Below are 72,089 nucleotides of genomic sequence, written 5' to 3' on the forward strand. Positions count from 1 at the left end.
GGTTTTATGACAGTCTTCCTTCGATCCATACACACCATCGCTGCAAAATCATTTGAACATTCAATTAGATGATTATAATATTATTTGGCAATCCAAAGAGAACCTGTAAAAATCAGACCACAATAAACAGAGACCCCCAAAAAAGCCAATTTTACTTTACAATAGGCATGTCAAATCATCTTTTGGCTGTCAACAACAAATAAATAAAATCTAAATTTCGTAGCATTTTACCCCCCCCCCCCTTTTTTTTAACTGAATTTGTTCAAGGTATTGTGGTTTTACCCCTTTTAAGATTTCAGTATGTCATGTTGTATATCTTTTATAAATTAGATGAATTTCTAGCAAGTTTCTATGATATTCTTTATCATTTGACAAAATACTATGCATCTGAATTAAATTGTTTACTATTTGAAAAAGCGCGCCTTCTTTTACTTTAATTTACTTCCCTTTATTTCACATAGCAACACATATTAAAAACTGCCAGATTTGACTGCATATAATTTTTTTTCCCCAAAAAAAATATATGTCAAGCAGCATAATTTACTTTACAAATCCAGGCGCGGATCCAGAGGGGGGGTTCCGGGGGTTGGAACCCCCCCTTTTTTTTGGCTGATCAATGCATTTGAATGGGAGCATATAGCTGGAACCCCCCGCCCCCTTTTACTCTGGGTTGGGAACCCCCCCTTTTTAAAATGGCTGGATCCGCCCCTGAAATCTGGAGAAAATCAAGTTGTTCCGACTATACAGCTATAGGTTAGTATTAAAAAAAAATAATGAAAGAATGGCATGATTACAGGTTTGAACCCTGACGACACTTAAAATCGAAAATTCACTTATTTACCTATCATATGAAGATACGATGATCTGATAAACTTAACAATTAATAATTTACCTGGTGCATTATCATATTCACAGTCTTAGTTCGTCTGTGTTAGCTCATTTCAAGATAAGGGGTCAACAGCGTAGTCATCGCTGGGAACGTCATCGCTGAGAACGTTAGTCCACGGAGAGGACGCTAAGGAAAGATAACTGTGTCTGTATTATATATTTGAAATGTGTCATAGTTATCTCGCTTTAAATTAGTTTCCTAAGATTGACTGATCATAACAAAAACTTTTAACATATTTAAAGTAACTTGCATGAATCGAAAAAGATGTTATGTAATATGAAAATTCAAAGTAAAAAAAAACAAATATATACTGCGTTTAATTCTTTAAATCTTCATCAAATGCTCTTATTATTATAATAAATATTAGTATAATTGTTATGGTCATTATAATCTTTATTAGGTAACTAAATCGTACCTAATTCGTATGTGCATTCTTTATTCCGGTAAAAAGAGAAACTGCCAATGTTATCTGTATTTGTTTGCATTCACGAGTACATAATCATAAGAATAATTGTAAATCCCAATATAATTTGTAAAAGTAATTTTTAAAAACGTCCATGGTAAATATATCTGAAAAATCTTATAGTATTTACCTAATATACCTTATATAATGTACAAAAACGACCTGCGCGCTGATCTATTTATTTAAAAAAAAAAGAAGATCATTAATCATACAGAATAGTCAAAATAAATACGTTTGAAACATTTCTGAGCTTGATTTAATATTTCAATTTCTACTTACTAATAGAAGGTATACACCGTTACGTCTTAAGCAGAAATTTACTTTGATTATCACTCATTGTTCAAATAAATCATGTTCATAAGATGTATATACTCGCCGAATGTCCTATAAATAGATTTATTGACAGGACGACCTTTTTTTAACACATTTTTACGTAATAAAATGTTCATATCAGGGATGCAAATTCAACACCCTAAGTTTTAAATTAACTTTGAAATATCCTGTTATGGCCATAAATATGGCCATAAATTGTACGCAACTACAAAGTTCTAAGCGTTGGTTTATTCTGATGTCCTTTTAAAGTGATAATATGAAAATTGAAAGATAGACAACGTCTTGTCCGTGGATTAACTCTGTTGTCTACTAAAAAGTCAAATAATGGTTTTACAAAGTCCAGCGTCCGATAAATTCGTTATACGGTTAGCTACATCAAACGTCCTAAGCGTACTTTTCCAATAATATAAGTTATATGGTTCGCTACTGACCCCCTACGGATCCATAGAGGGTTAGTAAAACACATTTATAGTTCGTAATATAAAGTATTCGTTCCATACTCAGATTAACGAAGAGTTGTTTCTATGCCAAGAAACAAGTGTTTGAATTACCCGATATACGTAATTTACAGCAATTAATTATATTTATATGTTTGGTGTTCATCACGGAGATTTCAGGTATTCGTCCACCAGACAGGAACGAAACAACAGTGAAAACACAATTACCAATACGACAAACTTACTAGTTTAAGGTTAGCGGTCGATAACATCTGGTGCTAATATTTATGAGGGCAGCAACTTTCGTATAGAAAGTTAAAGAAAAATGTGTGATGCTTGAATTTTGAGTTCGTACAAAAAGGCGAAGACTAATAAGAGTTTGTCAAATATCTGATATCCACAATTTTTTTTATGATATTGTACCTTCTTTTATGATTAAAAAGTAATTTAAATCGACGATAAATATGTGTTCATTCATATGTTTTTAAGAAACAACAATGTATAATCATCAAGCGGGCCATTTTTAGCCGATTATACGGTATGCGTTTTTCTCATTGTTGAAGGTATTACGGTTGCATGTCATTAGTTTCATCCACTTCATTTGAGCTTAAGTAGATAATTGTCCCGTTGGCAATCATATCCCATTTCCTTATTTTTGTATACAAACGTCTTTCAGAAGGTGCGGTTTTCAATTATGAAATATTTACTGACGTCTGTAGAACACTAAGTAATATTTCCCTAATCAGAATTTGACGGGTACAGAACATACACAAAGCCATATCATCTTTCATATTTCATCAAAACTGCACCACAAGACCTTTTTAAATTCTTGTCTGACAGTGTTAACAAAACCTATAAGTTAAGTTTTTGACATATTTCAGTATTCGGGACTTTCAAACTGTTCCCCTTGTTCTGAATGTAGTGAAGCAAGCAACTGTAGTTTCATTTTGTTTTCGTCTTTGCAAAGTTCTTTTTTTTTCTGATGGAGATATTGGATTTTTTTGATTTTTTTTAACGGACTCGGACTTTGCCAACCTTAATCAAATCATTAATATGAGTGTTTTTGTTCGTTTTTTTCTGCAGTTTGTCACAAACATGTTTACTTTTTTTTATTTGGCAATAAAGTTTATTATTATTAATGGTGTTATCCATGTTTATGTGCGACAAAGTGGGAACTTTGATATGTTTTGTGAAAATTGCAGCGTTGGGTCTAAACCTATTGTATTTTTTTTTATTTATTGGATAAATTTCTTCTCCCTGAGTATATAAAATAAGGCCGTTGTTTTTTTTTTTTTGGTTTTTTGTTGTTGTTTGGATTGTTTTGCACTCGTGGTCCCTTTATACACAGCTACTTTTGCATAGGTACTATTTCTGTACTAAAAATTTGTAGTACTGGAAATCTGCTTTTAATATTCAGTACTATTTTGTTACTCTAAAATTATTGTAATATTTAGGTACCTGTATTTTACAGTACTTTATTTGTACTTGAAATTTAGGTACTACAGATTTTTGGTTATTACATTTTCAGCATTTTGAAAGTTTTTCTATTTCAAATCTCTTAAAATATTTAGTACAAATCAAGTACTGTAAAATACAAGTACCTAAATATTACAATAGTTTTAAAGTAAAGAAATAGTACTAAATATTAAAAGTAAATTTCCAGTAGTACTAATTTTTAGTACAGAAATAGTACCTATGGAAAAGTAGCTGTGTATAGCTTACTTACTTGTGTTTGGGAAATTACTATGCAAATATATTCTGACGTCAGGAAATCTAGAGTTCTCGACCTGTTAAATGTACATTGAAATGTTATACTATGGTCATTTAAGATTGGCACATCCAACGTCCTGAATCTGGAAAAATTATAACATCAACTCAAAAGTAATATTACGACCATAGAAGACTGGCACATCCAACGTCCTGTGCGTGGATTAATTAAAATTAGCATTGAAATATTATGTTATGGTCATTGAAGATTGGCACATCCAACGCCCTGAGTGTGGAATAATTCTAATGTACATTGAAAAGTAATATGATGGTCAAGTCGTTGAAGATTGGCACATCAAACGTCCAGAGCGTGGATTAAATATAATATCAACTAAAAAGTGATATTACGACTATATATAGAATAAAATTGAGAATGGAAATGGGGAATGTGTCAAAGAGACAACAACCCGACCATAGCAAAAACAACAGCAGAAGGTCACCAACAGGTCTTCAATGTAACGAGAAATTCCCGCACCCGTAGGCGTCCTTCAGCTGGCCCCTAAACAAATATATACTAGTTCAGTGATAATGAACGCAATACGTATTTCCAAATTAGTCACTGCGCGTGGATTAATTCTAATGTACATCGAAAAGTAATATTATGGTCATAGAAGACTGGCACATCCAACGTCCTGAGCGTGGATTAATTCTAATATCAATTAAAAAGTGACATTATGACCATAGAAGACTAGCACATCCAACGTCCTGAGCGTGGATTAATTCTGATGACATCTAAATAGTCATAGTATGGGCATAAAAGACTGGCACATCCAACGTCCTGAACGTGGATTAATTATAATATCAACTAAAAAGTAATATTACGACTATAGAAAACTGGTATATCCAACGTCCTGAGCGTGGATTTATTCTAATGTACATCGAAAAGGAGTATTATGGTCATAGAAGATTGTCACATCCAACGTCCTGAGCGTGGATTATTCTAATGTACAATGAAAAGTAATGTTATAATAAAAAAAGAGTGGAACATCCAGCGTCCTGAGCGTGGATTAATTCTTATGTACATTGACAAGTAATAGTATGGCGATAAAAGACTGGTACATCCAACGTCTTAAGCATGGATTAATTATAATATCAACTAAAAAGTAAGATTACGACTATAGAAGACTGGCACATCCAACGTCCAGAGCATGGATTATTTCTTATCTACATTGAAAAGTAATATTATGGTCATAGAAGATTGGCACATTCAACGTCCTGCGCGTGGATGATTTCTAATCTATATTGAAAAGTAGTATTATGGTTATAGAAGATTGGCACATCCAACGTTCTGAGCGTTGATTAAATTTTAATATACATTAAAAAGTAATATTATGGTAAAAAAAGAGTGGCACATCCAACGTCCTGAGCGTGGATTAATTATATTGTACAGTTAAAAGAAGGATTATGGTCATAGAAGACTGGCACATTCAACATCCTGGGTATTAATTAATTCTAATGTACATCGAAAAGGAACATTATGGTCAAAGAAGATTGTCACATCCAACGTTCTGAGCGTGGATTAATTCTAATGTACATTGAAAAGTAATATTATGGTAAAAAAAGAGTGGCACATCCAGCGTCCTGGGCGTGGATTATTTCTGATATCATCTAAATGTCATATTATGGCGATAAAAGACTGGCACATCCAAAGTCCTGAGCGTGGATTAATTCTAATATCAATTTAAAAGTAACATTATCACCATAGAAGACTACCACATCCAACGTCCTGAGCGTTGGTTAATTCTGGTTTCATCTAAATAGTCATAGTATTGGCATAAAAAACTGCCACATCCAACGTCCTAAGCGTGGATTAATTATAATATCAACTAAAAAATAATATTACAACTATAGAAGACTGGCACATCCAACGTCCTGAGCGTGGATTAATTTTTATGTACATTGAAAATTAATATTATGGTTAAAAAAGAGTGGCACATCCAGATTAATTCTGATGTCATCTAAATTGTCGTATCATGCCGATAAAAGACTGGCACATCCAACGTTCTGAGCGTGGATTAATTCTAATATCAATTTAAAAGTCATATTATGACCATAGAAGACTAGCAAATCTAACGTCCTGAGCGTGGATTAATTCTAATATCAATTAAAAAGTAACATTATGACCATAGAAGACTACCACATCCAACGTCCTGAGCGTTGATTAATTCTGGTGTCATCTAATTATATTGGACGAAAAAACAACTGTCCATACCAGTAACAGTCGTTGCACGACTGTCTTAGTCTGTAGAAGACAAGTAATGACTGTCAAATCTTTCATATTTCGTTGCAACAGTTCATTTATGTCTGTCCCAACTTTTCTACGGGTTGTGAAAGTCAAAAAATGCTACCATCAGTCATTTCAGAACTGTTGCAGTGGTTTACGGTGTTGTCACAGTCAAAATCTATTTATTACAGTCTTTCTAATAGTTGTGACAGTTGCATAATGTCCGTCCCAACCTTTTAATAGTTGGGACAGTTAAAATTTGTTTGTGTCAACTTTTCAGACGTTGATGCAGTCAAAAAATGTTTGTCACAACGTTTTTAGAGTTGGGACAGTCGTTAAATGTTTGTTACAACTTTCTAAAGGTTGGCACAGTCATTAAATGTTTATGACAACTTATAAAAGGTTGACACAGTCGTTAAATGTTTAAAACAAACACTTCATAGGTTGATACAGTCGGTAAATGTTTTAATAAATATTTTAGCGTAACGGTAGTCCATCAGTGTAAAAAAATAACGTCTCACCCGGCTCTCAAGATTTTATTTTGTTGTGAAATAGTCCATTACTTATACTATTATCGTCTATTGTAAACTTGTTTTGCTGTTTATTCATTTATTTTGCGATCGTTGTTTGTCTTTTGTAATTTTCCATTTATTGCCGTACCATTGTCCGTTCATTTTTGACAGTCATGTGCGTTTGACTTTAAATAATCCTTTTGATATCCTTACTTTTTATTTTATAATATCTGTTTTATAACATTTTCGTTCATAACTGGTTTTAAAAAGCAGAAGCTTTCGTTTAAAATAGTTTTAATATTATTGCAGAAGAATGAGAAGATGATAATGCGGGATTCATTCAAATTCATATTTGATAAATTCTACGCAATAGAAAAATGTACAAGGGTGTACCTGAAATAAATTTAAAGATTATGACTAAGTTACCAATATTGTACAGCATAATAAAACAGTTTTAATTCGAATAACACCAAGAGGGACATTTCCGATGATTAAAAAAATAATTAGTAAAATCTGTCAAGTTTCATTAAAAACGGAAAACAATTCTTCACCGTAAACGATTTATCCTCTTTAATTTTTTGTCGGCAAAAAAACAAAACAACCTGGGGACCTCAGGTCGGCAAACCAATCGTAACTACTCGGCCATTCTCACTATGCAGTACAATAACAATCGGAACTACTCGGCTTTTCTGGTTGCACGAAGAAAAAAACAATCAATCGGAACTACTCGGCTTTTCTGGTTGCACGAAGAAAAAAACCTCGTATGCACTAGGCGGATAAATCGCACTATTTTGTAAATCACGTGACATTATTTTACATCACATGACATGAAAATGAGCGATAAACCGCCATGCCTGTGTTGTGGTTTAAATGGGCATCTATGAGAAAACCATGCAGATGGTGCTCCATGTATAGTGTTTTGACATTTTATGTGACTGTTTATTTTATCTTCTATTATAAATCACCGGATTATAAATACTACGCAGTTTTTAACCTACAGCAGAGAATCTGACATTGTAAACAATAAGGCAATTAAATATCATCTGGTTTCTATCTTTCATACTTTTCTATGTATGTATCTATGAAATAGTTCAGTTTAATAAAATGTAGTTATAGAAGCAGTCACGTTTATTTAGTATAGTTGTGTTATATATATTAGAACCCAAATGCAGTTATAAATACACAACAGTTTGGCGACGAGGATGGGATTAATTGTCTTTAATTCAAAGGACTTTTCCGAAAATAATTTTCTGTGAAATTACCTTGGTTAATTAGACAATGGCAGGATATATGAGAAAATAGAGCCGTTTGATGATAGTACAGAAACGTGGAGTTCGTGCGTTGAAAGACTGGAACAATACTTTGCAGTGAACGCACTTGAAAATGAGAAGAAGGTTCCAGCTTTATTGACATTATTAGGTGGGAAAACCTATGGACTTCTTAGAAATTTGACTTTACCGGATAAACCCGCAACTAAATCGTATGACGATATTGTAAAGTTATTGAAAGACCATTTAAGTCCGAAACCATTGATTGTCGCAGAGAGATTTCGTTTTTATAAACGTTATCAAATACAAGGAGAAACTGTAAATAAATATGTAGCAGAACTTAGAAAGTTTGCCGAATATTGTGAATTTGGGAACTTAAATGAATCTTTAAGAGACCAGTTTGTGGTTGGACTTAAAGATGAACAGACACAAAAGAAACTGTTAACTGTGCCGGACTTAACTTTTGTGAAAGCTATCGGAATTGCTATAGCCGTAGAGACTGCAAACAAAGATGCAATTGAGTTAAGAGGGAAATTCAACACCGAAAGTTCTGTAAACAGGATACAACGACAGCAACGTAGACCGCCACCAAGTACAACAGATAGACAGAAATCGTTCGTATGCTACCGATGTAATGGAAAGAATCACAAAGCAGATACATGTAGATTTAAAGACGCGGTGTGTCACAGCTGTAATAAAAAAGGGCACATTCGTAAAGCGTGTAGATCATCCGGTAAACCGAAACAAAGACCGGCGCAAAAGAAGGTTAATTCCTTGGATAATCAATCACGGGAATACACAAGTGATGAGGATGATTACTTAGGAATTCACAGTGTTAAAAATTCCAATCAGGATTCAATTTGGATTACGCCAAATGTGCATGGAAAAGAAATTAGAATGGAGCTGGATACAGGTTCAGCCGTGTCAGTAATTTCTGCTCTGGATTACGACAAGTATTTTCAAAATGAAAAACTTGAAAGTGCAAATGTCACCCTGAAAACGTATTCAGGAGAGTTGTTAATTCCAACTGGATATATGAATGTGCAAGTTAAATATAATGGTCAATGTGAAAATCTTAAATTGTATGTAGTGCAAAAAGGTGGCCCTGCATTGTTTGGGCGTGATTGGTTAAGGAAAATCAATTTAGATTGGAAAAATCTCAAGTGGATTAATAAAATTTCAGTGTCAAGAAATTCAAATGAAAAGCTGGATTTATTACTGAAGGAGTATTCAAATGTATTCCGTGAGGGAATAGGGTGTGTTGCAGATATAAAAGCACATCTCACGTTAAAAGAAAATGCTTCACCGAAATTTGTAAAAGCTAGACCGGTGCCATTTTCAGTCAAACCGCAAGTGGAGCGAGAGCTAATAAGGCTTGAAAAGGATGGAATAATTTCAAAAGTCGACACAAGTGAATGGGCATCACCAATTGTCCCCGTTATGAAATCAAATGGTACAATTCGTATATGTGGAGATTTCAAAACCACCGTGAATCCTATGCTTAATGTGGATCAGTACCCGCTTCCGCGGACCGATGAGATATTCGCTACTCTCGCAGGAGGACAGAAATACACGAAACTGGATCTCCGTAATGCATATTTACATATGGAGGTAGACGATGAGTCAAAACCATTGATGACAATCAATACACACAAAGAACTGTATCGTTATAATAGGATGTTATTCGGAATTGCGTCAGCACCAGCTACATGTATATGGCAAAGAACAATGGACCAGGTATTAAATGGACTTGATAGTGTACAATGCATGTTGGACGACATGATTATAACGGGCCCTGATGACGAAACACACTTACAAAACTTGAAAAATGTGTTACAGAGACTTCAGAACTATGGTTTAAGGGCAAACTTGCAGAAATGTTCTTTCCTCAAGGACAAAGTCATATACTGCGGACATGAAATTAGTGCAGATGGACTCAGGAAAACTACAGACAAAGTACAAGCTGTAATGGAAACTCCGACTCCGAAAAATGTAAAGGATGTACGTGCATTCTTAGGACTGATAAACTATTATCACAGATTTATGCCTAATTCAGCAACTGTACTTAAACCATTAAATCAACTGCTAGAAAAAGAGCGAATATGGCGCTGGACAGACGATTGTGAAAAGGCCTTCAAAAAGGCAAAGGAGCTTATTACGTCAGACCAAGTGTTAACACACTACAACCCCGAATTACCAGTCCGTTTAGCGTGTGATGCTTCGCCATTCGGACTTGGAGCAGTGTTATCTCACGTTATGCCAGATGGATCGGAAAGACCAATTTCTTTCGCATCGAGGAGTCTTACAAAATCCGAAAAGAACTATGCACAAATCCAAAAGGAGGCGCTTGGAATAGTGTGGGGAGTGAAGAAATTTAACACATTTCTGTACGGTAGGAAATTTTCTTTAATTACTGATCATCAACCTTTAACAGCAATTTTTAATCCTGAAAAATCAATTCCTGTAACTACCGCCGCTAGGTTACAGCGTTATGCTATTTTTCTCTCTGGATTTACATACAACATCGAATACAAAAATACAAAGAAACACAATAATGCAGACGCATTATCGCGACTACCGATGCAAAGTGACATGAACATTAACAGTGAAGACGCAGATGATCTTTTTCACGTGTTACAAATTGAGGACCTTCCAATTACGAGCGCCGAAATTCAACGTGAAACTCGAAAAGAAAAGGTATTAGCATCAGTTTTGTACCAAGCAATGAACGGATGGGAAATAACGGACGATTCGTTAATGAAACCTTATTTCACTCGCAGAAATGAATTAACTGTTAGTCATGGTTGCCTTCTGTGGGGAATAAGAGTCATAATTCCGATTAAATTCAGGAATCGAATTCTAGAATTACTTCATAGTAGTCACCCGGGAGTGGTGAAAATGAAGGCGTTGGCCAGAGGACATGTCTGGTGGCCCGGTATAGACAGTGACATTGAACATTTAGTCAAAAGCTGCACTGGATGCCAGATAAATCAGCACGCACCAGCACTAACACCGTTACACCCATGGGAATGGCCCGAGACACCATGGCAACGAGTCCATATAGACTACGCAGGACCGTTTATAAACAGAATGTTTTTTGTTATGGTGGACGCGCATAGCAAGTGGCCTGAGGTTTTCGAAATGAAATCGATTACAGCAACAAAAACAATTGACATTATGAGACAAGTATTTGCTAGAAATGGAGTACCTGCTCATATTGTATCGGATAATGGACCAAGTTTTGCATCCGCAGAATTCGCAGAATTCTTGAGACAAAATGGAATAAAACACACGAAGTCAGCACCCTATCATCCAGCAACAAATGGACTTGTTGAGAGATTTATTCAAACATTTAAACAGTCAATGAAAGCAATGAAATGGGAATCTGGTGATGTAAACAAAAAGATCGCAAACTTCTTGCTGACGTATCGCCAGACACCACACACTAGCACCCACGAAACACCATCAAAACTGTTTCTAGGAAGGGACTTAAGATCTAGACTTCATTTGTTAAAACCAAACTTACGAAACACCGTTAGAGTGAGCCAGGAAAAATCTTGCGAAATAAGAATGAATAAGAAGGATAGACAATTTGAAGTAGGCGAAAGAGTTATTGCAAAGGACTATAGAGGAAAAGATCCGTGGGTAGCAGGAATTATAAGCGAGCGTGAAGGACCACTCATGTATAAAGTTTCAACTGACAACGGACACACATGGAGAAGGCATACAGAACAATTAAAGTCTACTCAAATGCCAAAATCGTATGAACAATCAATCGAAAACGATAACATTATAGTTGACAATACGGAGACACGCACACAACAACATGTGGCCGAAAAATCATCGGAGCAAACCAAAAACAATGAAATGTCAATGCCGCGACGAAATCCACTAAGAGAACGAAATCCACCAAAAAGATTAATTGCCGAAATGGAATAGTCAGTGTGCATAAATAGGACTTTTATGGTTACACATTATGAGGCATAATAACCCTCGTGTAATCATAATCAGACCAGGGTCTGATCTTGCATGATATTGAGAAAATATTGTAAACTGCATGACCTATCTTTCTATCTATACTCTTTATATTTGTTTTCAATTTGCTAGGTCAATTTTCATTCATAATTCTTATCACGCGAACACGTGATCACACGTTTGGAATTAGCAGGGAGGAACTATAGTGTTTTGACATTTTATGTGACTGTTTATTTTATCTTCTATTATAAATCACCGGATTATAAATACTACGCAGTTTTTAACCTACAGCAGAGAATCCGACATTGTAAACAATAAGGCAATTAAATATCATCTGGTTTCTATCTTTCATACTTTTCTATGTATGTATCTATGAAATAGTTCAGTTTAATAAAATGTAGTTATAGAAGCAGTCACGTTTATTTAGTATAGTTGTGTTATATATATAAGAACCCAAATGCAGTTATAAATACACAACACCATGCAAAGTTGTTTGATTTTGATGAAACTTTGCTGACATGTTCAGGTTGACCTCATATGAAAGTCATGCAAGTTTGAAGCCCTTACACTGCTGGTAACCATGGCAACGATAGGGATTTAGGGTATTTTCGAGTTTATTTATAGATGCATTTACTGAAATGCATAGATTTCATAAATTTCTCAAATAGAAATAAATACTATAATACTTCTGAGTGTTTAAATACTATAATAGCACAGATAGGATGTGTATGAAGTATAAATCACATAATTTCATTAAACATAATGATATATATATAGAAAATAAGGGTGTGGCAAAACACATAAAATGATAAAAAATATGGCCTTTTCATCTAATCACACTAAAACAGACACTACAGCCCAAAAGTCGCTTTAATTTACCCTAAATTTCAGAAATGCTTTGCATTTTCTTTGGTTCAAAATATTTTGAAGGGATTTCGGTTGCAAATTAATTTTATAGATTTTATTGATCATTTAGATAGCCTCCCCCCCCTTTTTTTTGTATTTTCGCAATAAATTGAGGAAAGTCTCATATTTTAATGAAACCAAGCATTCAAAAATAAATACTTGAATTATACAGATTGTAACATGCAATATAGGTAAATCAAATAGAAAATTCAAAGTGAAATGGATTTTTGTGTCACAAACAATAGTAAGCATAAGGCTTAAAAAAGGGGGGAGCTGCCAAAGACAATTTTTTTTTGGTATTTTTTTTAATTCCAAATTCCTTTAGTACACTTGTCCCTATTACTTTAAAGAGTAAAATCCATTCATTTCTTCCTAGTAATCCCATTTTTGGTTATTGCAGCTTGCTAATTACTAAAGTTGTATTCTGGTTACTGAAAAATGATATGAAATTCAATGTCAAGTTCATCATATTGAAAAATCTTAAGTATTGACATACAGAAGTTGTGTCTGACAGGTAAACAAAATTAAGACATGTTGCAACCTTTTACTTGCATGCTGGTTACCATATAAGTCATTTTGATCATGAGTACCTGAGACAGTGTGGATAAAATCTGAATTTCTATTGTACAAAGGGAGATAATCCAATAAAAATGCTGATTTTTAAAACCTTAAAATTGCATGTACATATTAATTTAAACTAACATACACTTCATCAATTTAATAAAATATAAACATATCTCTATTTGGTTATCTGGAGAGAGTGTTAATAGTGCATTTGAGCATATACTCTTGGTTTGCTTTTGTTGTAGTACTTTCTAAAATTCTCATAAAAAAAGGTCTAAATTTATAAATTCTCTATTAGCATTGATAGTGATACATTTTTAAATATCTCAATCTGTATAAATTATCATAAATGTTATTATTTTTTATAGCATTAGTATTATATTTAACAATCAATGAAGATGATACAATAACACTAAATGGTGCTTACATGCAAGAATAAGATTATTATAAACATACATAAAAAATAATTCGAATTGACTTAGCAGCACAAGACAATTGTTGCATTAGGTATGGATTTTAGGGAAGTATTAAATTGTTTCCATACTATCTTATAATAATTTACATATATGTAACTACATGAACTATGAAAGGTAATTTACTAATAATTCAATGAATAAAACTAGTTAGTCAATCTAAGAAACAATTTCTGACAAATGAAAATATTATTATGTTTATCAAATGGCCAAGTACATTCGTAATCTTCTTTATTGTCTTCAATACTGATGACCTTTAAATACAGAAGTAATTTTAGACTTCTTATTCGCTGATAAGAAAGCCTTGCTGATGGTGAGACAGTGAGAACATTCTATTTCCTAGCAAATATCTCTCTCTTCTCATTTGTGTTGCAACTGTGTGTTGACTTGGTGGTTTTCAAGACTTCAGCGAGATTCACATTGCCGTTTTTTTCCTTTTTTTCAAAGCATATGAGTTTCATTTCAATTTATTTTTATTTGAGCTTGCAATTTTTTAACATCAACAGGAAAAATCAAAGACAGATCAGAGCCTTATTCAAGTATCAGTCATATTATCTAAGTTTTTCTTCATCATAAACATGTTTATCAACAAAAATGTGTCTCAGCAATCAATCTTCTTTCATGAACTCCAGTTATTTTTGGATCACCAAATGTCTGTAAAAAATAATAAGAAGACAATTGTTATACATTAAATGATTGAAATTTTCTAAAAAGAAATTACTTATTAACTTTGTCTTAGTGTAAAATGTGTTTCGATTATCACAACTCTGACATTCCAGTACATAGAATAAGAAATAAAGTATACTAGCTAAAAATGGACCTAAATTTGATTTTTTTCTTATTCCAAGCTGCAGCAAACTTAATTTTAATGAAGTTAATTTTGCAGATTTCATCTTGTATTAATGACATTATGAATATACAAAAATAGGGGGATGAGTATTGATTGCAAATGAGACAAATATCCACAAAAGTTCAAATGAAATGAATGTAATGCCTCTGTACAACCTTCAACAATGAGAATAAAACAGCTCAAGGGTACATTCTATTACAAATACAGAGATTGCACCTTCATCAGGTTGGGGGGGGGGGGGGGGGGGGGGGGAGCACTTTATAGACACTACATTCAAACTTGATTCACATGATACAGTTCAGAATTTGGATTGTAATGAATTATTAGACACATCATACATGTAGGTTTCTGACACAGAATAAATGTGGTAAAAGAACTGATGATTTTGAAATTGGACTTGTGCCAATATCCAAAATCTAAAGTTTAAAAGACATGATTAGATTTATCATATCAAAGAACCCCATATATGCAATTTTTAATGAATTTAAACAAAGTTAAAGTTTGGACCCCAATTTGAATCAACTTGAAAACTGAGCCCAAATTATAAATCTAAACATGCTAAATGCATGATAACATTTAGCATAGAAAAAAAAACTTCAATAATATTTTAATAAACTAACAAAGGTTTTTTTGCCCCCATGATCTTTTTTGCAATTTGAAAACGAATATTAAAAATCTAAACATATAAGAAGTATTTAACCCAAAAAAGTACAATACACCTTTTAATTTTGCATAATATCAAAGAACACCAATTATTCAATTGTTTTATGAAATCAAGTTTAACTTTGGACCCTTTTGACCCTTTAGCTGATATAGACCAATTTAAAAACAATCCAACACATTTGAAATTGGTAAAACAATAAGCATAGGAATAAAATATATAATTAATTTTACAGCTAATTTCCTAAGGCATGTAAATCTAAGACTTCGGTTAGCTTGCATGGTTTGTTTGTATACTATACAATTGCAATTGACATAACGTCTAATTAAATTTAAAAGTACTCCATAAAGGTTCAAATATGCCTATATTTATTGTTTGAAGATATCAACCTTAATTACAAAGCTTGAATCAATATTTATACAAACAGAGCAAGCAAACCTATCAAAGTTTTACGCTACACGCATTAGGAAAATAGCTGTAATAATGGTAAAAGTGTTTTTTCAAAAATGAAAAATACAAATGTAGTCTTCAGGTTTACCATAAATGCATGTATACTATATATATAAATGAGGATATCAGTGTCAAGCTGACAAGAAAACATATTTTTTTCTAGGTTTAGTTCTTATAAAGAGAACAATTCCAATGATGAGTAATGAAAATTTTGTTGTGTAAATTGTACTGATATGGCCCTTAATTGATCATAAAAAAATTATTTGAGTGTTCTGTGTGTTATGTTTACTTTTTGTTCACCAGATTGTTAAAATTGAAGGGTTAATCTAATTCATTGATTATTTATCATGTTTTTACAATAATAAATGTAACTGGTCAATTTCCAATTTCTATATATGATTATATTTCACAAATAATGCCACAACACAGGTCTTATTTGCTGTCTATTTAGTAGTCTCTTGTTATGACTTGTTTGATTCATTTTTTTTATCAATTATATCATATATTTACCTATGTGATCTATCATATCTGCTTTCATTTTAACATTATTTTTGTGCTTTTCCATCTTCAACATTAACCTGTTGATAAGAAATAAAATATTGTATATTTGTACATTTGCATGATCAGTACAGTGAGTTACATCTACATGTACATTGTACATTAAGTTGGCTTAACATAATGCATTGGTTCATTGAAAATTTTTTTTTGTAGATATGATAATTAATTTGTGTAGATGTCATAAATGCTATGATATCAATCACATCATCAAGTAATTCATTTCTTCAGTATTGTTATTTTGAATTTGTTTTATCTGAGTAATCTGTAATGTTATAATCTCATGTTGCCCCTTCTGGGCCCTTTAATTTGGAATACATTTGTAGCATATTCTATTCAGATTCTATTTTATTAACGATAGAAGTAAAGACATGTACAAGGTCTCTTTCCATGTTTATAACTGTGATACAGCCATACAGGACCTGCACTAAGGAAATGTAAAGAAAAAGTCTCACAGTAACCAATTTTTAGAGAGAAAAATAACAGCTCATAATTTGTAAAACATTTTTTTGAGATTGAGAACCATATATTGTATCAATCTAGCTGCATTGTACAATGTACATGTAGTACTGGTAAAGGAATGAATAAAGACAGGAAATTCACAACTCTTTGGGAGCTATATTGTGACTTTAACAGTGCTTAATCAAAACCTGTCACAAAAATCTTTAGGGTAGGGATAAAAATAAAGGTAGGTAAGGGTAGTGCGGTTACCACACATACTTTTTAGTTGGCATAAATGTACAGTAGTTTTTGTATGTTTATGTAATTTATACGTGTTTCTCCTTTCTCCTTTTTTTAATATAAATTAGACCATTGATTTTCCTGTTCGAAGGATTTTACACTAGTAATTTAGGGGTCCTTTATCATGTTTATAGCTTGTTGTTCCGTGTGAGCCATGGCTCTGTGTTGAAGGCCGTACATTGACCTATAATGGTTTACTTTAATAAATTGTTATTTGGATGGATAGTTGTCTCATTGGCACTCATACCACATCTTCCTATATCTATCTACTGAATGTTTTCTATTTCAATGGGTTGTATTTTAAAAAAAAAGGATTTGAAGCAACCATTATTTTTAAATTAGGAGAAAAAAAACCCAGAGTCAATGGACTCTATTGACAATTTGTCAAACAAACTCAGGGCGAACAGACCTGATACCGGAGGGTTTTGTAATAGAATATATATTTTATCATGATTCTTGAGAGACTGATAGAGAAAAAAGTTTTTCTATTAAACTTTACAAGGCAAACACATAAATCTTTTAGTTTCAGAAGAATTTTAAATCATTATAAATGTATGTCAATGAAAATTAAATCAGTGTTTGCTTCAAGAAAATTATGTTAATACCCCCCCCCCCCTTTTTTTTCCCCCAAAGAGAAATGGTCTATGCTCTTCTTCCGATATTTATGTTTTGAATCAGATGTGATGTTTCTACAGTAGGTCTTTTTATGGTGTCAAATTGCTTTTTCTAACCACAAAAAAAAAATAACAAACTTACCAGAACCAACTGAAACTGAAAGTTTTGCTTTAAAATTTCCGTTGCTAGATTTGGAAGGGTCATGAAAGGATGGCAGCAACTCATTTTGTCTTCTTGTCTACTGCAATCCAACTCCTGTCCATGTTTGCAGCATATGCATTTTAAAATGTGAGTCTGAAAAACCTAGACATGATAGAGGGCCCTCATGGGGTTTTTGATTATGTGATTACTTGGCCGTTTTTTTAATGATTATTTGATTATTAAGCCAAATATTTCATGATTATTTGATTACCTAGGACTGTATTTTAGTTTATGATTATTTGATTACTAAAGATAAGCAAATATTTAATGATTATGTGATTATATTGGCAAAAAAATGGTGATTATGTGATTACTAGGACCCCCCCCCCCCATGAGGGGTCTCATGATAGTGATGGTCTAGCCTCATGAGTCATGTCTAGACTATCTGATCAGGATCAGACTTATCCCAGTGGCAGTGGGAATGTCTTTGCCACATGGTTTGCTATGTCTTTGTTACACTCTTTCAATAAAAATAAGTTTTTGGCTACACCGTACTCATCAAAAATATCATTATTTCCTATCCTTCTGCACATTTGTTGATTTCCCTCCTTCTGTTATTGGCACTAAATCTACCTTTTATTGTGAAGAGTTTTACAAAGGGAGATAATTTTAGCTATATTTTTAAGTTTTTCATCTTTCATTCAAATAAGCTTATATCAATTTGCAACCAAAATCCCGTTAAGGAATACTAGTTTGTAGTGAACCATAACGTTTAACAAAATATTTTTTTCAATTTGAGTGACTTTTGAGGTTTTATGGACATTTTCAGTACAGGCTGATTTCAAATTTAAGAAAAACACAATTATGTCAATAAAAATAAAAACAAAAATAAAGGTTGAAATAAGATCCAAATTACAGTTTATTTTAGTAGAAAGTCTGAATTTTAAGGCCAAACAAATTTTTTTGTCATATAATACTTTGAACTATTCAATAAAAAAAAACCCAAAATGTCCATTTTCAACAACATTTTCCAGCAAATTTGGTACTAAACAAGAATTGCCCTGTATTCACATAATTTGAGATAAATTGTCATTTTTTAACCATAGAACTATTAGATGTACTTAATACTTTACTAGGAACCCAAAATCAGCTGAAAATTCCACAACCCCTTTCATAATTTTTTTTTGATTTTGCATGGTTTTCTCGTAGACATCCATTTAAGAAAGAGTAAATATTTCGGCCTTTTCAGTAAAAAAAGTGAACTTGACAATATTAAATCAAACCTTCAGTTATTATTTGAAAATACAATCGACTTTAGACTTATCAGCAATACTGTTATATGTGACCACTGTGTAAATATTGTTAAAACTTTTAAAAATATCAAAGAGAAATTATCTCATGCAATTTTAAAATCTGAGAATGTCAATAATGAACCTACTACAAATGACCAACTAATAAAGACTCCAACTGCTAAGAACAGTAAGAAGAGATTGGCCTCAACACCAGCATCAGAATTGAGATTCAGATTAACACCCAAAAGAGAACCAGTTATTTCATCTCTGGTCCGATCATTCGAGAAGTTAAATACCCATACTAGTCTAAATGTAAAGGAAAGATCCGGTGTTTCTAGACGTCGGATTGATTTTGACAATGGTCACGACCATGACCATTCATATACAAAGGGTTCACCTTCATATGACATCAGACAAATCAGTGACCAAGACAGCAACCAGATTGAGGCTTTACTGTGCCAAAATTTGGACAGGTATATATATAATAATAATAAATGAATAAATAAACTTTATTTGGAGTCGGCAAGGTATACAAACAGAGACAACATAAGCTGAAATGAGCTTTTAACCGACATATATCACTGGCTTAATTTATGATTTAAGATAACCAGACTTTATGCAGCCACACAAAGTATATTTGAGAAGTTCATCTTGTGTACAATACATTTTAATTGACAATCAAGACTAATTTTATCATGTAACATTATATTTATTTATTTATTATGTAGATCACACATAATATTATAATCAGTCTAAAATTTAAAGTTTACATGTGTGTCAGTGAATGATAGATACATGTACCATGTAAATTGTAGAACTTGTAATTCAATACATATTTATAATTACCATATATATGCACCTAAAGAAAATAAAATGTTGATATTAACATGTAAGTATCTTTGTCGAAAAAGGTAAGAGTGATGATAAAGATCATAACATCTTAAGTTCACAGAAGAATAACTCACCCCTTTCTTATAAATTATAATTGAACATTTATACATGTATGTATGTCCTCCAATTGCATAATAAGGGTTTTTTGGCGCTGTTTTTCTTCTTTTAGTTGGACACCAGGTTCGAGCCCTGGGAACCCGAAGCAATTACTATATTGGAATGGATATATATACTGTATACTGAATACTGTACATAATCATCATGTATATGTATGTATGTACCATATGGTTTAAAATAGACCATGTAGACACATGCATGTAGCATATATATAGAGAGATATAAAAAAAATCTTCTGTTTGCAATGATCAAAATATTTGGTTGTGTAAATAAGATACATCTAAAACCCAATCTTTTTTTTTTTAATATTGATGTTTCAGTATCTTTGTACCAGTACCATAGGTAAGAGTTATTGTACCAGTAGAATAGCACAACAATTGTATTTATGTATGTGAACTAATATAATCTTGGTGATGGACTTATATGCATGTCTTTATATATTATCCTACTAAATTGAATATATGTCTTGTATATCTACTTCATTTCATTAGATAGCTTTTCTTAGGTGCAATGATTGACTCTTTTTTATTTTAAATATTCTGCTTTTTCTGTCAATGTCTGACTCTCTTTTACATATTGCCTTGTAAATCATCTAACCTTCATGCTGTTGCATTATGTACTCATACAACCTATTATTATATAGTATTCCATAGTTTCTGAACTTTAACTTGTTATGTAAAATTTAATTACAGTATCTTATGAAATATAATTAAAATTAATGTACATAACACTCATTAAGTCTTAAAATCTCCTCATATTAACAATCTATAATTCAATGTCCAAATAATGTCAAATACATGTAGACTATGTAATGGAAAATTGAAAATAATGTCATTTTGTTTTTAAAATTTATGATTTATTTTTTATTTTTTTAATTCTATTAAATATGACTATTTAAATCAATAAATATGAAATTGTACTTGAAGACTTTCAGTTAATTGTATTGAAAACTTGACTTTTTAATATTTATAATTTATAGTTAGAGAACATCAATAAAGTTGACCATTTTAAATATTTATGAAGAAAAAGATGATGAAAGTCTCAAAATCATTTTTTTTTGCAGTGAGTATGACAGTATTTGCAAAGAGATCAGTAAGCAGCTTTCTGAACTTGGAAACACAAAGAGCCTTCTTCTGAAGAATGATATTGGAAGACTACAGAATTCTGACATGTTTTCAGCATGTATTCTTGAAATGAATACACACTGTCCAGCTTTGCTACAGGTTAATGTATTTTTTAGCTTCAACAAAAGACGTGAAATCAAGGCTTAACAATCACAAATTCTGGTATAAGCGTCATCAACATTCAGGTTTAATTTGTGCATAGAAATGTTAATAATTTACACTTTTGCAAAATCTAAACAGATGGTTACCATAGTGCCTTAAGGCCCTGGGGAGAACACTACATGTTTATTGTAGTTTTCACTATTAAGTTGACTCAAATTTTGACAGTGCACATTTGAATCTTTAAGCTGACAGCAAGAATTGCATGTACAATTATAATGTCAGGGGAAAAAGCCTGCTAAAATTTGAATATCATTATTGAATATCAATGCATATTTAGGTTTATTTCATTTTATAAATTTCATGGTAACAATAGCTTCCCTGTTGCACTTGGATCAAGGGTGATTTCAAAAATGGCAATATCTTATTAACGCTAGACATACCGTTGTTTATATTATATAACTTTGTTAATGTGTAATGATAATATTGTATGTAATATGCCATCCAAGGGCCCTAATTTGATGAAATTAAACTAGTCTATTCTATATTAACTTCTTATTAAAGATGCTGTCGAATAATGATAAACAAGATATATATTTTATATTAGTTGTTAAGTATTCCCATTTTCATGATTGTAAAATGGACATTGACATTTCAATTTCAAATTAACATACAAGCAAGATATTTAAACAATTTACTCTTTTAGGTTTTAGTACATTCCTTAGGAAAACATGAGTCAATAGAGAAAAGAGTAGCCACTATAGCAACAATTTATGGAATGATCCTTCATAGTAGAAATGTACGTGCATCTTGCATTCAAAAGATCTTCTCAGCTTTGTTGATTCGTTGCCATGCAGATAATAAGGTATAGACAGATCATTCTTTGATGGTAATTTACCAAAAGATAAATAGAGTTATGGAAATCATTCAATTTCTATTATCTTTAAAAAAAAAAATAAAGGATAGGAGTATATTAACAAGAGACAATATTGCACAATATACATAGAAAAATTACAAGTTATCAATGAACAGGGCTTTTATTACAGTTCTTCGTCTTGATGGTCGATGTACCGTATTCAACAATGACCAAATCATGCATACCCTACAACGCAGTTAAGATGGTCCCTATCATTGACTTCAGTTGTACTATTGATAAAATTAAACCAAAGTTTAGTCTTGCTCACCACCCCCCTCAGAGTGACAATTTTTTATCCTATTATTAGGTACCTTCTCCATTGAGGAGTTCTCAAAAAAAATTATTATCATGATTATGACAATAGACAATTCATGATTAGTAATTAGGTGATAATGGGATGAAATTTCAATATTGCCTGCAAAAATTTTGATTAAAAACAATTTTACAAATTCTATTTTTAAAAATTAAAATCATGAAGATCATGCAAAAAGTGGCATAAAAAATACTGTGGAGGTGAAATATCTAGATTAACCTTGTTTTGTATAAAATGAACAGATTTAGTCAGAAGGATACATTTGATATTTTTCAAGAGCAAATAATCATGATAAGCAGTCATTAATTGAAAACCATTAACAGATTATTACAGATCTTTTCTTCTTTGATATTATTGAATACAAATAGTCACCAGATATTGCATGTTTTCTTTCTTATTTTAGTTATTAAATCGATTGCATAGTATACATCTGACATTATCTGAAAGTTCGAAAAGAAACATTATCAGAGAATTTGGCGAACAGCTGGAAGAAAAATTGATAAGAGATGTTTCTGATGGCAAAAATGGTAAACTCAATGGGGACAATTTAGACATTCGTGTTAACACAAATGATGTTAGAATGACCAATACAAACAAGGACTACCACTTTTTCGCTACAAATTTTGTTTTAAACAGAATTTCAATTGAAAAACAGCCTATTGTGCACCATGATTCCCCTGAACCAAGCCTGGAAATCTTCTTACCAAATGAAGCCGAGATATTGGTGTATAAAAATAGTCTAAAGATTCTTTTAGGACGTATTCTTGTTGAATACATGCCAGGATTTCAATGGATGAAGAAAGTTTTGCCAGATCATATAGATCATCCTCACAAAGAAGAGATGAAAAGAAAATCTGTGGTACATATGCTCCCTCTTTCCTTGAACAATGAATGCTCCTATGACGGATGTGTCAGAATTATGGATGAATACATTGAAATGATTAACAGATGGTATAGAAAAGCTGGCAGAGGTTGGTATTTTTCATGTAGAGGTATTTGACATTGGTTAGAAGTATAAGGGGAGGGTTGAGATCTCACAAACATGTTTAACCCTACTGCATTTTTGCACCTGTCCCAAGTCAGAATGCAATTAGGTCAATGATATAATCTTTTCCATCTTGGTGATATCCCTTTTTTAAGTACATTAATTGGATAGTTTTCTTATAAGCATTTATACATGTATGTATGTCCTCCAATTGCATTATAAGGGTTTTTTGGTGCTGTCTTTCTTCTTTTAGTTGGACACCAGGTTCGAGCCCTGGAAACCCGAAGCAATTACTATATTGGAATGGATATATATACTGTATACTGTATACTGTACATAATCATCATGTATATGTATGTATGTAGCATATGGTTTAAAATAGACACATGCATGTAGCATATATATATATATATATATAAAGAGAGAGAGAGATATAAAAAAAATCTTCTGTTTACAATGATCAAAATGTTTGGTTGTGTAAATTATAAGATACATCTAAAACCAAATCTATCATTTTTAATATTGATGTTTTAGTATCTTTGTACCGGTACTATAGGTAAGAGTTATTGTACCAGTAGAATAAGACAACAATTGTGTATATATATATTTATGTGAACTAATATAATCTTGGTGATGGACTAATATGCATGTCTTTATATATAATCCTACTAAATTGAATATATGTCTTGTATATCTACTTCATTTAATTAGATAGCTTTGCCATGATCGACTTTTTTTAAAATATTCTGCTTTTCTGAGCGTAAAAATACATGTAAACATATTTTAATTATATCATAAACATATAGTTTGTATAACAATGTATAAGCACAAGTTTGTTTACACATGACTACTGGTATTAATTGAGGCCAAAAAAAAAGAAGTTTTATAGTTTTATCAATTATGAATGAATTCTTAAGAGCTTATCTTCACATGTGATTGGTTTCTATTATAAAATCGCATTTCAGCTGCAGAACTAGACACATTGCAGATTCCAGTTGGAGGAGATCAGCTTACCAGGGTCAGATTTCAAGGGGCAAAAACACTAAGAGCTGGAGCACACGCTAAGCAAGAAAGATTTGATCAGTTATACCCAATGGTAATTGAGCTGTTCCACACTCTTCAAGACTTTCTAGAGGTATTTTAAATGTATAAACCATTCTGTCAAAAGAGACTTACAAGTAAATAGTAGAAAACATATCCTATAAATGAAAAATGCTTAACATGGACAATTTATCATTTATATACCTAAAACATACAATGATACCACTAAGAAACTATAAAACATTCTAATGTAAGCTTTATCTTCTCAGAATAATTAGCTACTGGCTTGAAAATGTAATCAATACAATCATTGAAACATTAAAGAAATGTATGTATACTTAGAAAAAAAAGTGTTAAGCATTAACTGATGGATATTTAGTCCTGATGTTTTGCTGTATATCACCTAAAAGACTTTTAAGAAATTTTAAATTGTTTTATTTGTGATGTAACAAATTGGAGAATGGAAGAGAGAGTAAATGTAGATGGGACACAATGGCACACGGTACATAGAAAATACAAATTATCAATGAACATACTAGTTTTTATCATGTTTATATCTGGTCTTTATCTTGATAGTTATGAAGGGTCTTCAATAATGAAAGAATCATTCATACACTTCCACAATGTAAAAAAAAAGATGGTTGTATATGAGTACCAGTCAAAAGAACTAGGGAAACAAGGGCCATTCTTAAGTTTAATTTGTAGAATGGTAAACTTTCAGTGCCTTTTTTGTAACTTTTACATCATTTGGTCTCTGTTCATGCTGTGGGAGAGTTGTCTCATTGGTAATATCATACAACATCTTTTTAGTTTCACATGTACATTATGCTTATCCTTTTATTTTATTTCTTTTTAAGAAACCGACCAAAAGATTTCTGAAATTAGGTAATAGCAGAGACCAGGGGACTTTGGCAAACCTGAAGATTTTGATTCAGAGGTCAAATGTCAATGGAAAGGTGAAAAGTAGATTTGAGGTATGTGAGCATACTGTTCAGGTACTTTTAAAAATGGATCTTAAAATGAAAGCTAAATTTATCTCCAATTAATGTTGTCTTCATCAATTTTAGAATGTGTACATCAATGAAATATGAAAAAATTTATGTACAAAAAATTAATGAAAAACAAATATGTAACAGATAAACAAACAACAACCACTAAATTACAGGCTCCTGACTTTGGATAGGCACAAACAATATGCATTTATGTTATTGGTAAAACTCTTTTATTTTACAGCATCATAGCAATCAACACAATTTTAGGTTCATTGTTTTATTTCCTCTTGATAACAAAATTACATGTATAAATTTGTCAAATTATATTCAACTTTTTTGTTTAAAAAATAACCTGGTTATATAAAATACTGTTTTATTATTTCTTTTGGTTTATTTTTTAGGCTCATGAAGACTTTGTCCTTACTGTAGGGCATTCTTACTTTCTTGATTATGTGATGAAAAAATTTGATATGAAAGACTTGGACGACACACCAACCCACAAACTGTTACCTAAAAATATTAAACAGTTACATGCTCCTTCAAAACAGAAGATTTTTGATGCCATTATGGAGGAAGTGATAGCAGAAATTTACATACCCTATGAAACTCAGGTATTTATGAATAGAATTCTAAAAACACTTATCAGTTAAACCATTATTTTTGGGGTAATTACATTGCATGCATCAAAAAAATTATTTCATTATTGTAAATTACCGATATTTTTCTTTAATTTCACATTCTAATAGTTTAAGTTAACTATGACCATTTAAGTTTGTTTTTTATATCATAGTTTGGTATGTCGTCATCATAGTTGTCTTGTTAATGAAACAGCAATCTTACAGTATATGAATTTACATATCAGTGACATCGGGATGATAACTTTACTTTCTATTGGTCAAAAGGCAAAATAATTCTGGAATCACAAGTTTCATAAAATAATTTAGACAAACTGTATCACCATTTACTGATGGCTTCGTCATGTCAAAAGTGGAGTAATTTTTACAAATAAGATGGGACATGAAAGCCGAAAGATTTAATGTAGTAAATATAAGCAATTATATATCACAGTACAGTCTTGTATATTGCAGTCAGTTGATTTTAGTTTATGAAACAAATGTTCATTCATACCACAGATTTTTTTATTCATATTATCTATACATATACAGGCACCCAAAAAAGTGGATCTAAAACTACTGATAGCCAACCAGGCATACCAATGTTCTGCATCATTAGACAATAACACAGCAGTAGTTCCACTCTATATTAATGGTAGACAGACTATCATACAAGTTCCTGTTCCTAGACTACAAGAAGGCTGCAGCATAAATGTGAATGGTATTACAATTTTTATTCAGGAAGTGAAAAAGGGACACGATGACCTGTTTAATTATGTTCACAATTTTCTTCAATGGTATTTTATTATTTTGCAAATGGAAGATGCTATTCATGAAGGAGATATGGTTAGAACAAATGTAATCATTAAGACAATGATTCCATTTTTTTTCTCACACTCAGTTCTTTCTAAGTATTTTACCGAATGTATTGACTTCATTCTAAAGACTGAGTTCACTTTGCCACCTCATGTTGCTGCAGAGGTTAGGGCTGCATCTTTTGTTAATGTCCATGGTGGTATTGGGAAAAATAAGGCTGCAGACATGCACAAGGAAAATGAAGTGAAGTTAGTCAAAGATTTGATCAAAGGTCTTGGGGCAAACAAGACAGAAAAATCTATTATCGCAATGTCAAAAGCAGCACCAGTTATAAACGATGTAACAACAAACTTTGACAAAATGTTGAAATTGAACGACTTCAAAACAAAACATAAAAAGAGATCATCGGAGGAAGACATTCGTACTCTAGTTAAGAAGCTAAAAGATCTTGATCTTTGGAATTTTCATGAAAACAGAACACTAACATTATTCACTGGTATAGGTCAATCACCTTTCAACTTTAATACTGATGTGTTTTAAGGAATATGAAATCAACCATATTCAGACTGCAAAGGGATTTGCCATGTGAGGCAGATGATGATAACAATCATGATGATGACGATGAGGAAAGTGACATGGAAGATTAATTAAAACATATACATGTACTTGCATTTAAATAATTTACTGGTCATACATACAATTTATAAAAATCAAAAACGAAAAATGAAAAAATCTGTTATTGATGTGTAAATAAATTAATATGAAGTAGAAAGTTGAATGATGATGGAATTCAATGTTAGCCATGCCATGGTTCACTCAACAAGGGGAATTTTTGACAATACTATAAGAGTAATTGAATATTTTTTGCAGCATTTTGAGAAATGATTTTGCTATGAAAATGTGTACTATAAGTAAAAAAACAACTCCTTTAAAAAACGAAATTTCTGTATAAGGTCAATAGTTAGGTTGAATTTTTAAGCTTAAACTGTATTGGTTTAACAAGGATAATGAGTGTTTTGAAATATATGTCTAAATGTCAAAGCAGACTTACTTCTTTGCTTTTTTTCATAATAAAAAATAAGGCTATTAAAAACATTCAACAAGTTGTTATTTTGAATTAAATGCTGCACGTCAACACAATGTAAAACAGTGAGTTGTCTTATAAAAAATATATTGCATTTTTCACTAAAAAAATTATATTTAAGTAAGGTAACTGTAAAGCAAATTGAAAGTCAAAATATAATGGATCTACTCATGTGATATCATGAAATGGTAATTTCAATCAAAATTAGGCCACAATTGTCTACCTTACAAGACCTTGTTATGGGCTATAGTGAAAACATTCAAAATAGAATAATATATGTACTGTTATTTATAAGAGAACATTTCAAATGGGTTCTGTATTTTAATCTTTGTCACTTTTGTTTATTGTAACTGCCTGCAGTAACTGCAACATTCATACATTGGTCCATTAAATTTGGTTTCATTAAAGCCAAAGTATTGTAGCAGCTGAAGTCTGAGACATTTATCTTTTGTCTTGCAGTACTGCACCATAGCGTCCGATAAACCCTTACGATTTTTCGCTAGATCATTGTTATTGAAGTACATTAGCGCCTCAGCTTTCTGACCCTTTCTTCCTGCTCTGCCAACCTCCTGGAAATATTTCTCCAATGTAGTTGGGGGCCTACAATGTATGATTTTAGTAATTGCGGGTGCATCTAGACCCATCCCCAATGCCACAGTTGCCAAAACCAACCTTAGTTTTGGTTCCTCTTTCCGTAGTTCAAACAGTATGTGTTGTTTCATTTGTGATGTATAATCCTTGTGAAACTGGCCAAAAATTCTATTTTCAGGAATTGCCTCACCTATGTACTGCTCCTCTTTTAACTCATAATTTATGAATTGGTAGAAATACCCCAATGCTTCTAAACTTTCTACGTACACTATTGTTAATGGGAATTTGTCCCGCTTAGTTTTAAGCTCTTGTGCAAGAGGAACAACAATATCATCATATTTGCTAAACTTCTGAAGGTTTGACAATCTTGTTTTTATTTCAAGGAACAAATTCGGTCGGTCTGGGTTTACTTTAATAATAGTTGGGTTGATATACTGAAGTATTCTGGAAAGGGATTGTATACAACTTGGTGTGGCAGATGCTGTTACAGCTAGGTGAGCAGCATTTGGAAAAAGAGCTGTTAATTCTCCAATCTGCTTAAACTTTGGTCTGAAATCTTCTCCCCTGCAATTTTAATAATATGAAATTTGACAGCAGAAAAGAAATCAGTAAAGGGTATGACTTTTTTTCATAAAATAACATAACAAAGCCTCCAAATACATGAAATAACATCACCTAAATATTAAATTTAAGTATAAAATCATAATTTCAGACTCATTAACAAGAGCAAGTCACTGCAGGATCGTCATGAGGTGTTATGATTTTGGAGATATGAAAATTAGTATGATTGGAAAAGAGACATGTCTAAAATTTGTACATATTTTGTATGCCAATGTGTATTTGCATTGTTGTTTATCACTGTAATTGACTGTACATATGTTGGGTTCTATCAATAAAATTGTTTTTATCTTGAATAACTGGAAGGAAATGATAAAAACATGTAGATGTCTTTAGATCAGAAACTCATTAAATAGATTTTAAGGTGAAAATCAAACAAATTATGAACTTTACTAAAACTAGATATAGTGTTATTTAAGAAGTCTTCAATAGAAAAAAACTAAATTACTAATTTTGTTGAAAACTTTGCAGCGACGAGAACATCTGTTCCCTAGCTCGCAAAAATTAAAAACTGATAAGAATACCTGTACATTTACCTGTAGTGGGTGTATTACACAGGTAAGGTGATCAGACATCCTAGGGATGTTTTTATTTCTAGATCACCTAGATGTTTGCGATGAGAACTAGTCAATGCGAATTATATTCTAATTTAATAAATGTCAATTTTCACTGGTTGCTATAATGAATATTATTAAAAATTATAAATGCATTTTAAACTTTAATTACAGAATCACAATAATAAATGCGCGCAATAATTTCTGAATTTACAGTAGTTCAAAGTTTCTAACAGATGTAAAAAAATATCAGTATTAAAGATTTATGCATGCAAATAATACTGGATGCATAAAACAATGCTCCAGCAAATAGTTTTACTATTTGTCAAAGTCTGTTTACTAAACTTTAGCAGTTATAGTCGACAAAAAAAGGTCCTTACATGAAAACAATAAGAAACAATTCAATTGAGAAAAATAACACCCTATAATTTATAATATGTAAAACAAACATGACTGACATGGGCCAATGTAAATCACTTTAAAACTACAGGGTTATGACCTGTTCTTGTGTTTTCGTTGGTGCTTTATTTGAAAATGCCATATCCTTAAATTTATTGCTCTAGGAATGCCATTGAATATAAGTTTCATTATAACAAAGTTCATCGAAGAACTTCTGTTAGGAGGAACAAATTTATAAATGACGATAACTCTTACTATTTTTCAGCAAAATTTTATGGTCTCTTGGAACCCACCACCTGAACATACACAGAATGGTGACCTGGTTTATTACCGTTTAGAATACAGAACTAAGTATGACGAGACAAGTAAAACTATGCTGGTTCCTGCTGATAAAAATGAAATGTTGTTATCAGGTACGGCTACTGTTTTATTATTTTGTGTAGTGTGCGCTTTTTTCATTTTCATTGTTCTTTTTTTTTGTATTCCCCTGTTTTAAAATAGTTGGGGGTATACTGTTTTACCTATCTGTCCATCCATCCATCTGTCTCATGAATATTTTTCATCACATCTTACTCAGGAACTACATTTCAAGATTTCTGGAAGTTGATTTTAAGGTATATATATGAGTCAGCTTTACTGTGTGATTTGTTTTCAGATTCATCACTCAACTTTTCCCTGTTTACCTTACTGGTATACTTTAAGCTGCTGTGGTATCATTAGTTAGCAGTATCTCACAGCTTCACTTGTTTTATATATAATAAACTGAATTATATTATAACTACAGCACAACTAATGTCATTGGTCTCTATCTTTTTCAGGTTTAGAAGAAGGTATAGTTTATGAGATGAGAGTGGCAGCTGTCACTGTCAATGGGACTGGACCATATTCAACATGGGTTCAAATGGTTGTTACAAAGAGTGGCACAGGTAAGGAATAATTGCTGTTTTAAAACCAACTTTTATTTCCAGGTGGTATTTTATAGTGGCATCTATACCTCTTACATACATAGCTAAAGTAATTAGAATGGTTAATTGGTCCGACCTTAATTGAAACAGTTTGCCATTTCAGAACCTAACTTTTGCGGTTTCAGAATCCAACTTATTCTGGGTAATATTTTAAAAAGCTTTTACCAAAACACTATTGGTTAAAACATTCTATACAATGGCAATTCAACCAATGGTGTGACACAATTTTCATTTTAGGGTACACACAATGAAATTACCAACAATTCTTTAGATTCTAAAACCCCCAATTGATCAAATCTAGATTTTGTGCAATAAGTTTTTATTACGTCATACATTGGTGAGAGTAGTCATTTTAATTTAATTGGAGATGACCAATTTCTATCAGAGAATGTATTCAATACTACATACCTGTTGTCCTTTTAAAAAACAATCAAACGATTAAACGCCTGAGGAATTTGTGTGGTAGCCTCTTTATTTTGTGTATATTGTAATTGTAAAATAAAGATGTATAATTATGTTAATATTAAATAAAACTTCAAAACATATTGTCTTATATAAACTTTTATTACACTGTAACGTTTCCATACATTATTCATGATTACTTGGATTTGATTGGTTTGTTTAAAGTTTTCAGTTCCAAGGTTCTTTGATAAGAGTTAGAAGGACTAATGGAGTCGAAATGGTCAGACGTTTATGTCCAGTAGCCATTGAAGTGTTTGAGAATTTATATTGAATAGTTATGATTGTATTACATTGACAGACTTGACATGTTGACAACTTGTAAGCTGTCATATAGATATCACTGTGTGATATACCAGTATGTATGTTTGAAGTGGTTTGTGACACGACAGTAACAACCTTGCTCCACAAGTTGGGTGTTTTACGTTACTGATTAAAATTATCCTGAACCCTAGCAAAGCGACATTAGTTTTCCTTGAGGCCTAAAAGGAGGGGGGTAGGAGGGGTCCTGATCCCGAAATCCCGGGCTTAAAAACACGATATCCTGAGGTCCCGAATTTAAATAAAGTTAAATCCCGGATCCCGAAATTTGAAAAAAAGAATTCCCGGATCCCGAAGGAGTAAATCCCGAAATCCCGAGCTTAAAAACACCGATCCTGGAGTCTCGATAAAGGTCCTATCCCCCCTCTAAAAGTCAGCTATTACATTGTATAAACTCTTACTTAAATTGATCTTAAGTATATTGAATTGTTTTTGACAATAAAGCTTTATACTCAGGACTTACGATCAATTGTAGACATATTTTATTTTGAAACCGATGTCAGGTATATACATGTATGATCATGTTTCATGTGAATGGCAACAATAAAATGTCTGGATAAGAATTGAACATTATAATTTTGAAGATCTTATGACTCCTTGATTATTTGTGTTCATGTACATGTATAACTAAAATATATTTTTTGACAGTTGAGACACAGAAACATCCTATTGGTCAACTAATTCAATAGATGTATATTGATAAACTCAACATAGATACAACCAGGATTAAAATTTTGTATGGCAGGCACCCATTTTGTTTACAAATGCAACGTCAGTAATGCACGAATCTAAAAGTTAAAACAGCAAATAAAGTCCAAAGTTGAAATATATGATAAAACGGCTATGAGAAAATAAGGACAAAGTTGACATGATAAAGGGCTATGACAAAATTGTATATTTTCAGTAATTGAGCAACCCCAAGAACCTCCATCAAATCTGACAGCCGACCCAGTACCACTTGGTGTAAACTTGATGTGGGCGTCGCCTGTAAACACCAGTATACCAGTCAAAGGTTATATAGTAGGTCATGGAAGGTTTCTCCCTGAAGTTTATAGAAAGATTCTTGGACCATCTGTTTTTGAGTATACCATTACAGAGTTGAGTAAGTAATAGTTCATCAGAGTTAAAGGATTTTCAATAGATATAGGAAGATGTGGTGTGAGTGCCAATGAGACAACTCTCCATACAAATAACAATTTAAAAAGTAAACCATTATAGGTTAAAGTACAGTCTTGTCAAAAGTCTATAAAAAAGAACAAAGTTTAGTATCTGACAGAAAAAGTTTGAAAAATATTTTTAAAAATCCAAACTTGTGTTGAATGATGATTTTTAATATTGAGCCTAATAATGATAGAATTAGACATACTTCAGCTATATAGCACACCATTATTGAAGTAAGACATATTTATTAAAAAAAATTCTAACATGACAATACAAGGTACTTGTTGAAACTTAAACACAAAATGATTATGACATGTATATGGTTGACACCATATTTGAGATTAAAGCATATATTCATCTCTATAGTTTCTAGGGGATACAGCACCTATTTTATTGTACATTTATAAAGTTTGTTTTAGGTTTAATAACAGTTTTCAAGGTTTCTAAAACTCATATTTTTGTTAAAACAAAAATTTTACTGATTTAAGAAAATTAAGTTAAAATAAAAACCATTATGAAGATAGTAAACAAAATGGAATATTGAAGATTTCTATTATGTAAGAGTAAAAAAATTGTTGGTCATGTAAAAAGAAGTATGGTATACTTAATGTATTTCCATCAATCTTTATACATAAACCCCAACATTGTTTTGTTTGTTCAAAAATATTGTTTAAGATATTGCTAAGTATTCATTTTTGTTGAATCCTGAATTGGAATAAGTCATGAACCATTTAAATTTTATTTTGGGGGGTGCAGGCTTTTTAAAATAAAAAAACTGGCCTCCATTTTGGTAAAAAAAAAAAATCTTGCCTATTCACCTGTTCTAAAAAAATATATTCTGGCTTTATATACAGATAGTATGACAAGTATGATATGATGTTGCCTTGGATAGACACAACAAACATACTCTTCCTTGGTGTGCATGGTAAAAAAATATATAACTTGATATACAACCCAAGGGCATGCCCGAGAAAATTAAATGGTTGATGTTTTTCATTTTGTTCTTAAGAATGTATTTTAATATCAACATGAGAAATAATGGTATATTTATTTTAGGACCAAATGCTCAGTATATTCTGACTGTCCGATCATTTAATAGTTTTGGAGAAAGTAAGCCAGCTTTTTGAAAGCTAAATCAGGTATGAGTAAAATCTGTTGTATGTGTAGATAAAACATTATCAGAAAGACATGATATGTAGATATACATGTCCACAAGAATTTTTTATCATATGACGTTCAATGACTTTGTAAGAATTGTGAGTCTTTGAACTTAGAAATCTGGTGAGATTTTGTTTCCATGAGTGACACTGTTGGGGCATTGGGGTTTGTGAGTTGTACACAACTATCCATCAAAGTTCAGATGAAGTGGATATTAGCAATTGTAGGCAACCATACAATACAGCCTTTGAAAATGAGAAAAAAGAAAAAATTGCCATTATATCTGAATTTACATTTACTAAAAATAACAGCAAAATTTTGATAATAACATCCCTAGTTATATATGATAATTTGCAAACAATCTCTCATATTAAGCTTATCATTTTAAAAAAAAAATTATTGTTATATTTTAGGGAAAAGACAATAGAACAATTATGAAATAACTACAATAGCTGCCACAACTCCAGGTAGGTGATCTATTGTTGATCATTGTTCTCAGGTTTGGAAGGACCTTTTTTAGGGAGTTTAATTAATTAAGAATTGAGCCATTTTATTTGCAGGAATTTTGGAATAGCCAGTAAAATTGTTAGGAATGCAGGATTTTGGAATTTAATTTGATCTTGATGACATAATTATCATTGGAATTAGGCATTTGATATTTCAGGGGGGTTAGAACCTTTATCAGGACTCCATGATCAGGTGTTTTTAGGCTCGGGATTTCCGGATTGATGCTTTTGGGATCAGGGAATTCTTTGTTCAAATCTCGGGATGTCAGGATTTAAATTAATTTAAATTCGGGACCTCAGGATTTTGTGTTTTTAAGCCCAGGATTTCAGGACCAGGATCCTTTCTTTTTGGTAACCCTTTTTATGTAAAAAGAGTTTTTGTAAAAAAACAGTTTAAGAAAAATTAAGAATTTGTGGCAGTAAATTGTTCCATTACCAGTAGAATATTTTCAGTCCCCTACCAATGCAGTGGAGGGTGACTTTCAGTTTGTACTCAGTCCTTCTGTCAATCCATGAGTCCGGCAAATCAGTTTTCCACACTTTTTTTTCATGCTTGAAGATATTGATTTTATATTTTGTATATTATCATGACAAGTTACTGTTCAGGCTTGAATTATGATCTGATCTAAAGATTTTGGGATGAAATTAGGTTCCTATGGACATAATAAAAAATTCAATCAAATATTCAATTTTCAGCATATTTTCCCCCATCATGCTTATAAATATTGATTTGAAAACTGGTATAGATAGAAATTTTATTTTAAAGTACAACTTGGTACTTATACATGAAATACAACATATTACAATATAGTTTTATCCTGACAAGTTACAGGTCAAGTTTCAATTTTGTTTCTTTCTGATGTCTTTGTGCACAGTTTTGGTCCTTGGACTTAGAAAATCAGTTTTCAACAGTTTTTATCAGCATGCTTGAAAATATTGACATGATATTTGTTATATGATTTAAACCATGCTAAATATAGATCATGAAGAATTTTGTTCCAATAGAATTGCATGATTGACTGGTAGGGGACTATGTATTGCCATGCAATACTCACAGAATGCTTGTTGTTGATTTCATTTATTAATATCAAACTGTAGTACTTCAATCTTATTACAACACCCAGTTCTAACCATTAATAATAATCTTACTATTTCTAGTTCCAGGAGCACCATATGATGTCAGAATTAAGGAACGAGGAGAAGAGGTCCCAACAGTACTGGTTACACGGAAAAGACCAAACATCAAAGAACACATAGAATGTCAGTAAAACCTCAAAGAACACATAGAAGGTCAGCAAGAAAATCTGTGAGCAGAGCTTAAATTTGTAACTCATTATGTCCCCGCTTTAAAAAAATGGGGGTAAGCTGTTTTACCTCTGTCTGTACATCCATCCCTCAGTCCGTCTGTCCCATGAATACTTTTAACACATTTTTGTCAGGAACTGCCTGACAAGGATTTCTTAAATTTGGTTTCAGGGTTTATATAAGTTAGCTATACCATGTGATGCGTTTTCAGATTCATCATTCAAAAACTTCCTGTTTATCGAACACTTGTATCATTTTTCACATGATAGCCAAGTTGAAAACTTTCGTCACATTTTTGTAAGGAACTACAATACAAGGATTTCTGAAATTTGGTATCATGGTTTATATTTATATAAGCCACCTATACCATTTGATGCGTTTGCAGATTCATTCCACAACAACTTCCTGTTTACCGAAATATTTCGGCAGGGGTATCATCATTAAGTAGTAGCTCACAGTTATACTTGTTTTCTTATCACAACTTATTTATTGTTTAGACGAGAATATTGTAAATTCATAGATAATTGTGAGGTTTTTATTCATGTGAATAATGCATCTGGGTGAGGATCGCAATAATAAGCACTAGCATTCAGATCTCTGCTTGCAAATTTTTAGAAATTTTACTGTTCAAAGGGAGATAATCATAGCTTTTCTTGATTTCCTCTTTTGATACTGTAAAAAAGTGCTGACTTAGATTTTAAATTTATAAGTAAAAATAAGTTGCAAAATTGTAACGTGCTTTATTACACATACACAAATATATGTGGTGTTCCATAACTGAAAGGATATTGATGCAATAGACATGATAGAAGATAAAACCATATTTTGTTTTTGAAAAGGTTAAATTGCCAGAATGTAGAGACAGTGAATTTTGTCAGATGTTTTGGAATGTCTGTTTTGACTAGTTGGGGTCTTTGGGTATGTGAACTCCCACCAAAAAAGTATTAACTAATATTTATATACTTTATATACTTTAGGATATATATTTTTTTTCAGTTGACTTTTTTTAGGAATATATTATTTTCATATTGATATTTTATATTTCACAAATATGATTTAATATTTCCATTTTTTTTTCTTATTTATTCAGGATATATGTTATTGCAATTGGTGTTTATATAAGTATTGAATATATGTTATGGAGTTAATATTTTTATATTTCAGGATATATTTCAAATTGATATTGGTATTACATATTATTGGATATATTTTAAAAGTGTTTTTATATTACATTTTACAGGATATATTATCTTTTCTATATTTTGGAGTATGATAGATATAGGAAGATGCGATGTGAGTGCCAATGAGACAACTCTCCATCCAAATAACAATTTAAAAAAGTAAACCATTATAGGTCAATGTAAGGCCTTCAACACAGAGCCTTGGCTTACACCGAACAACAAGCTATATAGGGCCCCAAAATTACTAGTGTAAAACCATTCAAACAGGAAAACCAACGCTCTAATCTATATACAAAAACGAGAAATGAGAAACATTTATAAATTACATAAACAAACAACAACTACTGTAAATCAGATTTCAGGGGTAAGCTGTTTTACCTCTGTCTGTACATCCATCCCTCAGTCCGTCTGTCCCATGAATACTTTTAACACATTTTTGTCAGGAACTGCCTGACAAGGATTTCTTAAATTTGGTTTCAGGGTTTATATAAGTTAGCTATACCATGTGATGCGTTTTCAGATTCATCATTCAAAAACTTCCTGTTTATCGAACACTTGTATCATTTTTCACATGATAGCCAAGTTGAAAACTTTCGTCACATTTTTGTAAGGAACTACAATACAAGGATTTCTGAAATTTGGCATCATGGTTTATATTTATATAAGTCACCTATACCATTTGATGCGTTTGCAGATTCATTCCACAACAACTTCCTGTTTACCGAAATATTTCGGCAGGGGTATCATCATTAAGTAGTAGCTCACAGTTATACTTGTTTTCTTATCACAACTTATTTATTGTTTAGACGAGAATATTGTAAATTCATAGATAATTGTGAGGTTTCTATTCATGTGAATAATGCATCTGGGTGAGGATCGCAATAATAAGCACTAGCATTCAGATCTCTGTTTGCAAATTTTTAGAAATTTTACTGTTCAAAGGGAGATAATCATAGCTTTTCTTGATTTCCTCTTTTGATACTGTAAAAAAGTGCTGACTTAGATTTTAAATTTATAAGTAAAAATAAGTTGCAAAATTGTAACGTGCTTTATTACACATACACAAATATATGTGGTGTTCCATAACTGAAAGGATATTGATGCAATAGACATGATAGAAGATAAAACCATATTTTGTTTTTGAAAAGGTTAAATTGCCAGAATGTAGAGACAGTGAATTTTGTCAGATGTTTTGGAATGTCTGTTTTGACTAGTTGGGGTCTTTGGGTATGTGAACTCCCACCAAAAAAATATTAACTAATATTTATATACTTTATATACTTTAGGATATATATTTTTTTTCAATTGACTTTTTTTAAGAATATATTATTTTCATATTGATATTTTATATTTCACAAATATGATTTAATATTTCCATTTTTTTTTCTTATTTATTCAGGATATATGTTATTGCAATTGGTGTTTATATAAGTATTGAATATATGTTATGGAGTTAATATTTTTATATTTCAGGATATATTTCAAATTAATATTGGTATTACATATTATTGGATATATTTTAAAAGTGTTTTTATATTATATTTTACAGGATATATTTTCTTTTCTATATTTTGGAGTATGATAGATATAGGAAGATGCGATGTGAGTGCCAATGAGACAACTCTCCATCCAAATAACAATTTAAAAAAGTGAACCATTATAGGTCAATGTAAGGCCTTCAACACAGAGCCTTGGCTTACACCGAACAACAAGCTATATAGGGCCCCAAAATTACTAGTGTAAAACCATTCAAACAGGAAAACCAACGCTCTAATCTATATACAAAAACGAGAAATGAGAAACATGTATAAATTACATAAACAAACAACAACTACTGTAAATCAGATTTCTGACTTAGGATAGGTGCAAACATTTGCAGTGGGATAAAACGATTTAATGGTACCAAACCTTCTCCCTTTTTCTGAAACAACAGCATCACATCACAACATAGAAAAACACACGATAAAATATCAATTGACAGGCTTATCTTAATCAAAAAACGTACATTAATACACTTTGAAAGAATAAATTTGATCTGCGATATATCTGAATGCAAATGCACAATTAATAAATTATTAGGGACAAACTTTCAAGGCCAAAAGCAAACAAACAAGTCCAAACAAAGCCAATGGTCCATTATCAATAAACTAATACATATTTTTGTTTAGGGGCTAGCTGAAGCATGAATATAAAAGAGAAGATGTGATATGATTGCCAATGAGACAACTCTCCACAAGAGACCAAAATGACACAGGAATTAACAACTATAGGTCACCGTACGGCCTTCAACAATGAGCAAAGCCCATACCGCATAGTCAGCTATAGAGGGCCCCGAAATGGCAATGTAAAACAATTCAAACGAGAAAACTAACGGCCTTATTTGTTTTAAAAGAGCATGCTCCTATCATCCTACGTGTGTAAGATTTTATCGCTGTATTTGCTATTGTCTCTTTGACCCATTCCCCATTTCCATTCTCAATTTTATTTTTATTGTTGTATATGATATATTTTTTATTTCAGGATATATTTTAATGAATTATTGATATTTATTTGATATTTCAGGATATATTTTACTGTACACCAACGACAGCTCTCTCCCTCTTCACCAGTGGACTGTAGGTGGAAGATAGGTCCGCTGCTATATGCCCTGAGGTAATCGGTGCCCTCAGGTAACCGGGGGAATTGGTCATCGATTATTTCGCACAAAAATATAGTTCCCTATGTAGATCAATCTTAATACCACATTGTAATGTGACTTAATACCAAAACCAATGTAATTAGATAATGTCGTCATTCTCATTATAGAACTTCATGGACGTTGTATTGTTTATGTTATGAATGTGTTCATGTGAACTGAGTTTATTGGAGATGAATAGATTGAATTTTAAGGTGTTTTTTTCGGGGGGGGGGGGGGGAGGGGTGACCTCAGGTAACCACCGTAATTAAGGAATAGTTAAAACTATGCTATGGTATATTTTATGCTGCAATAAACTATTTTTCTCATTCTGAATGTAGAACTTCATGGACACTGCATAGCTTATGTCATATATTTGTTAAGATAAGAATTGAGTTAGTTTGGTTATATTTCTTGGTTTTTTTTTAATTTTTTGTTTTGAGGGGTTGGGGTTACCTTAGTTATCCATGTAATAAAATAATAATAGATACAATGGCTAGGGTATATAATTATTCTGTAATAAATTAATTTCTTCATTTTAAAATGTAGGACTTCATAGACGTTGTATTAATTGTGCAATGTATTCTTTAAGGTGAACTGGGTTAATTTGGAGTTAAATGGATTATACTCGGGTTTCATTTTTTGGGTACCCCCTGTAATGAAAGAATAATAGATACAATGCTAGCGTATATTATTATGCTGTAATAAACTAATTTCTTCATTTTAAATGTAGGACTTCATGGACATGATGAACATTGCATAGTTTATGTCATATGTTTGTTAAGATAACTTGAGCTTAATTGGTAATATTTATGGGGTGTTTTTTTCGGAGGGTTACCATATGTACCACTTGTAATGAATAAACAATAGATACAATGCTAGGGTTTATAATTTTGTAATAAATCTTTTTTTTTTCACTTTAAAATGTAGGACTTGATGGACGTTGTATTGTTTGTGTTATGTTTTTTTCTTCAGATGAACTGAGATAATTTGATTAACATGGGTTACATTTGTCTTTTAGTGAGAAGGTGACCTCAGGTACCCCGTGTAATAAAAGATATATAGATACCATTCTAGAGTATATAATTATGCTGTAATATCTTACAACAGATTACATGAGGGCTTTATTAAACCAGTCTTCATACAATACATATTACCTAATTTCAACTTCATTCAACCAGTCTTTATACACTACACTGCATTAAGATTTGTTTTATAAAGGTAACCTCAGGTAATCTGTCTATACAGACAGGTTAAATAAAGGTGACCTCAGGTAAACTGTTGTGTAAGAAGACTGGTTTAATAAAGCTGACATCAGGTAATCTGTAGTGTATAGAGATTTGTTTAATAAACGTTACCTCAGGTGATGTGTTGTGTATGAAGGCTGGTTTAATTAAGGGGACCTCAGGTAATCTTAAGTGTATGAAGACTGGATGAAAGAAGGTGAAATCAGATAATCTGAAGTATATGAAGGCTGGTTTTATAAACCTCTGATGTCATCCGTTGTGAATGAAAACTGGTTATATAAAGTCCTCAAGTAATCTGTAGTGTATTCAGATTTGGTTTATAAAGGTTACCTCAGGTAATCTGTATATGCATATTCAATAAATAAAGGTGACCTCAGGTAACCTGTTGTGTACGAAGACTGGTTTTATTAAGAGGACCTGAGGTAATCTGTAGTATATGAAGACTAGTTTGATAAACCCCTGATGTTATCCGTTGTGAGTGAAAACTGGTTAAATAAAGTCCTCAAGTAAACTGTAGTGTATTCAGATTTGTTTCATAAAGGTGACCTCAGGTAATCTATATATGCAGATTTAATAAATAAAGGTGACCTCAGGTAATCTGTTCTGTATGAAGCTTGGTTATATTAAGGGGACCTCAGGTAATCTCAAGTGTATGAAGACTGGATAAAAGAAGGTGAAATCAGATAATCTGAAGTATATGAAGACTGGTTTTATAAACCTCTGATGTCAATAAATAAAGGTGACCTCAGGTCATCTGTATATGCAGATTCAATAAATAAAGGTGACCTCAGGTAATATGTTGTGTATGAAGACTGGTATTATTTAGGGGACCTCAGGTAATCTGTAGTGTATGAAGACTGGTTGAAAGAAGATGAAATCAGATAATCTGAAGTATATGAGGACTGGTTTGATAAACCCCTGATGTTATCTGTTGTGAATGAAAACTGGGAAAATAAAGTCCTCAAGTAAACTGTAGTGTATTTAGATTTGTTTTGTAAAGGTGACGACGGGTAATCTGTATACTGTAAATTCAGAAATTATTGCGTGCATTTATTATTGCGATGTGCCGACCACAGGCAAAAATGCGAGGTTTAATTATTGCGACTTGCCGATTAAAAAAAAAATTTTTTTATGCTGAACATTATTGTAAATCACAGATGTTCACATGTCTTTTCGCAAAGTAAAGCTTTGTTCAAATCTATGCATTTAGTTACCTTCCGTATGTTTTCTGTGATTGAATACACAATTCTTAACTGATGTAACTTGTAAAGGGGATCTAGAAACTAAGATGCATTACTAGAACTTATGTGTTGTGCATGCCGACTTTGGGGATCTAGAAACTTAATTGAACATCGACCACGTGCAGAAGATTAGTGTAGAACGAGGCCCGGCTTGGGTAATTATAGGATATTTTTAACTTCAAAAGAAAATAAATTACAATATTAAAAGTTGATAATCGCAATCACCCGTAGTAAATTATGTTTGGCTTCTTAGTCCTTTTATGCATACAAGCGAAGTTGAGAAAAATAAAATTCATCATAAAGGCTTGGCTTGTGGTATATTGTTAAAAATAAATTTAATTACACATCTTATAAATTAGCTTTGATTAGCAAAGACTCATTTGGTTATAAATAGGAATGATATTTTTTTTTACGCCATTAAGTAAAAAAAATGTCAATGTGGAAGTTTGTCACAAATTAACGCTCCCCTGACGATATCGTCTTGAGGTTGCCCAATCCTGATAACGCTACCAACAAAGATGCAGCTGATAAAATTAAAGCTGCTAACACTGAAATTGTCAACTCTCTTGCTACTGATGAGTCAACTACCAGCACAAAACGGGGGGTCAAGAGAAAAGCCAGCAACAACCACTACACACCAGAGACCCGTGCTAAAATAGCTAAATACGCCACTGAACATGGCAATGTTGCCGCTGCCCGCAAATTTAGCAAAGACCTCCAACTTGACATTAAAGAAAGTGCAGTAAGAGCCATGAAAAAGAAATATCTTGTACACTCAAAAGAATCCACCAACCTGTCAATGCGTTGACACCAGAAAAACGTGGTAGACCGCTACTACTTGGTGATTTAGACAAAGATGTAGCAGCCCACATACGCAGCATCAGAGAAGCCGGTGGCATCGTAAACCAAGCTATCGTTATTGCAACAGCCCGTGGTCTAGTCAAACACAAAAACCCAACACTACTCAGTGAAGCTGGTGGGTCGATTCATATCACCAAGACATGGGCCGTATCCTTCCTAAAAAGACTCGGGTACGTCAAGCGACAGTATGCAGATTTAATAAATAAAGGTGTCGTCAGGTAATCTGTTGTGTATAAAGACTGGTTTTATTAGGGTACTTCAGGTAATCTGTATTGTATGAATAATGGTTAAAAGAAGGTGAAATCAGATAATCTGAAGTATATGAAGACTGGTTTGATAAACCCCTGATGCTATCTGTTGTAAATAAAAACTGGTTTAATAAAGATGACCTCAGGTAGTCTGTTGTGTACGAAGACTGGTTTTATTAAGAGGACCTGAGGTAATCTGTAGTATATGAAGACTGGTTTGTTAAACCCCTGATGTTATCCGTTGTGAGTGAAAACTGGTTAAATAAAGTCCTCAAGTAAACTGTAGTGTATTTAGATTTGTTTCATAAAGGTGACCTCAGGTAATCTATATATGCAGATTTAATAAATAAAGGTGACCTCAGGTAATCTGTTCTGTATGAAGCTTGGTTATATTAAGGGGACCTCAGTTAATCTTTAGTGCATGAAGACTGGTTGAAAGAAGGTGAAATGAGATAATCTGAAGTATATGAAGACTGGTTTGATAAACCTCTGATGTTAGTAGTTGTGAATGAAAACTGGTTAAATAAAGTCCTCAGGTAATCTGTAGTGTATTCAGATTTTTTTTATAAAGGTGACCTCAGGTAATCTGTCTATGACGTATGGTTTATTAAAGGTGACCTCATGTAATCTCTGTTTGCAGACTGATTTAATAAAGGTGACCTCAGGTAACCTGTTGTGAATGAAAACTGGTTAATAATGGTGACCTCAGGTAATCTGTAGTGTATTGAGATTTGTTTTATTAAGGTGACCTCAGGTAATCTGTCTATGAAGACTAGTTGAATAAAGGTGACCTCAGGTTATCTCTGTATGCAGCCTGGTTTAATAAAGGTGACCTCAGGTAATGTGTTGTGAATGTAGGCTAGTTTTATTAAGGGGACCTGCGGTATTCTGTAGTATATGAAGACTGGTTTGATAAACCCCTGATGTTTTCCGTTGTGAATGAAAACTGGTTAAATAAAGTCCATAAGTAAACTGTAGTGTACTCAGATTTGTTTCATAAAGGTGACCTCAGGTAATCTATATATGCAGATTAAATAAAAAGGTGACCTCAGGTTATCTGTTCTGTATGATAACTGGTTATATTAAGGGGACCTCAGGTAATCTGTAGTGTCTGAAGACTGGTTGAAAGAAGGTGAAATTAGATAACCTGAAGTATATGAAGACTGGTTTGATAAATCCCTGATGTTATTCGTTGTGAATGAAAACTGGTTAAATAAAGTCTTCAAGTAATCTGTAGTGTATTCAGATTTGTTTCATAAAGGTGACCTCAGGTAATCTATATATGCAGATTTAATAAATAAAAGTAATCTTTTCAGATTTGTTTTATAATAAAAGTAACGGTACCAATTTTCTTGCACCAGATGCGGATTTCGACAATACATGTCTCTTCAGTGATGCTCGTAAAATATTTGAAATCCAAAGCTTATATTAAAGATGAAGAGCTATAATCCAAAAGGTCCAAAAAGTATAGCCAAATCCGTGAAAGGAATCAGAGCTTTGCATGAGGGAGATACATTCCTTAATTTATAATAATTTCTAATATTTTGTAACAGCAAATTTTAATAACACAAAAAATCCGTATGTTCATGCCAGTACCAAAGTACTGGCTACTGGGCCGGTGATACCCTCGGGGACTAATAGTCCACCAGCAGAGGCATCGACCCAGTGGTAGTAATAAAATTAACGGTACCAATTTTCTTGCACCAGATGCGCATTTCGACAATACATGTCTCTTCAGTGATGCTCGTGGCCAAAATATTTGAAATCCAAAGCTTATATAAAAGATGAAGAGCTATAATCCAAAAGGTCAAAAAAGTATAGCCAAATCCGTGAAAGGAATCAGAGCTTTGCATGAGGGAGATACATTCCTTAATTTATAATAATTTCTTATATTTTGTAACAGCAAATTTTGATAACACAAAAAATCCGTATGTTATAAAGGTGACATCAGGTAATCCGTATATGCAGATTCAATAAATAAAGGTGACCTCAGGTAATCTGTTGTGTATGAAGACTGGTTTTATTAAGGGGGGACCTCAGGTAATCTGTAGTGTATGGAGACTGGTTGAAAGAAGGTGAAATCAATATGAAGACTGGTTTGATATACCCCTGATATTATCTGTTGTGAATAAAAACTGGTTAAAAAGAGTCCTCAAGTAAACTGTAGTGTATTCAGATTTGTTTCATACAGGTGACCTCAGGTAATCTATATATGCAGATTTAATAAATAAAGGTGACCTCAGGTAATCTGTTGTGTATGACGACTGGTTTTATTAAGGGGACCTGAGGTAATCTGTAGTATATGAATACTGGTTTGAATTACCCCTGATGTTATCCGTTGTGAATGAAAACTGGTTAAATAAAGTCCTCAAATAAACCGTAGTGTATTCAGATTTGTTTTATAAAGGTTACCTCGGGTAATCTGTATATGCGGAATTAATAAATAAAGGTGACCTCAGGTAATCGGTTGTGTATGAAGACTGGCTTTATTAAGGGGACCTGAGGTAATCTGTAGTACAATGTATATGAAGACTGGTTTGATAAACCCCTGATGTTATCCGTTGTGAAAGAAAACTGGTTAAATAAAGTTCTCAAGTAAATTGTAGTGTATTCAGATTTGTTTCATAAAGGTGACCTCAGGTAATCTACATATGCAGATTTAATAAATAAAGGTGACCTCAGGTAATCTGTTGATGACGAATGGTTTATTAAAGGTGACCTCAGGTAATCTCTGTATGCATGCTAATTTAATAAAGGTGACCTCATGTAATCTGTTGTGAATGAAAACTGGTTAATAAAGGTGACCTTAGGTAATCTGTAGTGTATTGAGATTTGTTTTATTAAGGTGACCTCAGGTAATCTGTCTATGAAGACCAGTTGAATAATGGTGACCTCAAGTTATCTCTGTATGCAGCATGGTTTAATAAAGGTGACCTCAGTTAATGTGTTGTGAATGTAGGCTGGTTTAATAAAGGTGACCTTAGGTAATCTGTGTACGCAGACTGTTTGAACAAAAATGACATCAGGTAATCTGTTCTGTATGAAGACTAGTTAAATTAAGGTGACCTCAGGTAATCTGTAATGTATGAAAACTCGTTGAATACAAATAAGATCAATTAATCTGAAGTGTATGAAGTCTGGCTTAATAGGCCCTATTGTAACCTGTTGTGAATGAAAACTAGTTTTATAAATTTCTCAGGTAATCTGTCACATTTATTTAACAAGTTGCCATGCACACAGATTATCTGAGGTCACCTTTATCAAACTAATCTCCATGCACAACCGATAACCTAAGGTTACCTTTATTAAACCATTCTTCTTACTTCAAAGAGGGACGAAAAATACCAGAGAGACAGTCAGACTCATAAATCGTAAATAAACTGACAACGCCATGGCTAAAAATGAAAAAGACAAACAGACAAACAATAGTACACTTGACACAACATAGAAAACCAAAGAATAAGCAACAACCCAAAAACTAGGGGTGATCTCAGGTGCTCCGGTAAGGTAAGCAGATTCTGCTCCACATGTGGCACCTGTTGTTATGCTTAAGTGATAACAAATTCACTAAATAGTCTTGTAGGGCACATTCATGAAAGTAAAGGGTTTGTAGTTACGACGTAAGACACACATCCGATATCATTAGGGAAACGGTTATTCCATAACGGTCAACCACGTGGTGATTGCGTCCGTAAAATTGACGAAGGAATGATTTCAACTTCATCATTTGGAACTCTTGGTTTAATAGCTACCTTGTGAGCAGCAACCCTCTATCAAGAAAGTCATGATAGGAAATGCAAGCACGTGAATATCGTATCGATTGGGAGATATATACGCCGTATGCAGGTGCTGCTGGAATGTTGCTACTAAAAAAATGGAACGTTCACAATTGGAAAGCTGAAATCATCTCTTTTGTCGTAAAGTTTCGTTGTCAACCGACCCTCATTGTCAATTTCTAGATGTAAATCAAGATATGAGGCCGACTTAACTGTATCTGTAGTATAGTATATCAAATGTACCAGGATTATAATTCAATACGGTGTTAGTGTCCTTTATCTCTAGTTCGATGGGATAGATGCGTTCAACATAGTCACCAAATTATGAATTATTTAGTGAAAGAACATCATCTATATAGTGGAAATTAGATTTAAAGGATATTGCTAACTTCTTATCTTTCTTCCTAAGAAGTTCCTGTATGAAGTCAGCCTCATAATGATACAGACACAAGTCGACAAGAAGAGGGGCACAATTTGTTTCCATTGGAATGCCGACAGTCTGTTGAAAAACACTTCCTCCGAACGTAATAAATATATTGTCAATCAAGAAATCAAGCATCATGATAATGTCAGATTCAGAGAACTTTTTGTTTGAATCAGAGTGATCCTTTACAAAGTAGGATTTATTCCTCCCTCAGACAAGATACTTATATCTACGTGGGTCCTTCTTTTTTATGTAACAAAGCCATACCAACTCTTTCAATTTGTCTTTTAGTTTGGAATGTGGAATACTTGTGTAAAGTGTAGAAAAGTCAAATGTTTTTATACTATTACAAGATGAAAGAGAGTAAGATTGAATGTACTCTAAAATATCTTTGGAATTTTAAGTATCTCATCTGCTTCACACCACCTCTAGAAGAGGCAGTTTCACAATAACTTTGAAGCCCGTTTTTAAAAGCTGATAAGATAGATGTTAATAATTTAGAAAGAAATTTTGTTGAGCACTTGGAACACCCAACAATATACCGTTGTTTGTAAGGACACCTATGTAGTATAAGTATCCAATACAGTGGTGGAAGATCCAGTTCTTCATCTTTGGTTCCAAAGGAACATAGAATAGACCTATGGTTATCCAGGATTTCCACTTTGGTAAGTGTCGTCAAGGTATATGTTGAGTTTCCAAGTAAATTGTCAATACCTAATTCGTTTATCAAGCAGTTAATGCAATGAGTTTTACTCACAAAGACGATGTTGTTTTGAGGCTTTAGCTGCGGGGACAACAACATATTTGTCATGGAGGTAGGATGAGTGTTTTGCATCATTTCGGTTTTTAAAGATTGACGTAGCATGGGCATTAATAGACCAATTCAGTTTCTAAATTCTGATTTGTATCAACGACTTCACTGCCTGAAGTCACCTTTATTACACCAGTTTATATACACAACATACTACCTAAGGTCACAATCATCAAACAAATCTCAAAACGCTTCAGATAACCTGAGGCCACCTTTATTAAAGAAGTCTTCATACACAACATATTACCTAGGTTCACATTTATTTCACCAGTCTATTTACACAGATTACACACATTACCTGAGGTCACCTTTATTAAACAAATCCCAATACACTACAGATTACATAAGGTCACCTTTATTGAACAACTCTACATTTAAAACATATTTCTGAGGTCACTATTATCAAACAAATTGAAAAACACTACATATTACCTGCGGAAACCTTTATTGAGCCAGTCTTCATGCACGACAGATTACCTGAGGTCAACTTTTTTTTTAAATCAGTCTGCATACAGAGATTACCTAAGGTCACCTTTATTAAACCACTTTTCAAAGCTATAGACATATTACCTGAGGTCACCTCCATAATACAATACACTACAGATTACCTGAGGACTTTATTAAACCAGTTTTCTTTCAAAACAGATTACATTAGGACTTTATTAAGCCAGTCTTTATACACTATAGGTAACCTTTGTTAAACATGTCTGCATACACCATGTACACAGATGACATGAGGTCACCTTTATTAAATCAGTCAACATATACACATTACCTGAGGTGACCTTTATGAAATCAGTCTGCATACACAGGTTACCTTAAGTCACCTTTGTTGATCACGTCTTCATAGACAGATTACATAAGGTCACTCTTATTCAACCGGTCTACATTCACAACAGCTAAGCTTTGGTCACCATCATAAAAAAATCTCAAAACACTACAGATTACCTGAGGTAACCTTTATTAAACCAGTCTTCATGCACAACAGATTACGTGGGTTTACCTCTATCAAGAAAGTCTGCATACGTAGATAACCTTTATTAATCTATCTTTATACAAAACAGATAACCAAAAGTCATCTTAATTTTAAACCAGCTGCATACACAGGTTCCCTGAGGTCACCTTTAATAATATAGTCTTGATAGACAGATTACCTGAGGTCACCTATATTAAACTAATCTCAAATTACTACAGATTACTGAGGTCACCTTTATAAAACAAATATGAATACACTACAGATTTATTGAGGACTTGATTTAACCATTTTTATTCACAACAGATAACACCAGGGGTTTATCAAACCAGTCTTCATATACTTCAGATTATCTGAGGTCAACTTGATTAAACCATGCTTTATAGACAGATTACCTGAGGTCACCTTTATAAAACAAATCTAAATACACTACAGTTTACTTGAGGACTTTATCTAACCAGTTTTTATTCACAACAGATAACATCAGGGGTTTATCAAACCAGTCTTCATATTGATTTCACCTTCTCTTAACCAGTCTTCATACACTACAGATTCCCTGAGGTCCCCTTGATAAAATCAGCCTTCTTACACAAGAGATTACCTGAGGTCACCTTTATTTATGGAATCTGTATATACGGATTACCTGAGGTCACCTTTATAAAACAAATCTGAAAACACTACAGATTACATGAGGACTTTATTTAACCAGTTTTCATTCACAACAGATAACATCCGGGGTTTATCAAACCAGTCTTCATATTGATTTCACCTTCTTTCAACCAGTCTCCATACACTACAGATTACCTGAGGTCCCCTTAATAAAACCAGTCTTCTTACACAACAGATCACCTGAGGTGACCTTTATTTATCGAATCTGCATATACGGATTACCTGAGGTCACCTTTATAAAACAAATATGAATACACTACAGATTTATTGAGGACTTTATTTAGCCATGTTTTATTCACAACAGATAACATCCGGGGTTTATCAAACCAGTCTTCATATTGATTTCACCTTCTTTCAACCAGTCTTCATACACTACAGAATCCCTGAGATCCCCTTAATAAAATCAGCCTTCTTACACAAGAGATTACTTGAGGTCACCTTTATTTATTGAATCTGCATATACGGATTACCTTAGGTCACCTTTATAAAACAAATATGAAAACACTACAGATTTATTGAGGACTTGATTTAACTATTTTTTATTCACAACAGATAACATCAGGGGTTTATCAAACCAGTCTTCATATACTTCAGATTATCTGAGGTCAACTTTATCAAACCATGCTTTATAGACAGATTACCTGAGGTCACCTTTATAAAACAAATCTTAATACACTACAGTTTACTTGAGGACTTTATCTAACCAGTTTTCATTCACAACAGATAACATCAGGGGTTTATCAAACCAGTCTTCATATTGATTTCACCTTCTTTTAACCAGTCTTCATACACTACCGATTCCCTGAGGTCCCCTTAATAAAATCAGCCTTCTTACACAAGAGATTACCTGAGGTCACCTTTATTTATAGAATCTGCATATACTGATTACCTGTGTTCACCTTTATAAAACAAATCTGAATACACTACCGATTACCGGAGGACTTTATTAAACCAGTTTTCATTCAAAACAGATTACATAAAGACTTTATTAAACCACTCTTCATACACTACAGATTACCTGAGGAACCCTTAATAAAACCAGTATTCTTACACAACAGATTACATGAGGTCCCCTTAATTTATTGAATCTGCATATACGGATTACCTGAGGTCACCTTTATAAAGCAAATCAGAATACATTACAGATTACCGGAGGACTTTATTAAACCAGTTTTCATTCAAAACAGATTACATAAAGACTTTATTAAACCAGTCTTCATACACTACATATTACCTAAGGTCCCCTTAATAAAACCAGTCTTCTTACACAACAGATTGCCTGAGATCACCTTCATTTATTGAATCTGTATATACGGATTACCTGAGGTCACCTTTATAAAACAAATCTGAATACTCTACAAATTACCGGAGGACTTTATTAAACCAGTTTTCATTCAAAACAGATTACATTAAGACTTTATTAAACCAGTCTTCATACACTACAGATTACCTGATTTCCCCTTCAATATGAGGTCACATTTATTAAACCACTTTTCCAACATTACAGGTTTATTGAGGTCACCTTTTTTAATTAAACATTCTCCATACACTACAAATTACCTGTGGTCACCTTTATTGCACCAGTCTTCATGCATAGCAGACTACTGGAGGTTACTATTATGAAAATAATCTCAATACAATACAGATTACCTAAGGTCACCTTAATTAACCAGTCTTCAAATACAACAGATTTCCAGAGGTCGCTTTGATTAAACCAGTCTTCATACACAACAGACTACCTGAGGTCACCATTATTAAACAAATTTCAAACCACTACCGATTATACGATGTCAACTTTATTTAACCAGTCTTCGTACACAAATTACCCGAGGTCACCTTTATTAATCCGGTCTTTATAGACAGATTACCTGAGGACACCTTTATTAAACCGGTCTTTATAGACAGATTACCTGAGGTCACCTTTATCAATCCGGTCTTTATAGACAGATTACATGAGGTCACCTTTACAAATCAGTATTTAAACACAACAGATTTCCTGATGTAAACTTTATCAAACCAGTCTTCATACACGGATAACCTGAGGTCACCTTTATTAACCCGGTCTTTATAGAAAGATGACCAAAATTAAATATTTCGGACTTTATAGACAGATAACCTGAGGTCACCTTTGTAAAATAAGTCTTCCTTCACAACAGACTTGATGAGGACACCTTTATTAAACAAAACTCAATATACCACAGATTTCTGGAAGTTACCTTTATCAATATAGTCTTCATACACAACAGATTACCTGAGGTCACCTTTATAAAAAAAAGAGTCTCCATAGACAGATTAACTGAGGTCACCTGCATAAAAAAATCTCAATACACTACATATTGTGTTTGAGGACTGGTTATAAGTACCTTACATAAAGGCTTTATCAGACCAGTCTTCATACACTACAGATTACGTGATTTACCCTTCTTTCAACCAGTCGTCATACACAACAGATTGCCCGGGGTCACCTTTATCAAACCAGTCTTCAAACAAAACAGATTACATGAGGTCACCTTTATTATTTATATAAATGATAAAGTAAATGACATTGCTAATAATATTAGACTTTTTGCAGATGACACCTCTTTTTTTTGTATAGCAGCTACTTCTTTGACTGATGACTTGGATGTTATCTCAAACTAAGCAAAACCATAGGTTATTCGATTTAACTCAAAGAAAACAAAATATAATACATTCACTAGAAGGGAAAGGGAGCATCCACCTGTTTTTTTTTCGGGGGGGGGGGGGGGGACAAATGGCGAAGAGATTGAGAAAATAGATATTCAATGTAAACTTGGGACAACATTTCAGTCAAGAGGTTCATAGAACACACATATCGAGATTATTTATATAAAAAAAAGCATGCTCTCGTCTATCTGTGCTTCGTTAGGAATATATTACCTTAGGTGTATTTGGCAAAACGTTTAGGAATTTAGGTCCTAAATGCTATTCAATTTCGTACTGTATTAGGCCTATTCAACTTTTTTGGATTCGAGCGTAACTGATGTCTGACGAAACGCACCTCTGGCGTGAATACAAGATTAATCTTAGTTTTTATGATGAGTTTATTGTCAGGTTAAACATTTATGAGATAGGAGTTCACTTTTATGTATTTATTATGCTTTTATTAGACCCATATAAGAGAATGATGATGTTTTTGGGGGTAATTGATCCCTGCAGCATAAGTCTGAGCGTCTTCAAAATATTCAAATAGAAGCTGCTAGAACTATTACAGGATTACGATGTAATTCCTCAAGACAAACACTTTATATTGAATAAAGGCAACAGTAGTATACCGCTGTTCGAAATTCATAAATCGATAGAGTAAAAACAAATCCAGGTTACAAACTAAAACTGGGGTAAACGCATCAAATATAAGAGAACTACAACACAACAGAAACACAACTTTAAAATGTAACACACACAGAAACGAACTATAATATAACAATGGCCATTTGCCTTACTTGGTACAGGGAATTATAAGAACAGAAATGGTGGGTTGAACCTGGTTTGTGGCATGCCAAACCTCCCGCTTTAATGGCCATGTTAATTATAACATTAAAATGACAACATTACATGACATGACTACAATACAAATAAATGGGAGAAAATATAGGACAGAGAAACACACGAATAATAGCCAAAAAAAAGGTACCAGGTTAAAAATTCAATATACCAGACGTGCGTTAGGTTTATAAACTCTGAATAATAGACGTAATAAACATAAGCTTATACTATTTCTATAAAATATTAAATGGGATGCCACCTGTATATGTATATCAGTTAGTCAAGTTATATCTTCCGAGACAAACTCCTAATACTATGAGGAATAAAAAGTACGCTTTTCACCCGCATCTTGCTAGAACTCTTTTTTAATAGTTGCATTCCTTCCACTATAAGACTTTGGAATAGTCTTTCTTTGAGTTACATTTCTGAGTTCTACATTAGAAAATGCCTGTACCAAGTCAGGAATATGACAGTTGTTATCCATTCGTTTGATGTGTTTGGACTTTTGATTTTGCCTTTTGATTTTTGATTTTCCTTTTTGAATTTTCCTCGGAGTTCAGTATTTTTGTGTTTTTACTTTTTTTTTTAATACATATCCTATTTGATTCCTTTTACTCAATTGCTGATAATGTTGACATAAATATTGAATTAGTACTTTTTGGAAACAGATTATTAACATATGATATGAATATTGCTATTTTCAAATCTGTTCTTAAATTTATCAAACACACTTAACGTTTTGTTTGAAATTTACTTATTTTTTTTATTCATTTTTTTTTCTCTCCTCCACTTCAATATTAATTCATAATGATCTGTAAAGGCTATTTGCATGTTTCAAGGTACTTGAATAAATGATGAGTAATTGCCTATATATTTAAATATACTTTACGTTTACTAAGTAACACTGTAAATACATCATATGTGCTCGTGTGTGCTCATAAGTAGCATGCATGTTTCATTATATTACATTATTTTAAATACAGTTGTTGATGATTGAATTATATCTTGTGCATGTAATATGAAGAGAGCACTGTTATATAATGTGCTTGTTGCTCAATCCTTTTCTTATCTTAATGAATAAAATGTTTAATATCAAAGTCACTATTATTAAACCATTCTTCTTACATAAGTTTCGTGTGGACTTTATTGAACCAGATTCCATAACACAACAGATTACCTGAGGTAACCTTTATTAAACCAGTCTTGTCAGTCTAAATAGAAAGTAGAATAATGTATTTTTAGTTTATTCTATTTTTAGATCATGTTATTACTACGCATATGGGCACTATTACCACGATTACCTGAGGGCACCGATTACCTCAGGGCATACAGCAGCGGACCTATCTTCCACCTGCCAGTGGACTGGAGTATATGAGAGATCATTACAATACATTATAAAGAATTTAGCTTTTAATACCACATACTTCATACGGATACAGAGCCAGCTGGATGATAGATCTGGCATTATATGAAAAATTAAATTCTTCACTACAAGATCAGGTGGTAAGACTTTCACATTATTAATGTACAATCATGAACAATGGAAGATAACTCTAACTCAAATTTTTAATTTGCCTAGCAAAATACAATAGACCACTTTTGAGTTCATCCCTTACAGGAAAAAAACTTGTCAATAAGGCGCGCCTTAGTGACATCATTTACCAGATAGAGGGGTCGTCTGTATCCCTGCACTTGCAACGTTCATCAAGCGTCTAAGTGATCGTCATTGTGCAGGATAAACTTGAAATAGTTTTTGTTTCGTAGGTACTTACGCTCGATTCCCTAATGACAGCAGTGCTGATTGTCAATTGTGAGAATTTAGTTTGTGGAATAAATCGTGCAATATAGTATTATAATTTTCCAACCACTCACTCAACATTGGAATGGCAGTGACGTTGGCCCTGAACGCATGAATGATGTTCACTAAAACCAGAGCTTTTGACGGAAATGCATCGAACTCGAAAGTTGTCTATTTAATCAAATTTTAGGATTCATAAAATTGCCGAATGCCTGCTCCATCATGATTCAGTCATTCTCTTATATTAGTAAACTACATAATAAATTGCTTGCAAACATCAGTTAGTTTACAGTATTTATGATTTATTGTTTCACGTTTTCAGACAAATCCAAGGATACATTACCTAACCTTAAAATTACAAGTGCATTTTCTGGATCTGACTATATACAGATAACATGGCAGCCACCTGACTATGCTTACATCATACGAGGATATATTCTGGGATATGGAATACAGCAGCCAGGAGAATACCAGGAAATGCTACCCTTCAGAGAAACTACATTTAAGATTAAAAAACTTGGTAGGTGATGTACTATTTTTGTTTAAGATTCCTGTTCCTTTTTAACTAAAGGTTCCAAAGGTGAAGGGGGTTACTAAGGACCTCTATGTGGACTCCAGGATTACATGTTTTTAAGATTGGGATTTAAGGATTGATCCTTTCGTGATCAGGGAATTCTTTTTATGAATTTCAAGTTGTCTGGATTTAGATTTCTTTAAATTTCAAGACCTCAGGATTCCATGTTTTTAAGCCCAGAATTTCAGGATCAGAACCCCTTCTACCCCCTCAAAAGGTATAATCAAACTTGAAAAAGTCAAAACACAAACTGACAATGCCAAGACAGACAAACCATAAACAATGAAGGAAAAGATAAATAGTATTCAAAACACAACATAGACATGAATGAACAGAAAACTAATATAAAAGTCAATTAATTAATGTTTATTGTTACTAATTTTTTACAATTTTTTTACAAAAGTATTGGTCTAAGGATGAGAAGCACATTTTAGGGTAAAGTAAAGTTCAGTGAAAACATGGAAATTTTCGCTGATTAAAAAATCACAAGAAATTCATTAAAACATTAAAATTACAACTTATTCAAGGTTGGGAGTAAGAGGTTATGGGATCTTTCCTAAGTCCAACCAACCCCAATAGATTTGAAAATTGTAATTTGCTGATTCTCTGCTAAGTACATGTATTAAGGAGTAGAGGATATTTATTCATGACCTCAAACACAAGAGTAAAGATTTGTCAGTCATAAGTCAGGCTAATGAGTCTCAGGATTGTAATCTTGTGATAAACAATGGACTTAGTTTGTGTGACTATTAAAAGCTGGGTATTTTTATATTACCTGTACATGCAATCACAATAAATATGCATGAACTATTTGTCACTGTACATTCATCAATCATAAGGTGTGTAATTGAGTAGCTTTACTTTTGATTTATTTTCTGTTACAGCTCCAGAAACAGTGTATCACATATCATTAAGAAGTTTTGGTGAATTTGGTGAGAGTGAGAGAGCTGTTCTATCTGTTACTACAACAGGTAACAATAACACTAATCTTTGATTTAATCATTTTATCAAAAATTTAAAAGAGTTGATATTGCAGAAATTTAAACTTGCAATATTAAATTTTTCATATATGAGTAAAACAGCTAGGGTTTAAAAAAAATAGCATTTCAGTCTAAATTTGAAAATATTACAATAATAAATGCATACAATAATTTCTTAATTAACAGTATTTAGACTTATGGAACTATAGCTGAACTTGCACCAAATGACCTTAGATCTATGTCTTATTCAGTTTCTGGCATCGTGCAACAATCAGTTTTTTGTTTAGCCTGCAATTTTTGTTGCAGAAAGCTCGACATAGGGATAGTGATCCGGCGGCGGCTACGGCGGTGGCGTTAGCTAACTTCTTAAAAGCTTTCTTTTTAGAAGGTAGAAGACCTGAATGCTTCATACTTTGTATATAGATGCCTCATGTTACGAACTTTCCGTCAGTTACATGTCAAATGTCCTTGACCTCATTTTCATGGTTCAGTGACTACTTGAAAAAAAAGTTAATAATTTTTGTAATGTTAAATTCTCTCTTATTATAAGTAATTGGATAACTATATTTGGTATGTGCGTACCTTGCAAGGTCCCCATGCCCGTCAGACAGTTTTCACTTGACCTCGACCTCATTTTATGGATCAGTGAACAAGAGTAAGTTTTGGTGGTCAAGTCCATATCTGGGATACTATAAGCAATAGGTCTAGTATATTCGGTGTATGGAAGGACTGTAAGTTGTACATGTCTAACTGGCAGGTGTCATCTGACCTTGACCTCATTTTCATGGTTCAGTGGTTATAGTTAAGTTTTTGTGTTTTGGTCTGTTTTTCTTATACTATATGCAATAGGTCTACTATATTTGGTGTATGGAATGAAAGCAAGGTGTACATGTCTAGCTGATAGGTGTCATCTGACCTTGACCTCATTTTCATGGTTGAGTGGTCAAAGTAAAGTTTTTGAGTTTTGGTCTATTTTTCTAATACTTTATGCATTAGGTCAGCTATATTTGGTGTATAGAAATATTTTATGATCTATTTGTCTGTTACGCAGGTTTTATTTGACCTTGACCTCATTTTCTAGGTCCATTAGCTTAATGTGAAGTGTTTGTGTTTGGTCTGTTTTTCTAAATTTATAAGCAATAAGTCAACTATATTTGTTGTATTAAAAAATTGTTAGCTGTACAGGTCTGCCTGACATGGTTCATCTGACCTTGACCTCATTTTCATGGTTCATTGATCAATGCTATGTTTCTTGGTTAATGTTGAGTTAATATGACAGTCGTAATAAAGCTTTATATTTAGGTCTATCAACATAATATCAATAATTAGTTATGAAGGCGAGACATTTCAGTGTGTGCACTCTTGTATTAAAATGTCAAATATATTATAAATCAAGATGCAAACGGTTATAGAGGAATGGCACAACAATTTGATTACAAGTGTAAACACATCTTTTATATTCTAGTGTGCAATGCTGGAGAGTGTTCATTGTTGGATATGCACAAAGATCTTAGTGAGCAACACTTGCTCTTGAGAGTCTAAACTTAAATGATGTCAGAGATACCAAATTCAGTGAATATCAAACAAACCTGATTTTTACCATCAGGTGAACTAAAGGATTATTAGAATTTTTTTAGATTTCCAACCATGGGCATTTGTTTTAAAAAAACAACACATATAATATATTGTCTCAGAATTTTTTCCCCTGTATACCTTAACATAACACTGTCACAAACTTTCTTCCATTTCATTTCAATTTTCTTTGTTGCAAAACCTACTTATTATGCCGTAAATCTAAATTGATTTATTTACACAATGGCGTATGACAGAACTTCCAATGTTGTCAGGATCATTCGTAGCATGCCCCAGGAACAGTTCAACATGATTTTTGTTTTGTATACTGATGCAAAATTTGAAACACTAAGTCCCCAGTAATTGATTTATTATAAACAAATATTTACCAAAAAACTCAGCTTTTCTCTAAATATTAATTATTATCTTTATTGTAAATTCGTAACAGATTATGTAATAAAACCCTTAATAAGTGTTTTTAGGTCTGTCTAATGGGTCTAAGAAGTCAGGAGTTTCTATTTTGGGACCTCAGATTTTCCCATTCTATTGATATCATTCAGACTCTATCTTGACTAAACGTATGAAATGATATTAGATCAGACAACTCTGAGAAACATTTTAACCTCAAGAGTGGGTAGATACCGTTTAATGTGAGACATTTGTTTCCAATTTGGAGTCGGTAGACGAAATAATTACAACTGCCATATCTGGGTAGGTCATTGCTACGGATGATCCTGACAACATAAGTTATACACCATTGTGTAGAAAAATCTATTCAAATTTTCGACATAACAAGTTTTAAAGGGGTTGCAACTGAGAAATCAGCATTTACGGAATTTTGCAACTGGTTGACATGTTTCAAAAATTTAGGTAAGGACCTTGCTTTATATTAAGGAATATAGGTGTTTTTTTCTGAGACAAGTGCCTTTGTTTCAGACTCTTTTTGATATATCTAGTTTAACTTTATATCTTAAGAATCAATTTGTTTCTTGTGGTTTCTGTTTTGATAATAAAGTTAAGATTTTTTAACTGATATTTTATCATTTCAGCGTGAGGAATTAATTTGTCAAATCGTCCAGCAATCAGACAGATGGAGTAAATGAAACCATGAGGATAAAGACATTTGCGGACTTTTTTTCTCTTGTGTTTTTGCCTAGAGAAAAGATATGAGAAAAAAACATGTATAGATTACAAACACAAAAATAAATGTTACTTTTTTAATATTATTATTATATCAATTACAAACGAAAGTGAACAAATGCCTGGTGAGTCTGTAGTACGGTAGAGTCCATAAAGTGGATATTATATAATAGTTACTTATGACCTCAGTGTTTATTAATTCTTTGGTTTATTGATAGTCCGTTTTTGCCTCACAACTATATAGCAAGATACCAATCAAACTCTATTAGAAGAAAATCACCTGACAAAACCATTGCCAAAAAAATGCAAAAGGACAAAGAAGCCCCCTAAAAAAATTTTATTCTGTGTTGATAAACAATTGGGGAAAGAAAAGTTACATAAGCCATACTGCTATATCACATCTTGTGTTAAAATGAAATGCTATAAACGATTTCAATATGTAGAAAAGACTTTAGTTTATACCTAGCTGTCAGGTAAGCTTGAAATCTAGTATTACCTCTACATATTGATTTTGTTTGTCCAAACAAAGGAGTGTTTTCCATAATAGTCCATTGTCAAATCATCTTATATTTTAATACTTACCTGTAAACGACAGACACGTGCATATGTTGTGTTATTTAAACTTTATTTTTAGCTCTTACTTGGATGTACATTATCGCTATTTACAGTTTATCTCTATCTATAATAATATTCAAGATAATAACTCAAAACCGCAAAATCTCCTTACAATTACCAATTCAGGGGCAGCAACCTAACAATGGGTTGTACGATTCATCTGAAAATTTTAGGGCAGATAGATTTTGACCTGATAAACAATTTTACCCATGTCAGATTTGCTGTAAATGCTTTGATTTTTGAGATATAAGCCAAAAACTGCATTTACACTTATGTTCTATTTTTAGCCATGGTGGCCATCTTGGTTGGTTGGCCAGGTCACAGGTAACCTTTTTTAAACAAGATACCCTAATGATGATTGTAGCCAAGTTTGGTATAATTTGGCCCAGTGGTTTTAGAGGAGAAGATTTTTATAAAAGATAACTAAGATTTACGAAAAATGGTTAAAAATTGAATATAAAGGACAATAACTCCTTCAGGGGACAATTGACCATTTTGGTCATGATTTATTTTTAGCTGTTACTTTGCTGTACATTATTGCTGTTTACAGTTTATCTCTATCATTGATAATATTCAAGATAATAACCAAAAAACAGCAAAATTTCCTTAAAATTACCATGTCAAGGACAGCAACCTAACAACGGGTTGTCTGATTCATCTGAAAATTTTAGGGCAGATAGTTCTTGACCTAAATTTTTTTTTTACCCATGTCAAATTTGCTGTAAATGCTTTGTTTTTTGAGATATAAGCCAAAAACTGCATTTTACCCCTATGTTATATTTTTAACCATGGCGTTCATCTTAGTTAATTGGTTAGCCGGGTCACCAGACACTTTTTTATAGGACTGCAAAAATTGAAATTTTTTTAGTTGTATATTGGTATCAAGTTGGCTTCATCCTTTGCGTCGTCGTCGTTGTCATCGTCGTCTGAATACTTTGTTTTCACTTTCTAACTTAAGTTTAAATGAATAAAGATCTATGAAATTTGAACACAAGATTTATGACCACAAAAGCAAGGTTGGGTTTGATTTTGGGAGTTTTTGTTCCAACAGTTTAAGAATTAGGACCCAAAGAAGCATTATTCTTGGTTTTCGCACAATAACTTTAGTATAAGTAAAAAGAAATCAACGAAATTTTAAAATAAGATCTATGACCACAAAATGAAGATTGGGATTGATTTTTGGAGTTGAGGTCCCAACAGTTTAGGAATTAGGGGCCAAAAATGGGCCAAATAAGCATTTTTCTTTGTTTTCGCACCATAGCATTAGTATAAGTAAACAGAAATCTATGAAATTTAAACACAAGGTTTATGACCATAAAAGGAAGGTTGGGATTGATTTCGGGAGTTTTGGTACCAACGAATTAGTGGCCAAAAGGGGCCAAAATTAAACTTTGTTTGATTTCATCAAAAAATGAATATTAGGGGTTCTGAATTTATGGTCCCGGTTGCAAATTTGTCTACATTAAGGTCCAAAGGGTCCAAAATTAAACTCGGTTTGATTTTAACAAAAATCATTTCTTGGGGTTCTTTGATATGCCGAATCTAAACATGTACTTATTTTTTTTTATTATGGGCCCAGTTTTCAAGTTGGTCCAAATCGGGGTCCAAAATTAAACTTTGTTTGATTTCAACAAAAATTTAATATATGGGGTTCTTCAATATGCTGAATCTAACCATGCATTTCTTGAAATAGGATTCTTGGGGTTCTTTGATATGATAAATCTAACCATGTAATTAGATTTTGGATTTATGAATGGCACAAAAGAATGGTAAGAATTGTCTTTGGGAGTTATGGCTCAAACTGTTAAGGAATAAGGTGCAAAAAGGGGGGAAATGGTTTCCAGGTTAATGGACAATTACTTAAAGTACAAAACATAATTTAAAAGCAGTGTAAGGTTGGTAATTGAAACTATTTTCAATATCTCACCTAAACTTCTCTTAAATTATCTACATTGGAAATTTGCCACAATCTTTATTATTAATAAATTCCATTGGAAGTTTGGCAATATAAAATGTTGCATTGGAGTTATTTTTCTTTTCCCAGGAAAGTAGTTAAATTGATTTAAATCATGACTGTATGACATTTTATATTTTATGATGTAAATAAATGAGTAGTTCTTGTTGAAAAAATCCATAAGAAATTTGAATTCAGATCGTTTTTGGAAAAAGGGAAAGGGTGATGTGAAATAAATTGGTGGGGTTCAATTTTTCTTATTTCAGATTTCAGAAATGAAAAAGAAAATTTCTTCAAATATCAAAGGATTAATATTCAACAGCATTCTGAATTGCTCAAAAGCAAAAAAAGAAAAACATTTTCAGTTCGATAGACCACATTCATTCTGTGTCAGAAACCTATGCTATGTCAACTGTTTAACCACAATCCAAATTCAGAGCTGTATCCAGGTTGAATGTTGTGTCCATACTAGCCCCAACCGTTCAGGGTTCGACCTCTGCGGTCGTATTAAACTATGAGTGATGAGAAAAGCTCGCTTGGCCCTTTGAGCCAGGTGAGCTGAAATGATGTTTTGTAATGTTAATTTTTAGGCAGTTAAGCTGCCTTATGCGAGCACCCTGGATTTGTGTTCTACCCAATAAATGCTAAAATACGTGCCATTGTTATCAGCTAGGTGGCTACTATATTATTTATAACTTATTGGACAGTTTTTCATACTTTTCATTCTGGATTACAAAAAATTTGACCAGAAAAACCTTAAATGATGGTCGATTTCCCCAAAAGTTTTGAAGTTGCACATGGGAAGTAGAGCACATTAGGAAATCTTATGTAGTTTATCCCCTGAGCTTTTGGCTAAGATGTCAAAGAACAAATGTGTGAAATATTTCATCGCCGAAAATCTCTTAAGACAAGTAGCTTAGATTTCCCAAACTGCAAAAGTCGTAGGAATATTGTTTGTCATCAATACGTAGTCAACTATGTCAGTAGTCTTTTAAAATAAGTTCGACTGATCACGCTGTTGGCGGCTATTTTGAATAAGAAGACGAAATTTTGTATTTTTTCAATTTGGACGCAGAGGTTCAAATTAGCGGTGGTCCGAGGTCTGCGACCTTCAACTTTTGCAGTCGGACTTTCTACTTGGTTACTAGCTACGCCCGACATGCTTGACGGACCTTCTTCTTCTTCTTCTTCTTCTTCTTCTTCTTCTTCTTCTTCTTCTTCTTCTTCTTCTTCTTCTTCTTCTTCTTCTTCTTCTTCTTCTTCTTCTTCTTCTTCTTCTTCTTCTTCTTCTTTATTTTTAAAATTGCGTTATTTAAAATCTTATCTATTAGTTAAAATTTAAAATGATAGTAACAGAGTTAGAATAGGATAAAACTAAAAAATTAGTTAAAAACAGGAACTTGTATGTACACTATACATCTTAAAATTTTAAAATGGATAAAAATAGTATCTTATCAGTTGTTTAAATTTCTCTTAACAATGGAAAGTGAAAGGAACTACTAATCCGTATTAGTAATTGGTTAAATTTATGGACTAGTATGGTTTCATAATTAAATTATATATATGTACTTAAAATCTAAAATGGTAAAGGATACGAATATAAAAAGAAACTTGTAAAAATTAGTTTTAAGTAAAACAGTAGACCTTGAAAGAAAATAAAAAAATAACTTTCCAAACATTTTTACCAAAGTTTTCTAATAAACGATCTCAAACTTATTTTCATCATTACTATCCATGACAGCGATGTTCAATTTGTTCAACCGCTAGATTTATACAGAAAATCGACGACAAATAATGTGTAAATCCGAGTAAAATCGTATCTCACTCCATCTGTCAAAAACAACATTGAAAATAAAATGGCTGCCGCGATAAAATTGCAATATCGGATCCGATTCCGGAAGCGGATAAATAATACAAAAACTGCCACCGCGAGTGAAATTTGCAAGAGGGGTATACATACTAAAATCCCAAAGAGCTAAATATAACTCTAATGCGGTGGACCCAACATGTCAACTTTGCAAAAATGGAGAAGAAACACTATGCCATTTCCTGCCTACTTGTGTAACTCTAGATGCTGGTACACAAAAATGTTGATGTCAAAATCCAATACAATGTAACAGCTGGGAACAGTTTATCTAACAATATATATGTTCCTGGTAACAGTATAAATTTTCTTTATCAGTGATAAATGTTGGTAATGCATGTTAGATGCTTTTAAAGTTAAACATATTACTGCAATTTCATGGGGTATTTTTTTCTTCTCAATTTTGATGGGTCAGATAAAATAGCTTGATGTTTCTTATACAAAAAAAAAGATGTGGTATGATTGTCAATGAGACAACTGTCCACAAGAGACCAAAATGAGACAGACATTAACAATTATAGGTCATCTTACAGCCTTCAACAATGAGCAAAGCCCAGACCATAACCACATAGTCAGCTATAAAACACAATGTGAAACAATTCAAACAAGAAAACTAATATCCTTATTTATATAAAAAAAAATAACTAAAAACAAATATGTAACACATAAACAAATGACAACCACTGAATTACAGGCTCCTGACTTGGGACAGGCACAAATAGTGCAACTATATATATGATACTTGAATGAAAGCAAATCTTATTATATATAGGTGGATTCTATTGGGCCACTTTACTCCTCCTGTTTGATAACTTTGAAACGGATGAGATCCCCACCCCTCAACCATATACATACATGTATGAGACTAAATTACTTATCAAATGAAATATAGGGGAAGTCCCCAGGGTCACCCAACCTTCTCATGTTTTAGAACTTGGAAACAGTCGAGATCCCCACCCCTAAACCATATTTATTCATGTTTGAGACCATATATAAATAATCAAATGCAATATAGGGGAGTCCCTGGGGGTCACCCCATCCCTCCGGTTTGATAACTTGGTAACGGGCGAGATCCCTACCCCTAAACCATATATCTTCATGTAGGGGACAATATAACCAATCAAATAAAATATGTAGGGGGAGTCCCTGGGGATCACCCCACCCCTGCTATTTGAGAACTTGGAAACGGTCGAGATCCCCACCCCTAAACCATATATGTTTATGTATGGGACAATATAACATATCTTATGAAATATAGGTGGAGTTCGTGGGGCCATTCTTCCCCTTCTGGTTAGAGAATTTGGAAACAGTTGGGATCACCAATCTTAAACCATATATATTCATGTATGGGACAATATTACAAATCAAAGGAATAATGTGGGGGTCCCTGTGGTCACTGTTCATCCTCCTGTTTGAGAACTTGGAAACATTTCAGATCCTCAACCCTAAACCATATTTATGTATGGGACAATATAACTATTCAAATGAAATATAGGGGGTTCCGTGGGGGTCACCCCACCCCTCCTGTTTGAGAACTTGGTAACGGTCATGATCCCCACCCCTAAACCATATATATTCATGTACGGGACAATATAACAAATCATATGAAATATAGATGGAGTTCGTTGGGCCACTCTACCCCTTCCTGTTTGAGAATTTATAATGGTCGAGATCCACAATCTTAAACCATATATATTTATGTATGGGATAATATTACAAATCAAATAAATTATAAGGGGGTCCCTATGATCCTCTCCCCTTAACCATATATACTCGTGCATGGGACTATATAACAAATCAAATGAAATATAGGGGAACTTCCTGTGGTTACCATACCCCTCCTGTTTAAGAACTTGGAAACAGTTGGGATCCCCACCTCTAGATGAAATGAAATATAGGGGAGTCCCTGCAGTCAGCCCACCCCTCCTGAGCGAGAAATTGGAAACAGTGGAAACCCCCACCTATAAATTAAACCATATATATTCATGTATGAGAACTGCCGAACAAATAAAATAAAGGGATATTCCGTAGGGTCACCCTACCTACTCCTGTTTGATAACTTAGTGTACTGTTGAACACAAACTCAGATTTCTTTCCAGGGAAGCAAGTCTATTCATACTTTTACAAGCTCGTACTAAAGTCAATTTGAACTATTAACAGTCCACCAATACTAACATTAACTATCAACTAGAAGAACTGCAATCATTACAAACTTGTACCACTACAGACTCATGACCATGAAAAAAATATACTTGATATATGTGTTGCTTTTAAAAACTTTGACAAAATATGAATAAGTTGCATCAATGATTAATTCATTAAATGAACAAAAATGTACAATATATGACTGTTTAATGTTTGGTCTTTTTAATAAATCTTAAAAAAAATTGAAGCAACATTGCCACAGTTTTTATAATTATGCCTTGGTTTTTGGTTAACTGCCTACAGCGCTTACAGTGCTTTGATTCTCTTACCATGCGTAATAGGATAACTCTATGTTATATGTGTACACCTTGCAAAGTCCTCATGCTCGTCAGACAGTTTTCACTTGACCTTAACTTCATTTCATGGATCAGTAAACATGATTAATACTTATATTATACTATAAGCAAAAGGTCATCTATATTTGGTATATGGAAGGAGCAGGTGTCATCTGACCTTGACCTCATTTTCATGGTTCAGTGGTTATAGTTCAGTTTTTGTGTTTGGTCTGTTTTTCTTATACTCTTTGCAAGAGGTTTACCATATTTGTGTTTGGAAGGATTGTAAGGTATACATGTTCAACTTCGGGTTGTAATCTGACCTTGACCTTCATAGTTTAGTAGTTACAGTTAAGTTTTGAGTTTTGGTAAGTTTTTCTTATACTCATTATGCAACAGATCTACCATATTGGGATTATATAATAATTGTCAAGTGTTCCTGTCCAACTGAGAGTTGTCATCTGGTCTATGTCTCAACATATGTCAGTGGTTAAAGTTGAGTTTTGTGATTTGGTCTGTTTTTCTAATAGTGTATGCAATAAGTCAAGTATATTTGTTGTATAGAAGTATTTTACAATGTACATGTCATTCTAGTATTTTTTTTACCTTGACCTCATTTTTACGCTTCATTGCTCAATGTAAAAAAATTTTGTCTATTTTTCTAAGACATGTGCCATAATCAACATAGGTCAACTTTGTTTGAGGTAAGAAAAGATTATCAGATATAATATCTCTGCCTTACTGGAAAATAAGCCATGTTGTCAAGATGTTTGCTATAGCCTTTATATGATAAAGAAGACAATGCTATTTGACAGATTAAGTTGAAGCAACCATTTTGTCTTTATAAAAAAAATAATTTGATGAGCATTTCATCAAAATAGATTTAAGAGATAAACGAAAGTCATTTTACAAATATAAGAGACTGTACACATTGCAATAAAGGTGAATTGATCAGAAATGCCATCTATAATTTTAAGGAATAACATTAAGTGACACAGACAAAATAAGGTTTTTATTCATAAAATATGCAGTCAATATTTACAAAGACACAAATATCTAATTTTAGTGGCGAAAAAAACCCAAAGAACACCTCTTCCTTTAAACAAAAGAACTAAAACTAAAATCTTTTTAACAGTTATTTGATTCCAAAAGTACTTTATATTGTGTTTCCTGTCTTCTTCCTATGCTGCAACATAATCTTCTGAACTACTAAGTCTTTTCTCTTTCTGGGGGAAATGGCTATGTATGATTTTATACAACACAAACAGTGTTAAAGAGGTTAAAGAACTAGACATTTCACTTTTAATATGAACTATAGTATGGACATTGACTCATGAATGTGAAGCTGATGCTCTTTTATCCTTTCTAACTTCTGGTTAATATATCTATAAAGTTAGAATAACTGGCCGTTAAAAAAAATATATAAATGCATATGTTTATTTTTTTAAAACTAGAATTAAAATTACTAATTAAAATATTTTTCATGATTTATTTTAATGAACATCTTATTTTTGACACATGTAATATTTTCTTGTCATGGATTTACTATTTAAAATATTGTTATAAATACACTCATCATATATACCAGTACTAAATTAAGTATATACGCCAGACGCGCGTTTCGTCTACTAAAGACTCATCAGTGACGCTCGAATCCCAAAAAGTTTAAAATGCCACATAAAGTACGAAGTTGAAGAGCATAGAAAACCAAAATTCCTAAAAGTTTTGCCAAATAAAATACAGCTAAGTTAATCTATGTCCGAGGTAGAAAAGCCTTAGTATTTAAAAAATTGTAAATAGTAAATTTATAGATATAACCATTTCATTGAAATTGTGATACCCTCGGGGAAATAAATCTCCACCAGAGGTGGCATCGACCCCGTAGTTGTAAATTAACTCATCATAGATACCAGGACTAAATTTAGTATATACGCCAGACGCGCGTATTATATACTAAAGACTCATCAGTGACGCTCGAATCCAAAAAAAGTTTAAATGCAAAATAATGTACGAAGTTGAAGAGCATTGAGAATCAAAATTCCTAAATTCAATTAACAGGTAACAAATTACAGTATTATTTTTATTGACTACTACTTAATTTAAGCATTTAAGAAGCATTTAAACAAATGTCTTTTTTGATGAAAAATTTGTAATTTTCAATGAAAAAAAATTGTAATACTCAATGAAATGTGCATTTTGAACTCAAAGCATGGACCACAACTTTATAGTTTATCATATAATGCCAATTATATTTATAACACAATTAAAAAGAAACAATACAAATTCAAAACACAAAAAGTGTCATTGATGTGCTGCCAAATACAAGCATATTTCCAGTTTTCCTTGATTTTTCCATTAAAACTCCTAACTTTACCCTAAAATAACGTTTTTGACATATATTTATGCCCTTTCTTGCTAAAACTAATTTCTTTTTATATCATTGTCAATTGACTACAAAACGCCTCCGGGTGCGAGAATTTCTCGCTTCATTGAAGACCTGTTGATGTTTTTTTTCTGTGGTCGGGTTGTTATCTCTGATTCATTCCCCATTTCCATTCTCAATTTTATTGTACTGGTCTATATCCAGTTTTCAGCGATTTTTCTCTAAAAAAACTGTATTTTACCCCAAATATATCGTTTTTCTGCACTCCAGATTTTGCAAGACTTTTGATATCTGATAGAGGCTATATTAATCTTTTAAATGAGACCAAATGTCTTTCTGTTGCAATTTGTTTAAGGTTGAGTTATTTTTGGAGTAGAATGATTGGACCTTAATGAATATAACTTAAGGATGTATTCTTCTGACTCTTCAGTCTCGTTCTGTCTCGTCAATCTAGTTCTTGAATTATTTCAGAAACTTGTGATACAAGTGGAAAATATCAATGAACTTTAAAAAATATTATAATCAAACATAACTCTGTGAAAAAATTAAGTATTTACAATGAATGATTTTTGAGTAATCCAGTTTTCAAATTTAACGACCAATCAAGTCAGTGTTTTTAGCCAAAATTTTGAGAAAATGGGTAAAGGATACAAAAAATGATTTTACAAGAATCATGTACATGCCATATCATTTTGGTATTTTCAAATTTTTAAGATATATATTTTTTCAATCATTTATAACAAAAAAAGTTGAAATAATATGCATTTTTTTCTTAAAACTGGTAAAATCATAAAAATACAAAATAGACAGCATGGTAAATTTTACACAAAAAAGCATCAAAATATGAAAAACTTTCTTATATTAACACCTACCTATATTTTTAAAAGTTATATTTTGGTCTCATAAAACATCTCAAATTTTAAGGATTTCGTGATTTTACTTAAATCAATTCAAACATTCTACAGGGTAACTTAGTTTTGCCGAAGAATTTCTTTGTTCAGAAGTTTATAAATACCTATACACACTTTCAAAACAACCAATTGATATAAAAAGGTATGTAGACATAAACAAATACCAGAATTTAAATGATGTACGCCAGACACAAGTTCAGTAGATACAAAAAAAGCATCAGTGACGCTCGAATGAAAAAAGTTAAAATGTTAAATACATTATAAAGTTAAGGAATCTATTCCTTGGGTAGACAATCCTTAGCTTTTCGAAAAGGTCAAAGTTAATAATAGAATAGTGACTCAAAAAAGAAACAAAAGAGAAACAACTCGAGGTCAGAATACCGTTAGAAAAGATGACCGTTTTGAAAGTCGCATGTGAAGCTCTTTCTTCCGTGTCCTGAATTTAGATAACAAAAACGAAAATAAGCCTTCACGAGTGAATTTAATAGTATTGAATGCAAGTAGTATCTTAGCGCATGAAATAGTAAATAGAAAGCATCTCACCGATACTCAGGAAAAGAATACGCATTTGCATCATCACATATCTTAATCTAATAGTTGAATTCGAATGTCAAACAGCCTACATTAAATGTTATGACTCCTGATTCCTTGACGTTTTATCCGGAATTTTTGAGAATGCAAATTGATAGTGTGCTTTTGAAATGTGATCTATAATGTAAATGAATCATGAGGTGTATGATAGTTGGTCAACACAATGAGAATACAATTTTCAAAACCGTACCATATATAGTACAACTATGTAGATGCTATACGGTTTAACTATTAAAACAAAAAAACAAAAAATGAATTTAAATTTTATAAAAAACACGTTCCTGTTAGTATTTTTGTCAATTTTTTTTTAATATATATAATATCAATAAACACGAACTTCAAGTATTTACGTTCGTTTATCGATATTATCTACTTTTAAATTCTAACAATCCACTATGTGAATATATTACTATACAAAATATAACAAAGACTGCTATCCATACTAAAACGATATCAAATTATCAACATTATGGTTGTAATTACATTTTGTTGTGATTGTTGTAAAGTTATGAGTTGCAAGGATTTAAAATCATGCTTTATGAATTGAAAACACACAAGTATTCTTATTCACGACTGTTTATATTTGGATATTTACTAGATTTGTCTTACTTTCTTTTTTATGGATATATTACAATACAAAAAAATAAATAATTTTTACTCATAAAACCTAAATACTAAAATGGTATGAAATAATTAACGAAGAAGTATAATGATTAATTGCTTATAATTTTTTTTTTGCCGGATGCACGAATTTATTTAGATTTAATCTTTATATTTCCTTTACAAATGAATATTTAAAAAATATCAAAGCAGAGTATCTTGTAAGAGGGTTGTAATATAAAATACTTATTTCTTAATTGCAATTCTAAAAATATTATGATTTTAATCATTGTTAGTTTCTTCAGAAACATAAATACATTATATATTTTGTATATGTTTCTTTGATTCCGATTGCATTGAATACTTTTGATAAGAATATTTATTATCTTTCTGTTTTTCGATCAAATATCAATATTTTAACCAGATTCTTCTCACCCGTAAGTCTATGATGAAATACACACTCAGTATCCCGTGGTTAAATCTTCCAACATAATTAATTCACATATTATCGAGACAACATACAGTACCACGTTATAATTGACCCAGATACACACAGTGTACAGTGGTCGTTTTAAAACAAATATAATTATTGCATCGTCAAGGGTCATCAAGGGACAATATCAAAGACGTAGATAACAACCAGTTAAGACCTGTATAAATGACCGAAAACTTTCGAGACGTTCCGAGAATGTTATTCTGACTTCCGGCCGAGAGATATCGAGTGGCCCATAGACACATCCAAAACTCGCCAATATATAAGCATGAACCCCTAAGGGATTTCATGCAAAAAGTAACACCAAAATATAACCCATTTACTCAACATAACTCAGGTCAAGTTTACAAAAAACATTTCATAAACAATACAACGTCCAC

General features: G+C 32.4%; 3 protein-coding genes and 1 long non-coding RNA gene across 5 annotated transcripts; 2 read left to right on the forward strand and 2 right to left on the reverse strand.

The window, feature by feature from the left end:
* Nucleotides 1-13,346: 13,346 nt before the first annotated feature.
* On the reverse strand, nt 13,347-17,977 carry LOC139481774 (uncharacterized). Of its 2 annotated transcripts, XR_011654680.1 has the most exons (3): nt 17,825-17,977; nt 16,283-16,350; nt 13,347-14,465 (listed from the first exon to the last, which is right to left on the reverse strand). It is a non-coding gene; the product is annotated as an uncharacterized lncRNA (long non-coding RNA). The 2 variants fall into 2 exon arrangements; XR_011654679.1 differs by lacking the exon at nt 17,825-17,977 and having other exon boundaries at nt 16,283-16,464.
* Nucleotides 17,978-23,109: 5,132 nt separating this feature from the next.
* On the forward strand, nt 23,110-26,277 carry LOC139483168 (uncharacterized). Its single transcript, XM_071267203.1, has 4 exons — nt 23,110-23,547; nt 24,527-24,696; nt 25,460-25,576; nt 25,996-26,277. Exons 1-4 carry the CDS (start codon nt 23,157-23,159, stop codon nt 26,242-26,244), a joined length of 927 nt encoding a protein of 308 aa, XP_071123304.1. The 5' UTR covers nt 23,110-23,156; the 3' UTR covers nt 26,245-26,277.
* A 2,172-nt stretch (nt 26,278-28,449) lies between these two features.
* On the reverse strand, nt 28,450-30,412 carry LOC139483210 (ATP-dependent DNA helicase Q1-like). Its single transcript, XM_071267241.1, has 2 exons — nt 30,360-30,412; nt 28,450-29,263 (listed from the first exon to the last, which is right to left on the reverse strand). Exons 1-2 carry the CDS (start codon nt 30,410-30,412, stop codon nt 28,450-28,452), a joined length of 867 nt encoding a protein of 288 aa, XP_071123342.1.
* A 96-nt stretch (nt 30,413-30,508) lies between these two features.
* LOC139483211 (neogenin-like) lies at nt 30,509-39,945 on the forward strand. Its single transcript, XM_071267242.1, has 7 exons — nt 30,509-30,683; nt 31,089-31,196; nt 32,920-33,117; nt 34,233-34,315; nt 34,748-34,801; nt 35,999-36,100; nt 39,889-39,945. The coding sequence occupies exons 1-4, from the start codon at nt 30,509-30,511 to the stop codon at nt 34,301-34,303; spliced, it is 552 nt and encodes a 183-aa protein (XP_071123343.1). The 3' UTR covers nt 34,304-34,315; nt 34,748-34,801; nt 35,999-36,100; nt 39,889-39,945.
* The last annotated feature ends 32,144 nt before the right edge of the window (nt 39,946-72,089 follow it).

The sequence above is a fragment of the Mytilus edulis genome, chromosome 7 (assembly GCF_963676685.1).
Source record: "Mytilus edulis chromosome 7, xbMytEdul2.2, whole genome shotgun sequence".
Lineage (NCBI taxonomy): Eukaryota > Metazoa > Mollusca > Bivalvia > Mytilida > Mytilidae > Mytilus > Mytilus edulis.

Coding starts and splice junctions, on each gene's coding strand:
- LOC139483168 (XM_071267203.1), top strand. CDS start 23,157: ATGACCAATACAAACAAGGACTACCACTTTTTCGCTACAAATTTTGTT. Junction 23,548..24,526: donor GTATAGAAAAGCTGGCAGAG/GTTGGTATTTTT, acceptor ATCGCATTTCAG/CTGCAGAACTAGACACATTG. Junction 25,577..25,995: donor AGGTGAAAAGTAGATTTGAG/GTATGTGAGCAT, acceptor TTTATTTTTTAG/GCTCATGAAGACTTTGTCCT.
- LOC139483210 (XM_071267241.1), bottom strand. CDS start 30,412: ATGGCATTTTCAAATAAAGCACCAACGAAAACACAAGAACAGGTCATA. Junction 29,264..30,359: donor CAAGAACAGGTCATAACCCT/GTAGTTTTAAAG, acceptor TTAAAATTGCAG/GGGAGAAGATTTCAGACCAA.
- LOC139483211 (XM_071267242.1), top strand. CDS start 30,509: ATGACGATAACTCTTACTATTTTTCAGCAAAATTTTATGGTCTCTTGG. Junction 30,684..31,088: donor AAATGAAATGTTGTTATCAG/GTACGGCTACTG, acceptor TATCTTTTTCAG/GTTTAGAAGAAGGTATAGTT. Junction 31,197..32,919: donor TGTTACAAAGAGTGGCACAG/GTAAGGAATAAT, acceptor GTATATTTTCAG/TAATTGAGCAACCCCAAGAA.